Source organism: Cololabis saira, chromosome 16 (assembly GCF_033807715.1).
Source record: "Cololabis saira isolate AMF1-May2022 chromosome 16, fColSai1.1, whole genome shotgun sequence".
In the NCBI taxonomy this organism is placed as follows: domain Eukaryota; kingdom Metazoa; phylum Chordata; class Actinopteri; order Beloniformes; family Belonidae; genus Cololabis; species Cololabis saira.
In genome coordinates this window covers 24,265,766-24,337,854 of record NC_084602.1, presented here as the reverse complement: position 1 = coordinate 24,337,854, position 72,089 = coordinate 24,265,766, and the positions used below count along the sequence as shown (strand labels likewise).

General features: G+C 40.3%; 1 protein-coding gene across 3 annotated transcripts; it reads right to left on the bottom strand.

Moving 5' to 3' along the window:
- Positions 1–17,253: 17,253 nt before the first annotated feature.
- LOC133462274 (G patch domain-containing protein 2-like) lies at positions 17,254–57,054 on the bottom strand. Of its 3 annotated transcripts, none has more exons than XM_061743426.1 (10): positions 57,013–57,054; positions 52,199–52,886; positions 44,716–44,777; positions 43,874–44,032; positions 42,712–42,791; positions 42,044–42,108; positions 41,926–41,959; positions 41,714–41,808; positions 36,998–37,095; positions 17,254–18,434 (listed from the first exon to the last, which is right to left on the bottom strand). In XM_061743426.1, the coding sequence occupies exons 2-10, from the start codon at positions 52,870–52,872 to the stop codon at positions 18,274–18,276; spliced, it is 1,428 nt and encodes a 475-aa protein (XP_061599410.1). In that variant the 5' UTR covers positions 52,873–52,886; positions 57,013–57,054; the 3' UTR covers positions 17,254–18,273. The 3 variants fall into 3 exon arrangements, with proteins under 3 accessions (XP_061599410.1, XP_061599411.1, XP_061599409.1); XM_061743427.1 differs by lacking the exon at positions 57,013–57,054 and adding an exon at positions 56,288–56,375; XM_061743425.1 differs by lacking the exon at positions 57,013–57,054 and adding an exon at positions 55,009–55,054.
- Positions 57,055–72,089: the final 15,035 nt, after the last annotated feature.

Genomic DNA, 72,089 nt, shown 5'->3' with positions numbered 1-72,089 from the left:
AACAAGCTACAAATTCTGCAGAAGTGAAGCGTATTGATTCCTGCAGTTAGCTGGATACGTGCTCAACTTTGCTGACAGCCGTGTCCATCCATTTCGTCAAAGCTGATTTCACACATCCTGACAACAACATCATATACCTGCAGTGTCTGCCGCCAGTACACCTCATTATTTATGTTCTTTTGATTTCCATTAAAAAGGGGAACGGAAATCTGTTTTTTTGCTATGAAAAGCCGATACCCGAAGACATTAAGCAAAGCTGAAAGATTAGATAAATTAATCAAGTGATGAAAGTTTGAGAACAGAGTGGTACAAAAAAGGTGATGTATGGAAGCAGAATGCAAAGTATTGTGGCGTGAGATAGAGAAGAGTCAGGTGAATTAATCAACGGAGGCTGAAGGACAGAGTTGAAGGAGTAAACTAATGTAGGTTCTGCCTGGAGTAAGATGGACATTTAAAAATACATAGACCGAAATCAATACACGCAAGGCTATCACTGCTGATAAGATCTATCCATTATTTTCATCATAGTTGAAACCATTTAATTCTGCTTTCAGATTAAACTAACTGACTATTCAATCAAACATATCTGCATCATTTTAAAAATGCTGTGGAAAATGCTTATGACAACTCTTCTTCCCGATAAGGAATTACAAGCGTTATCAACACAATACATTAACTGCAGCGTGTGTTAATAATATGTGATGATAACTGAAAATGGGGTGCAGCAGTCAGGGCCACCGAGCCCACAGGAAAGAAATAGGAAGGTGCGGCGCCATTTCTGGGCTTGTATTTATCCCATTTCCTTCACCCCCTTTATGTATCTAATATGTCTAATTTACCACCGTCCAGGAAAAGTGACACAAGGAGCCATAAATTCCCTTCTAATTCCAAATAATTCCGATTACATGGACGAGTAGTTTTCAATCAGAAAGATAATCTGGATGATAGATGGTGGGATAATTGGCTGTCTCTGCCACGTAAATATTGTGTCGTTCTATTAATCTTGCCGAATGAAGTGTCAAGCTGTCACTCATTCGTCAAACTGAATTAGGAAATATAACGAATAAATAAATGCACCAGCGTGGCAGCAGAAATGTGTGTCTGCGTGTGGGTTTTTTTTGTGCATATGTAAGTGTGTATTTGCTTGAGAGAGAGAGAAAAAAATGCAGGGGGTAGAATGCAGTCGCAGTGGTCCTGAGTCCATGGAGGAGGAGGAAGAGGAGGAAGAGGAGGATGGAGATCAGGAAGATTGAAGGAAAAGACAGCAAAAGTGGAGGAATGAGAAAATAGTGGAAAAGACACCACTTCCACCACCTCCACGGCACGTTTAAAGTCATCTGGGGGATTACACATATTAAAATATTACTATGTGGCAATATAACCCGATTAATCTCGACAAAAGCATTTTTATCAGGAAGTATGCTCCTTGTCTTTCCATATCTGTCATCTGTCGATATGCTAAACGTTATAATAAACCATCAAACAAATAACTACTTTTAGCCTCATTGGATGACAGTCGTTTTAAAAAATGTACAAGAATATACAGTAATGACACAACACAAGTTTACTTAATTTTTAAAGACAAATATATGAGAGAAAAAAGTAATTTGGGACTTTGGTGAATATAATTAACATGTAGAGGTTACATTTTCATCTTTCAAGAGGGGATAAATATCTTATCTACTCTTTAACCTGTAGGACAGGAAGATAAAAAAATCAAGCAGTGACATTCTCTTACTTTAATTTAATAGATTATAATTAATGACCTGCAGGCTGCAGAAGACCCCATTTCAGACTGCAGACAAAAGGACCTCAGCAGCAAGAATAAAAATTAAGTTTTCATTGAATTCTGAATTACATCTCAAATATCAGTAATTTCACAGAAAAGGTCAGGTCTAATGGAGGTCCACCTGCTTTTTTTAATATCCCTCCTGAAGGAGTCTACCTGGCATGACATGTGCCGCTAATTGAGGCCGGTTAATTAATGAAACCATCAGGTGTTTGCAAAGGCAAACAAAGAGCCAAGCTCTCCTAAATCATCAGTGCCCTTCGACATGGTTATTATCTGGCGGCAGGTGAACCCCGGCCTTGACGCATGACAGATTAGATCTTCTCAGAGGATGGGCCGTCCATTTATCTGCCTGATAAACTCCGAGCCTCTCTCCATTTTCAATCATCAGAGAGGAAATGAGATTAACAATCTAATGATGCCAACAACTCTCGTTCTCTCTCCCACACACACATGCGCACACACGCTCAAACACACACACACACACACACATTCAAACATAAAACAATACTCAAGAGCAAATGTCCATTTATCGTAGCTTTGATCATGAGCACAGGAGAAGACATCTTCCTTGATTTATGATGAACTCGTTGTTTACGATATATATCGGAAAACAGAGAGCTTTTTTATTTGACTCGGGAATCCCATTCTCTCCGTTTTCATTCCTCCATCGCCGGTGTGCCCCTGTTAAATCACGCACAGCTACGTGGGCCCACACCGTTCCAGCGAGTTCTGCCCGTCATTTCACAGCCTCCTGTTCCCTGTTCGTCACACCTAAATTTACAGTTCAGGGCTTGGGCGTCCCCGCTGCACTCCCCCTTGTGGGTCAGCCCCTCCCCCCACCGCTGTCCCTGACACGCATAGCAAGCATCCAGGCCCTCGTAAAGCTGACATCTTCACTAAACTATGCTAACAAGGCCGTAGTGATTTGTATATGCACAGCCCGCCGGCATGCAGGGATGCTGGGCTGGGAGCCGGTTAGACGACGTCGGCTGGAATCACAAAGCACCAGGAAAAGCACCCAGCCGACGAGACGTACATGCACCGAGAGAAACACATACCTGAGGGCTCTCGCCGTGTAAGGGGAGAGAAGAGACAACCCTGAGGTCAAGCCCCCTGTGCTGCGATTTATAGACATCAGCCCGGCTGGGCTGGTGCAGGTGCAGAACAGAGACAACTGCTCTGCTCTGCTGGTGCAGTATATTACCCAGCAACAAACATCAGCCAGGGTGTCATCATAAACAACTGTTATTATTTAAGGCTGTGTCTTTTAAAGGTGATGAGCTTGAATGGGTAGAACGGTGGAATCAAGTTGTGGGCGAACATGAACGTTCACATTATTTATGAGACGTCAGGAGCTGATGAACTGAAAATCTTTGTTTTATTCTCCTCATATGGGGAAAGATAAAGATGAGAAAAAAAACGATAAGTTATGAAACTGTGAAATTTGCATGCTGTGTGAAGCAACTTTATTTTTCTTCAGTTTTCAGAAGACCAGGGTGTGAGTATTTACTTCTTCACTTCTGCAGAATGCCATTTCTTCTGCTTCCAATCTTCTTCTTTTGTTGCAGTGAAAGCCAACACAATAGGGCTGTTCGATTTTGCCCAAAAATAAAATCTCGATTTTTTTCTCTCAAAATCCGATTTTCCATTACGATTACGATTATTTTGTGAATTGACAAAAGGCAAAGAAATGATTTCAAATATGCAGTTTTTTTATTGAACATTTGCCCCAAAATGAATGAATAAAGTGCAAAACTCTGTAAAATAAGTTGAAAAAAAGTTTTAAAAAATATAATAAAATATAAAGTTTTATCTCTGAAAAAAATCAGCAAATCAGCACTTGCAAACATACAGTAAGTTATATTTCCAATTAAAAAAAAATAAATAAATAAAAAAAAAAAAAAAAGTGAAAAATCGATTTTACGAGTTTCACGTTTTAACATCGTTCTAATTACATAATCGCGTTTACGATTTAAAATCGATTAATCGAACAGCCCTACAACACAAGTTACAATTACGTGCAATTTTCTTGTGTTGAGTTGCCAGGTGGAGAAGAGCTGGCTATCAAGCGTTAGCATGTAGTTGGCACTTTGGCATGATTTTAACGTGGAAATTTCCACCAGGACAACTGTAATATTGGCTGTGGTTTCCAGATGTGGCACAGACGTTGCTCAAAATAAGCCACCTAATCACGCAGCTTTCATGTGGTGAATCGTGTGCTTATCAAGTGAAAGGGGAAGAAGGACGTACTGCAGCAGTAAACCCTGGATTTTCTATTCAGACATTAGAGAAATTATCCAAAGAAAACCAAACACTCTTATCAACGATGGACAAAACTGCAAAAATCATTGCTGACCAGCTGCTGATGATCATTGAAAATGTTGGATTTCCCTGGATAATTGCACATCTGGAGCCATTGTCCAGTTTCCCAGGTTGGAAATGCCCTCTCAAAGGCTTGAAGTAAGGCAACTGGATTTATTTTTCTTTTTTCTTGAAAAAAAACTGGTATTGGGGCCGCAATCTCTATTGTTTTATGAAAACTGATAGAAAGGGAATATGCACAGGTCATTGTAATAGTTGTAAATAACTGTAAGCAGTCATGCCTTGTGTCTATTATTACCTGTGGTTGCAAGATGGGAGACAACAACCTGTCCACTGCTCATTTGCCTGTGATTGAAGGGCCTCTGTGCTATTTTACCGCCTGACAGGTGAAGCTTATTTGAGAGCATCGCTGAGAGGATCAGTCCAGTCATGACCCATCCACTGCTAATTTGAGTGACTCACAGTTAAAATTATATTACACTTCATTAAAACACACGTCCATTTTATCTGTGTAGGACATTCAGAAGGTGCTTGGTTAATAAGATCATTCTGCAAAAAGATCCTCAACTTTGAAGTGAACGCGTGAGGTGTTGCAAACCTCGGTGGATCAAAGACTTCTGAAAGTCTTGAAGTAACGGCAGCAGTTCTGTCTGAATTCACACTGAGGAACAGGGTCAGGGAAAAGCAGTTTGTGGTGTTTTGCTTTTTCTAAATTAAATTTAAGGTCATGGAAAACTGTAACTTATGTGCACCAAGTATCGTATTTCTTTTTCTCTGCAGCAGAAGTAGGGGGAGTGATAAACGCTCATGTTTTCTTGGGAGGAAAACATGTCACCTCTCCAGATGGACAGAGCACATTTAAATAATATGCGAAACTGGGAATGATTCCTTTGACATTTAGTCAATGACTGCTATGGAAATCACATGGCGTAATGCAATAGTCTTTTAGTAATGTAATGCAAACCAGTAATAATGTTATCATTGAACTACAAAACAGTCAATGAATGATTGGAAGTTTCTGAAGTATTTTTTTTAGGGATTGATTCATTATTTCAAACCTTTGAGAAGTGACGCAAAACTAAAACGTCCAAGATGTTTTAATAAAAAAAAGTTTACAAATTAACTTCATAACAGTAGCTGATTATATTGTGTGATTCTTTTCTGTTATTCAGTGTTTTAGCGTGTTTATTTTTGTTTTAACTTATCATGAAAAATACGTTAATCTTAAAATTTAAAGTACAGTGATTTTAAGATGTGAACAATCTATAATCAATTAACTATAATTGCACATCACCAATGGTTTTATATGATCTGGGATGATATGTTGGGAAAAAGAATGTAGGGGAGTGCATGTAGTTGCCTTTGTTCATTTATGGTGAGAGGAACAAATGCAGAAAGGGTGACAACATGCCATGTATGCAATCTCTATATGTATTATATACACATATATATGTGCATATACACACACACATATATATATATATATATATATATATATATATATATGTGCATATACACACACACATATATATATATATATATATATATATATATATATATATATATATATATATATATATATATATATATATATATAATGTTGGTTATCTTTACAGTTTAGATCACAGTTTACATCATAAGTAACACAGACCACATCGTTAGATAAAAGAGGCGTATTCTGCCCTTTTTCCTCAAGTCATAATGAAATGTCAGTGACAGTTATTGGTCAAAATACCCCAGAGATACAGAACAAAACCCCCTTTTAACCATCTCTGGAGCATGTCTTCTCTGTGTCCTCCTCTGAAGACAAAGACGAGCTGGATTAGTTGAAGCAGCATTTCTGAAGAGCGAGTGCAGAAATGCACACCTTTCTGAAAGATGTGCTTTTGAAATTAGTGTAACAACAAGATGAAAAGAAGAAACCGGGATAATTAAATTCTGATCTGAGTCTGCGATGCCGCACTAACTTGTATATCAGAACAGATCAGAGAAGGAGATCTTAATTATCAGACTTAGTTTGTGTTATCTCAAAGAGATTTCGCGTTGGTTGTCCTCATCAGACACCAAGTAAATGTATGTACTTTTCTCACAACACGTCACTCAACACATTAACTATGTTTGTTCATCCTTTTGGTCTTGTTTTCAGAATGTTTAACCCCCTCACAAAATGGTACAACAACATCGGAGTACACAGACTAATCTGTATAACACGTTCTTCACAGCTTGCTCTCCTTCCCAGGGTCAGCAGGCAACGGACTGGTTGACGTGAGCGCAAGCCCGATCTCCTGTGAGCAAGGCTGTCAGCGTGCTCCTGAGTGGGCTATGTGGAACTTCTGTCAGACAGTGTCAGATTTCCACGCTCCACACTGCGGCCCTTGTCCTGCTAATGGTTGCAGCTCAATGGCGCTTTTGTTGGGCCGCCCGTGGCCTTTCATCGTCCACCTTGTCACGGAGCACAGGGGACGGGGAGGGTTGCATTGCACAACACCTGGCAGGTATGCAAACCCACGGGCCCACGTCAAAACAAAAGCCACTCTGTCAAGCGTTTATTGGAAATTAATTTCCTATCCTCCATCTTTTCACGTTCATAATAATCAGGGCGGAAAAGAGCAGGATGAGCAGGGGCAGTACTCATCGCAGTGACTTATAAGTTGCAGGACAATGGAAGTACTTTACTGAGGTAATCACAAGAAAGAGGGTCTATGTGAAGGTCTGATACAATCTGCTGCAGATTCTGATCATTATTTTAAAACAATAGAATGAAAATGATGTTTTCTTTGAAATCATAAACTGTATTCTGGTACAAGTGTTGTGCAAATTGGACCTTTGCATCTGTCTCAGCTCTGATCTTACTTGGCCCTCTCCAGTTCCCATACACCTACCCCACCTCCTCCCCGCCTGCTCCCATCCACTCCCTTTGCCCCTGCCTCACATACACCAGGCCCATCCCTTGGATCATCCTCTTCCTCTCTTATCTGCAGTTCAAAGCCCGTTGACTGAATTATCTCCGGACAGTAAGAGAGAAAGGAAACAACTGTCGGCAGCTCTCAGTCAGCAGGAGCGAAACTTTTCCCTGACAGCTGGTTGGTTAACTGGTCTTTGCCGGCTAATCCCGAGGTAGAGGGATCGGAGCGGTGGGGGAACGCAGCAGAGTGCACCGACAACACATGAGCATCTGCACGCGGAGCTTCCCTCAGACAAACGGCTTCAGTGTTTCCCCTGGGAGAGAGCGGTGTCACGAGATAGTGGACGCTCGTAGCCGGAGCGGAAGCTGAGGTTTCAGGTTTGAGTGGCCACAGAGAGCGCTTGACTGAGGTGTTGAGAGGAAAGATGTGGTGGCCAGGCCCGCAGGAGGACAGAGGGTATATTTAACTCCTGCGCAGAGGGAAAGACGGTACATGTGCAGCACAACAGGATGAGCAGGGCCTATTGAATTCAGAACACCTGTGTCCACTGATCAAAGGGAGTGTCTGTGTGTGTCGGGGCTTCGCTATACATATTGTCTCTGTTATCTCAGTTGCCCAAGAGAATCTAAGTTCAAATATCAACGTGCTCACAAGCGTTATACATAGGGTGCCACCTTTCAGAAATAGAAATAAGGGACGCCCTGATTTCAGCAGCGCAGGAGCCAAAAAAAAAGCCCCAAAACTTCTAAACTGAATAAAAATGTGTTTATTTTATATGAAAAAACTAAATGCTTTGATTTAAAGTTTAAAGTGCTTTAATAGCATTGAACTTGCATGACTGTACAGACAGCCAACCATACTAGTAACTGAAATAGCCTCCTATGCTATGTATGTCCATATCAGCCCAGATGTAATATAGCCTACAGGTGAAGAATATGGTGTAAAAGTTAATTTATTTCAATAATTCAACTAGAATATGGTGTAAAAGTTAATTTATTTCAATAATCCAACTAGAATATGGTGTAAAAGTTAATTTATTTCAATAATTCAACTAGAATATGGTGTAAAAGTTAACTTATTTCAATAATTCAACTAGAATATGGTGTAAAAGTTAACTTATTTCAATTATTCAACTAGAATATGGTGTAAAGGTTCATTTATTTCAATAATTCAACTAGAATATGGTGTAAAAGTTAACTTATTTCAATAATTCAACTAGAATATGGTGTAAAAGTTAACTTATTTCAATAATTCAACTAGAATATGGTGTAAAGGTTCACTTATTTCAATAATTCAACTAGAATATGGTGTAAAAGTTAATGAACATACGGTACAAATCGTGTCCCGTATTAGTTCAATACGGGACGCAACATTTTTTTCTCAAATAAAGGACAATTCCGTATTTTACGGGACGGGTGGCAACCCTAGTTATACAGTACCTCCATATGACCTGCCCAGTAACTACAGTATGCCCTGTTGGATTCAGCTGATTTAAAGAAGTCCTCCACATCCACTAAGATGCCCCCCCCCCCCTGCCTGGCCCCCTCGTCTGTCTTGGCTCTCTGGCACACAAGGTCATCCCCTAGCCAGTCACGACACTCCAATTAAGGCGACTGATGGACGCAGCTAATTGGTAGGATTTATAACCTCCTTTTATTATGCTTTATGAGGAAGGCAAGTGGAGGGCATTACCATTTATAGGCCCCAGGCTCCATGCTGGATCACTGTCATCCACTACTGTCCAGCCTACAACACTGCAGCAGAGTAGCCCAGACTTTCAGGTGTCCCTTCAGCCTTTGCAGTTCTGTGTTTCGTTATACTGTCATTTTAAATGAAGAAAATACACTTACAAATACAAAAGAAATGCTTGGAAACAACAAAAAATCGGATGAAAAAGCTGCAGATTGGGGGGAACACTGGTGGCTTTGTGGGCCAGGTACGCTAGGAGAAGGCAGGCAAGGCTCCAGACCAGGCAAAGCTAATGAGTGTGTGGTTATTGATTGTATTGTCAGGGTGGCTGACCAGGGTCCCGTGTGCTGTGGGCCCCAGTCCATCTGTGGACAATGCAGTCAGTTACACCTCAGTGCTCCGTCTAATAAAGAACAGGCAGATTGATGTCACCAGTATGGTTGAACTCTACCTAACACTCACCAGCACCACACACACATGCACACACACACACATGGTCATATTTGTATTGTTGGACAGTCTTGAAAGAGGAAAATCATTTTTATCTCCTTTCCTGGCAGGGAAATGATAATGATTATTATGTTTTTAAATGAAACATATTATTTGGTTTATAATATGTTTCCATTTATTACAAAAGGTCTGTGTATCATTATTCTCACTATATCTACTGATGTGTTAGTTATCTTACTTTATCTTACGATCAGTATATGAATTGTTTAGTTTATAAATGTCATAAAGAAATAATAGACCACCTGGATACCAGAATATAAAACACAGTCAGGCATATAGTCTCAATATTTGAAATTGTGAAATATGTCCCTTGAATAATCAAAAAAAAAAACGTTTAAACCAATGAATATTACAGTCAATATGTCATTTGCAAGAAAAACTGGTAAAGTGAGGTCTGTCAAGAGATCTGAAGGCACATCTCACGTGGGAAAACGATGGCACTTGATCAGTGTAATACTGTGAGAATACACTGCTTTTAACACCTGCCAACATATCAGCAACGCGTCTCTGCCAAGAATAATTTCACAACAAGCGACAGCAGCTGGCATTCTCAGCTCCTGACTGACAGTGCATCAAGTCGGCGCCCTTTTACAAATGATGGAAAAACAGCAGTCAGAATGAAAGCGCTGTGTTCTGCGGGTTAAAGTGGCCTCTTTAAGGAGGAAGTCAGTGCCTCCACTCGAGCATTTGGCTGTGCTCGAGTCTCTTCGAAGCCTCCGCTACAGCAGCACGAGCGATTACTCCTGCGCAGCCAGCCAAAACACAAAAATCAATAAACAATCTCAACGTTTCTGAGGGCCTTTCGTCTGACTTAATAAATGTCTCAATCCACTGTTATGACTTCATTTTGCTTTAACGTCTTCTTCATGGGCATCTTTTGCCGATCAATTAGAGGATGGAGTGCCCCCTCTGTCACGACACCTGCCCTCCATCCACTGCTACACGACACACTCGCCACATGCAAACACACACACATCCCAAGCCCAAGTAAAAGGTGGACAGCTATTTAAATCCTTAAAATTTCATACATTTTGAAAGCACTTTCGCATTAAAGCCATCTATCATGTTAACTTGTTCAATAATATTATTTTGAGCAAAGCGGATAGATATATCATGATTTTGTACAGGCCAACATATTAATTGTATTATTATATAAGTTATTAATAAACTAATGGCAGGAAAAGGCAATAAATAAATTATTCTGTCTAGAATCATGCCTTTTTGCGAAAGAGCTTTGGTTTTGGAATTTTGAAGGTTTATTTATTTATATTTTGGATGGGAGTCTCCACTCTCAAAGCATTTTTTATTGTTCTGTGTTCAAAGTGTCCTTACCCCTGTGGTTGTATGTTTTCCATAATTTTTAAGATTTTAAAGCTCTAGTGTGTCAACCAGAGGGAAGATGAACTATAATGAACTATACATACAATCTGGCATGGGTATGAGTAGTTTTGTATTGTGTCTTTATTTACAGGCTGTTAGTTGTGTGACAATCGGGGCATATTTTTCTCCGACTGTTCCTGCGGTCGCAGGCCCTAATCCCGGCGCTGCATCGATGAAAGGTGAGTCGTGCCAGAGCTCCCGGTCTGCGACTAGAAGCTCCTGGAGAATTTCACACACACCCCTTTCTTGTCTCCCATTGATTCTGCCACTTCCGATTATTGTCAATCAAGGCGGCATCGTCTCCACGGGAGTAGCTGTGCAGCAGGCGATTGTCAGGGCAGTGGAGTGGGGAGAGAAGCGCGCAGCGTGCCCGCCAGCCTCTACACCGGCACGGCAGCGCGGGGCCACAAGGGCCCCTTCTCATGAGGCTGCCTGGGCAGGAAGCCACGAGTAAAACTAAGACCTTTTGCTTTACAACAACACAGTGCAGGCGGTTGAGAAGCAGAGAGGGATGAAACCTCTTGACAAAAGGAGCAGCTGAGGCTGAAAACATAGTTTCAGCGGGGCTGTCAGCAGCAAAGCAATGCTGCTCTCTCAGATGTGACTGCCTTGTTAGAAAAATGACATAATAACAATGACAGGACTAATGGAACAGCAGTGAAGCATTGCTCTGGAGGTTAAGAAGGGTTTGGGAGCTTACGGTGTAGTCACGTCCCCTTGTGGCTCCCGACCCTTTGTGGGCCACTGTTGTGGTGCTATGCAGGCATTCTGGTGGGGTGAAGCAACCATGCAGCAGCTATAAGCCCCGGAGATTGATGGGAACGGTGGTCTCCCTCCCTGCACTGTAAAAGATTATCCGCTCACCCGCTGGAAACAAAGCTGTGATGGAAATTCGTCTCGCATCATCAGCAACAAAATATCTACACAGCAAAGAGGGAGTCTCTCATTTTTCATGGGTTATATATTAAATAAAAAAAAGGTGTTAAAGAAAAAGGGAGGGGAGGTGGTGAGTAATAGCACTAGTTAGTATTTTTTTTTTTTAAATGGGCCACTTGAATCAAGGAGATTATAAGGTTTTTATTGGCTGTCAAGAAACACAACTTTCTGCGTACTTCACCCGCTGGAGCTCATAACGCTCTGATTAGAATGCCAGCGAAAATGAAAAGGGATGGTGCCGTTGTAAAATCTGCTCTGAAATCTGCTCTCCCTCAAACACACAGGGGAATACAAGAGGACCAACACATGCCCCAATAAAGCAGGGAGTGAGCGAACAAGCTGCACACGAGCTTCCGCCAGAATTTATACAGCGCGTCCCGCAGCCAGATCTGGTGTCAGAGACTGAGCTTCGCCTATTCTGGACTGGATACATGAGACACATCAGGCAGAGTGTTATCTCTCGCTAAGTGAATATTGCATTTTGCTGATATGTGATATTTGAATTTCCCCACCAGAAGGGGGAAATATGTCAGACTGAAAAAAAGCTTGGTGATGCTTGTTCGTTTCATAGAAGGCAGTGAACGGACAGCTCGCCTCACAGTCAGTGTGTCATGGTGATGATAAGGATGAAATGATGGAGGGGGCGGCAGGCGCTCCTGTGGGGGATAGTAGCAAAACCAGTGTTATTCACAGGGTCACCTACACAAAAGCCTCCGTGGGACTTTGAAGACTAACCATTATTTACTAGAAACTCAACCAAGTCAGCCTGATCGCGGTAATCTTCTCCAGCGGGTGCAGAAGTGTTTTTAAAAGGTAGCGACAATACCGCCCGATTAAGGCGGCAGATTGAAATCAGTCACTATATCGACTTAAGATACTCCTTGTGTGTCAGCTTGTTTGAAGTGAGCTTTCAATATCCCGTAGTGGAGAGAAAGTATGAGAGGCTAACGTCAAACTCCCAAACATGACAGACCCGGCTCTTTCTGATGAGAGGAAGCCATTGATTTTTCCTCCATTTCACCATCAATCTGGTGGAGAAGAGGTGGCTGTGGGCCCCTCAGACAGATGATGATGTGATTTGTAACCGTGGACCACCAGTGAGCAGAGAGAATTGCTCCGACTCTCCACACGTGGCAAAGTGACTACCGCAGTCCTCAGCATTCAGCTGGAAGATTAACAGCGGGGGATCGACTGATAATCTCCAGCAGCTGAGGGAGTATTTTCTATGTCAGCCACAATGCAGCCAAACTAACATTTGTATTCGGCAGGGCCACTGTCACATCCTGGCGGGATCGCGTAACTCCGTTGTGAAAACTATTCTAGAGCTGCATCTAAACATCATCTGTTCATTGTTTAATCATCTATTCGTTTTGTAAACGAACTGTCTTGACTGTAAAGGTGGGAAATCAGCTTTCACAAGTTCTTCAGGTGATGTCTTCGTGTGATAGCAGAGTGTCGTAGACCAACCTACGCTATACATAAAAGATGGATGTAGACACCGTGATGTCTTTTCTATCAACAAGAGTCTTGAAGTGGGGCCGCTGATTTAGGCTGGATACAAACAGTCTCGGAGGAGTGGAAGTAATCGGCGAAATTCGGCTCCAGAGGACTCCAAAGACTTGCTATCGTGAAAAGACTGATTCTTGCTTCCAGCCCTTTATCATCCTCACTAAACATCTGAGAAAATGGTTAAGCCGTCGCTTGGAGGACAACAGCATTACCGGTAGCTTATGGTGTAGTTGCGTGAAGGCATGGGGCGATATACGATATTATCGTATATCGCGATAAAAAACAGCCGCGATAACGTTATCGTGGGGTACTGTAATTATCGCCGAATTTTATTTTTTTTTGGTCACACAAGGCTACCAGCCAGGTAGAAGCCAGTGTTATTTTTTTCATGTATTTTATTAATATTATTTATTATTATTATTTATTTAATATTTTTTCAGAGAGTAGTACAATCCGTGTGCATTTGACTACTGTGGCACTTTATTTTCACTCAATCTTTGTGTTGGCCATGCAGCTTTTGTTTTGTATACTACAGAGCAGTGCCTTTATTTTATTATTTTTCCAGAGAGCCGTACTAAGTAGCAGGCAGCCAGCCACTGTTAAAGTTTCAGAGAGTAATACAATCAGTGTGCATTTGGCTCTACTTTGTCACTTTATTTCTATTTGTCACTTATTTCTTTCGACTCTCAGGGAAGTATTTTCTTACAAAAAAAGAAAGTTCAAATAAGTACCGGTACCGGTACTATAGTTTACACTTTGTAATGCATAACATTTACAGTACACTATTTGTTCTCTACCTCAAGTGTCACTGTGTTGAGAATGATTTGAGAATAAATGTTCTGAAGGAACCAGTGGATCCACGGTTAGTGTTTTTCCTTGCATTTTAAGAATTTTATAAGCGACACGCTAATATCGCGATAATATCGTAATCGTGATATTTTTGTCCACTAATATTGTGATATGAAATTTTCATATCGTCCCATGCCTAGTTGCGTGTGTTGCCAGACTCCTCAGCAGGCTTGCAGAACGTTGTCGGTTAACATTCATATTACGGATATGGAGCCAATCGAGAACCAGATACTGAAGTGACATGATTTGAATCTGAAAATCCGAGGTGACAATCAAATTTTTGCATTCACACATCCATGAAACCCCACACAGCCATGAGTGAGTAGGACAAGTTGTTGTCGTCTCCAGCTTTTGCAGCTCAAAGTGACAAATAACAAATGGATCTGCCAATAACAGCTAAGTTAGATGCGGAAACCCAAACTGTTCGTTGGGCCATAAACATGCTTCTGTCTGCTATAAACCTGGGATTTCAACATGGGTGTCCAAGGAGATTAACTTGCTTCAAGTGGAATTACTATTTCTGACCAAACTTAACGGTTATAGTTGACGCTTGTACAAAATTTGGCTTATATTCCTACCTCTTTTTGAAAACGGAGGAGTCGCGTTCTGCGGACATTTAGAAAACTTTCAGACCTGAAGTCTCTCAGCTTTGATACATATTCATATTTCAATCTCCTGAAACACTCTCATCCCGTCTCGTGTGAGCGTGGATGTCATATGGAACCACCCCTACAAGGCAGATCAAACACCTCTGGGCCAATAACAAGGAACTAAAATAAAATAAAGTAAAAATGAAATAAAAAAAAAAGTGAGACTACAGCGGCACTAAGACTTTTTGATTTATTCAGCCAAGTTGTTATGTTTGGGTTAATTGTGTTTTTTTCCCCCTGTCTTTAATTGATATTACATAACTTTTTACTTTATTTTCGATTTATGTTTTCAGTTATGACAGTCAAATCAGCATGTGGGTCTGTGTTTATTTTTTATTTTTTGTCATTGTGACATGAATTACTCCAAGGCCTCGTTCACACATAAACATCCGACACAGTTATTAACACCAAACTAATTTATTGCACACAAATCAGCCATATAGATACTTTCTTTTAAATACACTTGACATGGAAGATAAAACATAATTATGACATCAAATTCCAAAGATATTGTTAAAAAAAAACATCTAACTCTTTAAAAATACACATATGACTTGAACAGGAATTAAAGTTTCTTCAAACTGCAGATAATACTTAAGTGGCTGGAATTTATTCTAACGTTACGCGACGTGATGATCCCAGAAAACGGAGCTACTGCATAAAAGCTGCCCTGCAGGTCTGAGAAAATCTTACTATTGTAATTTCTCTCAAATCTTCAGTGACATGATGCAGGCTTTCTACGGGAGGAGTAATCCTCTTTAGATCATTTGCAAAGCAATTAGGCATGCTTCTACTGCTATTAAGCACAAAGATAACAGCTTTATGAGATAAGATGCTATTTCTACAACATATCAAATGTGGTTAGCTGCCTTCGAGCCCTGATATCACCAAGATTTGTTTAAATCCCTGTAAATGAAATTAGAAAATATGATAGTAAAAATGAGAGAGCTATATCTACTGTACTATCTATCATGTAATTTCATTTATGAATTAAATGTCCCCAGACCTAAATCCTCAATTAATGGATGTATAATTACCACATCATAAATACAACACATTTTATAATTGCAATCACTTTAAATGCATGATGTCATGGATAATATATACTCTGATATCCCAGTGAATTAAGCAAATACATAAATACTTGTAGCTGCCATGTGTGTGTATATATATATACACAGAAAGAGAAAGAGAGAGAGGGCAAAAGAGAGAGACATAATATTTTGAAAGATACTGATCATTGACAGTGTGGCAGGGAAGCAAAGTTACCACAAGAGGTTTTATTCCTGTGTTAAAAGAGCCCCGACTTTAACTGGATCATGTGTGAAATCCAAAGTGAGCTGAACAACGGTGACTCTCAGCAGGCATTTGTCAGCAGGAACTACGGTGGCTCTTTTGCATGCATTTCTATCTTTGGTACATGCTGCACAGCACCGGACAAATGCCACCTACGACAAAGGAGCCAAATCATTTTTTTTGTTTTTTTTTAATAAAAAAAAGCAAATTCCCCACTGACCTTAGACCCAGGACTCGGAGGGGGTTGCCCTCCATGCATACATAGGAGGTTCAAACACAGTTTATGACCACATTATCTCCCCTCTTCCTCATCCCCTTTCCACCCATCAGTGGACACTAGAAGCCACCAGGCAGACCAGGCATCACTCATTCACTCACCTCCTAGGTGCCTTTGTCAGGTGATTGCTGGCAGAAAAAGGAAAACAGATCAATACATCTCCCATGGGGCTGACAGGTAATCTTTACCTGGGATGAAATATGAGTGGTACCAGCCCGCTGGATTCCTTAACTGTAACAGGACAATTGACTGGCTCTACAAACACCATTCCCCTATTTCCTAGCTGTTGGAAATTCATTTTGGGCCGCAGGGTCTGGTTGAGATGTCGTTATGGCGACTGCTAATTACCAAAGTGGCAGGTGAGCCATTCCTCCACTGCTACCTGAAGAAACTGCACGTGAACAGATGCATCTTCCTCCCATGTCACCGCCCTGGCACCGAAACAAACTATCGGATAAAGGAGCGGCAAAAAGCTCTCCTTAAAATACTACGGTCAATATTTGTCAACATGTTCAGGAATAAAAAGTAAAACCCGACCTGTGTGCTTCTTAATAATAAGCTGTCGATTATTGGCACGGACCAAGATTAAAGTCAAACTGAAGGAGGAAAAAGCGGAAGCAGCCGAGAGGCTTGGGGTGGCGGTGCTCTCTGCCTCAACACTTTGACTGATTCCTGTGGTGGCGTGGCGTGTCTGAGGCATCCATTTGGACTAGTGTGCACACACAGCATTTATAAATGTCATCCCTCTCCAACATGATCACATAAAGCCTTCTCAGATAGATTATAGCAGACATATAACTCACATTAATTGGCAAATCTCATTCGATTAAATGCGATTCTTCTCTTAAATAAGGCCTTAAAGTGTCTGAAAAGACACGCGTTATATAGCCGGTGATTACGTTCTTAATTTCTCTGAAAAGATATCTTGTTATAATTACAGAAAGTGCATACCAATTACTTTTGATCTTTGTGGAATTTTCTGCATATTTGATTTTTTTTTATTTATCCAAGCTCTACATGTAAGGTAAAACACTTTTTTATAACTCTCAACTAAAAATACATCCGTAAACAGACTGCAAAAGGGTTTCACCAATATGGTTCATAAGTATACTGTATAACAATGCTTTTTTTTTAAAACGAGGCTTGTTTACCGGTTTGACTCAAACTGCGGTGTTTGGTCGCTTTTTATGCTACCATTGATCCTTTAATGCATCTGATGGTGAGCGAGTCAGGGAACAGTAAACCCCAAGGGCCAGAGGAAAGTACAGCGTATGACCCTGCTCTCCTGTTTCCCACAGCTCCTCCGACTCCTCTCCACTTTCTGCGCCGCTCCAACAGAAACTGGTCCAAAACAGCCCGTTCAAATGGATTTGCAGCTGGCCTTGAACTTTAAATACTTAAAAAAATTTGAATATGGAAGGTAAGCTGGAGAGAAGAGAGGCGGTCCTCCGGGGGCTGCAACTACACTCCCTCTCTGTTGTGCTAATGCGCACCTTTGTACCAACTGTAGCTTTTCAAATCCATGCTAATAGGACGCCTGTGTTTTGTGTGGCTCGTCATCGACGTTTGCCTCTCTAAACCCTGCGGCAGCATGTGGTAGCTAAACATTTTGATGCATTTCTGCCTCAGAGCTGGCGGCTGTAGAGGCATTGTGGCCCATAAAGTGGAGCACACTCCCCCAGGACGCCGGGCTCCAACTGACCATCCTCCCAAGGTTCCTGCTGACAAGCGCTGCGCTACTGGAGTGGGCATAATTGTTGGATTGTGCGGTGGCAGGAGGCCTGGAGAGTGTGTGTGTGCGTGTGTGTGTGTGTGTGTGTGTGTGTGTGTGGAAACAGGAGGAGCGCCGAAGTCTAGAGTCAATCGAGGAGCCTCTTGAAGCTGCCTTCTAACTTGAGGAGACGGCGGAGGGCTTAACAAGGCTTGATTGCATTAACATTTGTCATGCTTAATATAATACGTGGAAGGGCTGGATCTAGCAGAAACATGCTGATTTGAAGACTAATTGTGTGCTTTGTATTTTTCATTTGTCATATAGTTTGTGCAGCAATAGGAGTTCAAGCTTCTTTTTTTTTCCTTTCTTTTTAAATTCTCTGACACAGTAGCTCCCCTTCCCGTCACTTTCTGCTGTAATTAAATGTGCCCATCAAGCCCCATTCAGGTGTGCTCGTGGTCCCCCTTAGGTGGAGACACACGCTCCCGCTGAGCAGAAGTAAAGGACTTGGGTGCATCTGGTCCCACGGCCACTATGGTTGCTGTGTTGCTGGATCCTCCTTTTGCCTCCTCTCTCTCGTGAGCTACATGAAATGGGTTGCTTGCTGCAGAAGAAAAGAAAAGAAAAAAGCAAGTGCACATCAAATTCTGGACACAGAACAAACCAATAGACGCTTGCATAAAGCTTCACTGTTTTAAGCCACTTAAATAAAACTGTAATTTAGTTCAGAACTCGCGTTCCACTCTCTGCTTTAGGTATGGTAAAAATAAAACTTTGAAGCAATCCTCTTCTAATAGGTTAAATATTAATGAGGTTTTGGTCATGTGAGCCAAATCCAATTTTTTCCCCATATGACTTGTGGGCATGGTTATTAAAAGGCCAATCTGTATTGCTCTTTTGGCTTAACACCCCGTTACCCACACCCTCTTCTGTGCTTTGTGCTGTGTGTATGTTTTTAAACTAATTCAACACACTTCACATCTCACTGATTACATTCCTTAAGAAAAAAAAAAGAAAAGAAAATCTTTCCTCTTGATCTTGCTCACCTTTAAAGCTCTTTGTCTCGGCACGTGGAGAGAAATATTTGAAAGAGAACCAGGGCCAATTTTCACAGAGGACAGAGGGACTCTAAAACAATTGTGCTCCCTAGCATGCTTTCCTGCTTTTACTACTTCACTTTGATAAATAAATCTCTCCGGATCTCCTCCAAAAAGTTAGCGGCGGTCACACAAGACATTTGCCAGGCAGTCCAATAGCAAAGGACAGGGGAACTAGAAGTGACATTGTGGCTCTGGGCTGTCTCAAAGGATTAGGCATTACAGCATTCACTGGCATGTGCTTTTGCTCGTTCCCCATATATCTGCTTGTGCCTCTTTCCAGATGACTTCTTCCCCAAACTGATCCGGCGGGCAAGATAATTGATTAATATTTCTTGAGGAAGTGATGACTAACCGTTGCTGAGGTCCAATCCAAACACTTTAGTTAAACATAGTCAAAGGACTTGATCAAAATTCAGCCGTTTTTTGTATTTGACAGACACAAAGAAACAAAGCAGGGAACATTTAGTTTGAGTGCATTATCATGCAGAAGGTGTACCACATATACCGACTCAAATCCTACATCAAGGTCATAATCAGGACACAATATTTGATTCATGTTTGTTTTTTAAGCGAACGATGAAGGTTTTTAATATTGAACCTTATGTGAAGGAATCCACAAATATTTTCCTGGCATAAAAACTCTTATAGATTAAATCCTTGAAAAGAAAATCATACTTTGATATAAACCTTTGTAAGGGTTTTGAACTCAATTTAACCAAGTAACAACAGTAACGGTCCCTTAGGATGGATCTATAACAGTTGCTGATGCATCTGTATGATGAGAAGTCAGATTAAGCTTCTTCATATACAGTGAGGTTAAACTTGGATATAAACGGCTCAACGTGTGGGAACCACATATATGTATGTAAGTTTTGCATTTAGCATGGGGTCTTATAGTCATAAATCTCTTGATTGTCGCCGTTCTTGTCTGGTTTGACTTCAGGATCCACCACCATCCCGAAATGACCAGCAACAATCTTAATCGATGAAAATGTTCATGTTCTCAAATTGACTTGATAAAAAGATATTCCAGTTTAAACCTCAGATTGTACAGAATTGACATCATTCTTGTGCACATACGTGAAAGAAAAAAAAATGCAACAATTAAGAAGAAGTTCTAAAAATAGCTTTAGCTGAGCACCCGGGAACTGAATATAGTCACGTTGCTATTACACTTACATGTAAAAGAAAAGCAAAACGGATACAAAACGCTATCACCGGAACTCTCCGTATCTCTTCCCGCTAGACTTCTCTTCAAATCAATGAAAAAGAAGACCTCGACTTTGAGGAAACTGGATCAAAACATCTTGAGTCTTTGACAAATGATTGCGGTCGCTGCTACTGCTGTTGCAAAAGTAACCAATGGAGGATGTAGGCAGCGGATGATCATTCAAACGATTATTCAAAGGCAACACCCTTATGTAATGGAGTAATGCATGATGATTAAGTAGTATTATAGAGCAACTACACCGCATTAATGAGGCCAAAAACTGCGGGAAAGTAGATTTTGATGACTTTGGATTGACTGGCTACGTCACATGCAGCTCTGCCAGAGACAAAACGCCACAAAAAGTGTTTCCATTATACTTTCCTGATAAACTGGATGATGGACACCCCTTAAAAACCACCTTGTGAAAGCGTAAAATGTTTTTTTGCAATATTTGGTCTCTTTTGGAATAAGAGACATTTCCACAGGTTTTTCTTTGGAATATTTAGGTTTTGCACAAATCCAGGGATAATGGAAACGCTACTAAGGTAACAAGCACTGTACTAGTAAAATTATTCATTTACTTCATCAAGACATAACAATTAAAACATTTCAGCAACACCCATTTTTAACAGACAAAGGTCTGTTTTTTTTTCTGCTAAATACATGAAATAAGAAAGGCAAAGGTCTGCGGGCCACTGCAAATAGGTCTGCGTCCCCTTGGCTGGGATGCTTCGCTCTTATTTTTGGTTCTCACTCCCCCTTTTAGGGAGTTTTAGGCAGCAGAACCATGATGTTGTGGTTTTAAGCACAGCCTTTCAAATCCCTGCTTTTTTTGTTGTTTTTTTTAATACTGTATTACAGTTTGCTCTGACTGAGAAAAACACTGATACGACATTAATCCGTGATTTTCCAGAAACGGAATATGACATGGTGGCTTTTCTCTGGCGACTGGGCTTTTCTCTGAAGTGTCCTAACCAGTGACATAACAATAAATCATATTTTATAAGATTATTGTAGCTTCAACGACAGTCTTAATTTGAAAAGAAGTTTAGAAAAACAATATTTTTTCTCTACCATGTCGTCAAGTAAAATTCCTTATGAGTTAATTTGTGGTTCTACGTGGTGGCTGTTTATATACAAGAACAGTTACAAAGAAAAGTACATGAAGAGAGCAGTGCAAACATGCAGGATCTGCTCACAATTAGGCATTTTTAAAGGCGACAATTCATTCAATGCATTAATAAAGTAATACCAACACATTCGCTGTAGTGGTTTTTACATCAAGGTCAGCAGAGAAATTAGAATGCAAAAGGTTTTCTGTCAGTGGGAGAATAACTGCACATACATTTATTGTGGGGAATAATGCAAAGTTGAATGGAAACACTTTACTGTCTTAATAAGTTCTCACGTGATGCTCTCTAAAAACAATCATTACAGGCCTTCCTGGAGCCCCCCACCCCCACACCCTTCTTGTTTATTAATCAGCTAATTACACATTGACAGTAATGGGCCTGCTGATTCCCGCACTTAAATGAACAGGGCTGAATAGCTCTTTAATGATTAGCCATTGTATTTCTCTCTCTTCTGGTCTCTCGCCTTCCCTCACATGCATTCTCACGCACGCTCGCACGGACACACTGCTCTTTTCGCCACTGCAAAATAGGAGATTCAAAGCAGACCTCCCAGCGAGACGGTTTACACCCGAGCGAGTAAAGAAGCACCTGACGATCTAAAAATAAAGACAGAAACCAAAGTGACAGCCGTTTGGAGTCTAAACAAAGGCAGCGTGTTGGTGGTTACAGTACGTCAACTTGTGAGGGCTCCAGCCTCCAGCAGCAGCCAAAAAAAAGCCCCACCATGAAAGTTTGGTGGAGCAGCGCAGGCAGGTGCAGGTGCAGACGGAGGAGATATGGGAGGGGGCTGAAGGACAAGAGCAGGTTGCGGAGTGGAGAAGGAGAGGGCGAAATAGTGCGGTGGGCTGCATTTCTGTCAGGAAAAGTGATGGCTGAGTGGTAGCGTTATTTGTCTTGTGCTGCCATACGGACCTCGCGCCAGCCTGGGCATTAATGAGAGGGGGCCGGACCGCCGGGCAGGAACATGGCGGGCCTCCGGCGCAGGTGATCTGTCACACGGCCGTCTCGCTCAGGCAAAGGGGACACATGAAGACGTGGGGGAGAGGAGGCCGGGCAGGGCTGACCGTGGCGTTGGCCTCTACCCGGGCACTCACACAGTACCCAACCACAATGCAAATATCACGCCTTTTAAAACCCGCCGATAGGGGGGGACAAACGGGTCTGTTGTCCCGGGCCCAGGGTGGGGGGGGGGGGGGCCCAGAACTGAAAAAAAAAAAATAATAATAATAATAAAAAAAAATATGCTGATTAAATTATGGAATCATTTTTCAAAATGTTTCAAAATATGCCTATTTGTGTGTGTGTTTTGGGGTGTTTGTTATGTTAAGTTTTGTGTCCTTATTTACTTTATTTATTTATTTTTTTTAATTTTAGTTATTTATTTATTTATTTATTTTATCTATTTTTTTTTTTTTTTTTGAGTGTGTATGGTAAAATATAAAACGGGGTATTCTGTCGAACCCTTTAAAAGAAATGTTTATATAATATAATTTACATGGATTACCCAATAAAGAAACATGTTAAAAAAAAAAATTTGTGGAAAAAATATGTAGTATTTGAGTTACATAAAAGCTTGTTATTTGTTTTCTTCCTAATTGTCCTTGTGGTCAAGAACCCCCAACACAAAAATGGTTTGGCTGCTGATCAAAATTTGATGTTATCATTTAATTCAACCATTAGAATGATCAAAATGTCCGGTCAGCACAAGTCCGGTGCTCAGAAAAGAGAAGAAGAGAAGAAGAAAATAGAGGCTTCAGAGATTCTCTACACAAATATTTTAAAAAGGGTGGTGACGGTGAAGCTGGAATTAATAAAGTCAGCGTAGACTAGAGCAAGGTAAGAAACAGAGCAGCCAACGTTTACCAACCTTGTAACTTAACCTAACTGGCTAGCTCTAATGTTAACGTCCATTAGCTTGTATAAAAACCTGAAGAGCAGAAGGAGAGGAGAGGAAGAGGGAGAAGGAGAGATCCGGGTGCAGGGGGGCCCATCTTAGATTATTTTGCCCAGGCAAGACTTAAGGCTGAATTAGGGTTCTGCGTCACACCAACGCAGAGCACACGCCGCAGCCGTGACGCCGTGCTAAACCCTTCGGACTTCTCCGTCACTCCATTTCGTCGTGGTGCAGTACCCCCCGCGACCGCTAGTTAGCGATCTTTTTCTGAATGGTTTATCCGACTTTTTCCGGTCACAGTAAATCAAAGAGATAAGGACAACTATTGTGCAAAAAACCAAAACAAAAAAAATCACATATAAACGAAAAAAAGAGCCCTGGAAGTTCACTACTGATTCAAACTGGAAACCGGAAATGCTTCGCTTCCAAGCGAACCAATCACAGCCCTCTCTGTCTGCGTGTGGTCTGCGTCTCCTCGACGCGTAGTTACAATTTTCGGGAGGTGCACGTCAGTGACGGCGCAGGTGACGGCGTGTCGTCTGCGTCGACCCAAACCACACGCCGTAGGCACAGCGCCATTTTGACGCAGAAGCATAATTCAGCCTTTACAGCTGGCCTGCATTCAGTAACTCATATTCAACATTTTAACAGTAACTGATAGCATAAAGCAGGAAGAAGGCTTGTTTGTTGGACTGAGTTGGACCTCTGGGTTGTTGGAGGGAGGAAAAGTAGAAAATGGTCAATTTAAGGCTGAGAAATGGAGTGGTCATCTAATCTAACCAGATACCTGGCCTGATAAGCTGCTGTGTTCTTTTTTTCTTTTCACAACAAGCTTCAGCACTGCTTTGGAGGTGCTAAAAGGGTAAAGAAAGAAGACAAAGCAACAGCTGGGTACCATCTCAGTAATTCCCCATAGCGCCCTGGAGGATACCTTTGGTCGCAGACCATTTTCACTCCTGATTACAGAGTTTCAAATCAACCACTAACACATAGAACAATCCACTTCCTCGGGCCGACTCAAAGATTCAGCTGTCGTGTTCACTGAGAGCAAGACGCTGCTCCTTCTAGTGGATGTAAAGAACGATCTTTCCATGCAAAAAAAAAAAAAAGGTCCCTACCGGGAAGCCTCTGCACTCAGTAAATCACAGAATCTGATTTTGCCTCCGTGCACATTTATGTCAGAATGGCAGCAAACCAAAATCCTTACATGCGGAGTGTGAAAGCTTGTCAGGGGGAATGTACATCTCCTGACGGTGGTGAGATTACTGAGGAGAGACATGGTGCAGTGGGCTGCCAAAGTAAAGATTTATACAGAACAGTTGCAGCTGCAGAAACTGACATTGGACAACATGGGATGCATGATAAATCACGGTGGACAGGGGGCACTAGACTCAAGAAGCAGGGAACTGAACTGGGTTGAGGGGGATGTGCCAAAAGGGGACTGTCCTCCTATATCATCCACAGCTTACATGTAATTTTGGATCGGATTCAGCAGCACATTCAAATACATTTATATAACAATTACACTGTGATGATCATTTTACCGTTTCTGCGGAGAACAGAAAAATATTTGAGGACATTTTTTATTTTTTTTTATTTTTTTAATAACACTGTGGGTGTATTAGCTGTCAACAAACAGCAGGATATGCTCCTGGTTCTGAATGCTGAAAATGAGGGGTACTCAGGAGCCAGAGGTGAATCCTTTTTTTACTTTTATGGGAAGAGGTTCAGCGATGGGAAGGTGAAGGACAGAGTTGCCGGCCATTCCATCACTCAATGCAATAAATGGATGCAATCTGTATCCAAGTAAAGCATTGGCTGTTTTTAAATTCCACCTCTTTTATCCAAATGAATGATGCGCCCCAGTGCAGGGCACTGTGCGGCAATATTAATATACATCACAGGTCTGCGCCCCTCACTAAATCAGGGAACCACCAGCATTTGTTATTTAAATGACAAACAGCAGCTGCAGGAATGGTACACAGAGAGGAGACAGAGAAGAAGAGGTGGACAAACCAATTCAGATTTCAATCCAGCCAAGACGCAAAGCCCAGAGCCATCACTCTAATGAAAAAAGGCAGATCCGCTGGTCTAAATACACACAAGGCCGACTTGGTGCCTTCTGCGATTGGGCAAACTCCATGTGACACTGTTTCTATACACTTCCCAATGCAAACCCTCATGTTGTTAATCACCAAATGCTTTTCATTCTGCACGTGTCTTAGAGTTACATAAACTCTTAACCAAACTCAATCGTACAGTCATTAAAGGTCTCCTAACTGGACGACCATTCAACAGGTAAATTAAATAGCTAAATTATAACATAAGCAAGATAACGTGCTCTGTAATTATGATGCTAAGCAATTCCTAGCAGTACACACACACATATATACATATATATATATATATATACATATATATATATATATATATATATATATATATATATATATACACACCGTATTTCTGGACTATAATCCGCTACTTTTTTCATAGGTTTTGAACCATGCAGTTTATACAAAGGTGCGGCTATTCTGTGGATTTTTCTTCCACCGCTCGGGCGCTCTAACCGGAATTAGAATAAAAACTAAGACAGAATAAATGCAAAGAAGAATACGCTGCTTCTTCTTTAGCAGATAGAAGTAGGTAGAAGCAGATTTCAAACAGATAAATAGATAAATAAATACCGGTTACTTTCTCTTGGTTCTGTCCAGTTTTAATCAGCAAAGTTGCTGCCGTGTTAAGACACTGTTAGGAAATGATCTATTTAGGTACAAACATGTACATCATTTACAGTTCAAAATGGTTCTGTACATGTAGTAAATGTCTAATCTAACAACATAAATATTTGCGGCTTGCAGATCTTTTTTTTTTAAATAGAGCGGATGCGGCTTATATGCAGGTGCGGCTATATCTTTTTTTTTTTTTTTTTTTTTTTTTAAATAGAGTGGATGCGGCTTATAGTCCAGAAAATACAGTATATATATATATATATATATATATATATATATATATATATATATATATATATATATATATATATATATATATATATATATATATATATATATATATATATATATATATATATATATATAGTTGGTTATCTTTACAGTTTAGATCACAGTTTACATCATAAGTAACACAGACCACACCGTTAGATAATATATATATATATCATTCTAGAGTTTTGAAATACAATACATTCAAATAAAAACTTTCAATTTTAGTCCTGGGAAAGACTTAAGATTAGGTAAATACAACCTCAGATGAACAACACCACATGACAGTACAGCCTCATAATTAATTTTGAATGTTAAGCCAGACGCAGAAGCAATTTGTAAAAGTCTAAGGTGTGTATTAACACAATGACAAGGGGGAAAGACAGCAGTTATATTCTTCTGAAAGCAGTGGTTGCTGCCTGTCAAAGTAGGAAAGGTCATAGGGCCATTTCCAAAGTAGTTGGAGTCCATCATGCTACGATGAGAAAGGTTTTTCCACTAAAGGGAAGTTTCAAGACAGTCAATCTTCCTAGAAGTGGGTGTCCCAGCAAGTTCAACACAAGGTCAGACTGTGCAATGATCAGATAAAAGCAAAAGCTAGATCTCAGGCAGTGTTTCTTGTGTCCTTGATTCGTATGTCAAATGTTTAAGTTCTTGAAAGTGCAAAGAAAAAAAGCCTTAACAAGTACGGCATACATGGAAGGGTTGCTAAGAGAGACCCCTCCTCTGCTTTGCTCTGCAGGGGCAGTGTATTGGGTGAAAAATAAATTAATAATAAAAAAAGATGTTGTATCCATGATTTAATAGTTTTAGCAGCAATAACTTGAAGTAATTGTTTTCTATATGATGTTATGTTGTCTTACATCATGGTAAGACATTTTTCTGGTGTGCTTGGGGTCAGCTCTGTTGTGTGTGATCTGATGTCAACATTTAGCTGTCAGACAGATGGCCTCACATTTGACTCCAGAATTCTTTTGAATACAGACCAGGTCATGGCTGACTCAGTGACTGCAAGGTCCACAGGATCTGAGACCGCAAAATAAGGCCAGGTCATCACCTCTCCGCCATTGTGCTTGACAGCCGATATGAGGCGTTTAAGCTGACAGGCTGTGTTTAGGTTTCACCAAATACTGTGCTAAGTATTATGGCTAAACAACTCCGCTTTGGTCTCATCTGTAAGACTTGTAGAAACTGGTTTAGATGAAAATTCGCAAACCTAAGTTATGTTATCATGTTATGTTTAGAGTGCAGTCTTTCTTTTACCCTGGGTCCTTAAACTGTAAACTCTGCGCAAACACAGGGGCATCCACTAATAACGATCAAATCAGTATACTAGAAGTAACAAAAAATTAGAGTTTAGTTACAAACAAGCAGAATTTTTGACAATCATTGACCTGTAATTGCCCAAACATACAGAGACAACCTGCTTCGTGTTACCTTGAATCCTTAACCCTCTCTATTTTCTATATCAACGTTGTCCTGTTTAGAGGTGTGAGGCGCTGGAGCCAATCTCTCTTGACAGATCATGAGCTCCATCACTGGGCCGTGCATTGCCAAACACCCATGTGTGATGACACAACTATGGTCAGTTGACCAATCAACTCGGCATGTTTTATGGACTTGGGGGGGAAGCTGGAGCACATGAAATAAACCAACACATGCAGAACATGCAACCTCCACACAGAAAGACTCCATCTGCTGTTCAATGTAAAGACAATCCCTGTCGTTCCCTTTGCAGTGCACAGCAACAACACCATTATTCACTATTCAACTCATCGCTCTCATCTGGTCTTGTTCCTGATTATTTCAAAATGGCAGTCATACATCCTCTCCTTAAAAAACCCTCACTAGACCCAGATATCCTCAATAACTTCCGGCCAATCTCAAAACTACCATTTATCGCTAAAGTTTTAGAAAAAGTAGTGGCAGATCAAATTATTTCTTTTATGAACGGTAATGACCTCTTCGAGAGATTTCAGTCGGGTTTTAGAGCAGGTTTTAGCACAGAAACGGCACTTCTTAAGGTTTTAAATGATCTTCTTTTAGCAGCTGATCGTGGTCAACACTCTGTTCTACTCCTGTTGGATCTATCTGCGGCTTTTGACACTGTTGATCATAATATTTTAATTGAGCGTCTTAAAAATTGGGTGGGCATTTCAGGGTTGGTTTTAGATTGGTTCCGTTCTTATCTGTCCGAAAGGTCTTTCTGTGTAGAAATTGGTCATTTTCAGTCATCTTCATCACCATTAGATTATGGAGTTCCTCAAGGTTCTGTTCTCGGTCCATTACTGTTCTCCATTTACATGCTTCCTCTAGGTCATATTATTACAAAACACAATATTAAATACCATTTCTATGCCGATGATACACAATTATACCTTTCCTTTGATAATAGCAACTCCAATCAACTAAATAACCTCCACATGTGCATTGCAGATATCTATAACTGGATGGCATCAAACTTTTTACAATTTAACTCAGAGAAGACAGAAATCCTCATCATAGGCCCAGACTCATCACAAAATCATATTTCTTCCCATCTTGGTCCCCTTTCATCCAACATCACCACTTCTTGTAGAAACCTCGGTATTATATTTGACAAACACCTCAATTTCGACCAGCATATAAATTCCGTTGTCCAATCATGCTTCTTCCATCTTAGAAAAATATCCAAAATCAGGTCATTTCTTTCATCTAAAAACTTAGAGACAGTTATACATGCATTTATTTCATCCCGGTTAGATTACTGCAATTCACTTTTTTCATGCCTCACTCAGCAAAATCTAAATAAACTACAGTTAATTCAAAATGCAGCAGCCAGACTCATTACCCGGTCCAACAGGAGAGAACATATCACACCAATTTTAAAGTCCCTTCACTGGCTCCCAGTCCGTTTTAGAGTGGATTTTAAAATTTTAATTATTACTTTTAAGGCTCGTATGGGGCTAGCTCCTGATTACATAGCTGACCTCCTGACCCCATACGAGCCTGAACGCACCCTGAGATCCTCTGGTGGGTCATTCCTGGCCATTCCTTGGTCCAACTTAAAGACCAAGGGTGACCGGGCCTTTTCTGTTTTAGCCCCTCGCTTATGGAATGACCTGCCGGAGGAGATCAGGGTAGCTAACACACTGTCTTCTTTTAAGTCACTTTTAAAAACTCACTATTTTAGACTTGCGTTTAACTGATTGTATTATTTGTCTGTTTTTATCTCTCAATTGTGTCTTAATTGTACTAATTGTTTGTTTCCTGTTTTTAATTGCATGTAAAGCACTTTGTGACTTGTTTTGGAAAAGTGCTCTATAAATAAAGGTATTATTAGGGCCCGAGCACTGAAAGTGCGAGGACCCTATTGTATCTGTGATGTTTATTATTATTATTATTATTATTATTATTATTATTATTCTCGCCATAAATAAATTGCCTTTTTGGAGGCCTTAAAATGCCCAAAAACTCACCAAATTTTGCACACGCTTCCAGAGTCGCGTAAAATTACGTATTTTATGGGCGACAGGCATGGGTCAAAAAGGATTAGGCTCTATAGCGCCACCTATTTTATGTTTTTGACGAGCCCCACAATATGGTTTGACTTACAGCAATGACCTTTATGTGTCTATTATATCAGACAAAGAGCTACAAAAAAGTCTCTTGGACCCATGCTCTAAGTTACACAGGAAGTCCGGCATTTTGAACAGAAAATGTCATTTTTTATGAATTCTGATCATTTCTAGGCCTCGTACTTTAACGAACTCCTCCTAGAGATTTTATCAGATTGGCTCACAACTTGGTTTGTACAATCTAGACACATGGCCGACGCTAAATTGCGAAGCTTTTACGTTTTTAGTAGAGGGCTTGACCGTAGTGATCCGGCGAAGTTTGGGGTCATTTTTAAGGCTCGCCATGAAACACCAATTGGCTGTAATTCAGCAATACATGATTTGATGTGGTTGAAAACGTATGTGCATGATTGTAGGCTGAGCCTGAACCCATCTGTGGTGGAATATTCAGGATCGGTTGTAGCGCCACCTGTTGGCACCAGGAATTGTCATGTCTTCTAGTATGCATCTGTGCTCAAAGGGAGATGAGCGGATGGATCTCAAAGTTGGTCAGATAAATAGGTAAGACATTGACGATGGCTGACAGAGAAAACTGTAAGTTTTTCTCAAAGGGCGTCGCTGTTAGAGGTTGTCAAATTTCGGTGTCTCGCCATGAACATAAAAGTTGTTTTAACTTTCAAATACTTGGTCCAAATTGACCCAAAATCAATACATTTAATCAGGCTTCCATTCTGATATCCATTCTATATTTGGGACAGTTTGTCACCGACTTTATTCAAAATATGAACTCATTTTGAAATAAATCTTTACTTTGTCATGCAATGTCGAATTAACTTCTAACTTCGTAAAAATATTGTTGAAAATTATATGATTTGAGCATTGTATGTGCAAGAGGCGATTTATAATGAATGTTTTGAGTTGGATTAGAAGCATGAAGCTGTCTGCGGGCCGCGTGCGCGCAGACCGCGGGAACGCGCAGCCGCAGCTCCTGGAAGCTGTCGGGGGCGGGGCGGGGGAGGGGGGTTGTTGCAACTTGCAGCAACATGTGGAGTCACGCCGTCACGTCACGTAAGTTGTATTGTGGTTTTTTAATGCGTGTTGCAATTATTTTATTTTATTATATTATTATATTATTATTGAGCTTCCATCCGCGATCCCGATCAGGAGCGCGCGGCCGCGCGCGGCCACGCGCGGCCACGCGCAGAGCCGAGAGCCAATTTCTGCCCATTTCTGCAGCTTTGCCAAAAAATGCTACCTAAAGGTTTTCCACCTTTGTAGAGCCACAACTTTACTGTGTTTTACTCCCTAAACCACTTCCTTTTCACCCTCCTTGTCTCTTGCCAGGCCGTCATTGTAAATAAGAATTTTCTTAATGACCTGCCTGGTTAAATAAAGGCGAATGACTGAATGAATATCAAATAAAGCCATAGAATTGTTGTTTTTTTTCTCTTTATCGTATAATGTTCACAAAGTGTAATGCATTCATGTCATGGGTCGTGTATTTTGAAGGATCAAATAATCAACATCCCATTATCCATTTTACATCGTGCAAGAAATGATGCAAACTTTGAAAATCGACTGTGCGCATGCGCAGAACCCAAACGTAGCATTTTTTCGGCAGGGAGCAGAAATTGGCAGAACACCGGCTGGGACGGACCTGATGCTCTGATGCGACAGGTCTCTGCTCACACTGACTGTACGTTCATACACGGACGTAATATGGGGGGGGGGGGGGGACATGTATCCTGCACTTTTTCAAAAGGCAGTTTTGGTCCCCTGCAGTTTTTACCGTCCAAAAACAATGTTACGCTATATTAAATGGAGACAGGTCAGCACTAGGACCAAGCGGAAAACGGCCGCTCAAGCTGAAGCCTGTTGTTAACATGTTGGGCGTTTGGTCTGCCTGGGTCACGTCAGCTAGACGGATTTTAAGAATAAGAATAAGAATTACTTTATTAATCCCCAAAGGGAAATTCCTTTGTATGGCAGCTCATCTACTGTACCATTTGCAGAAGAGAAGCTCTTCTGAATATCTCTTGGATGAGTTGATTATGTTGAAATGTTAATAGATAACCCTTCTGTGGTCTTTTGGTCAAATTGACCCATATTCACTTTTCTTTTATATCAAAAATATGATTTTCTTCCATATAACTGCCTCTGTTACACTCATTTCAAATAAAATTGATGATCACTACCAGAGCTGGTAGAGTAGCCAAAAATTGTACTCAAGTAAAAGTACTGTTACTTCAGAATAATATGACTCAAGTAGAAGTAAAAAGTAGTCATCCAAATAATTACTTGAGTAAAAGTAAAAAAAGTACTTGGTGAAAAAACTACTCAAGTACTGAGTAACTGTTGAGTAACGTCTGATTTATTTTTTTAACACAACCATTCAAAAAGACAAAAGTACAAAATAATCACCTTCAGGCAAATTAAAATCAATAAAATAAATTAAAATTAATAAAAAAATGAAAAATAGCTTAAATTAAAATAAGCGTAAAGTAAATTCAAGAACTTTAATAAATAATAAAATAACAGAATAAAAAAATAAATTAAGCACCAGTAGCACAAAATTTCAAGCCTTTGTACTTTTCTTTTTCAACCAGGCAGAACTAGAACAAACATGAACTCATAGAAACTCTGTGTGTGTTTGAGTCTGTGTAAATGTGACAAAACATGCAAAAACAAACCTTTTTCCCAAAGAATCACTCAGTGATGTCATGAGATTGTACACGGATAAAAAGGATAAAAGAAAAGTAACAGCTCAACGTAGCCTAATGTAGCGGAGTAAGAGAAACAGTTTCTTCTTCACAAATCTACTCAAGGAAAAGTAAAAAGTACAGTTATCCAAAACTACTCCTAAAAGTACAAAATTTCCCAAAACTTACTCAAGTAAATGTAACGGAGTAAATGTAACTCGTTACTACCCTCCTCTGATCACTACTTGCATTGAATTATGGATATTTTATTCAATTTCTCCCCTCCTGTGATATTCAATTTGACCCACCAACCACTGGCTGGTGCTGGGTGGTGGTCCAAACATTTTAAATGATTTCATTTCATTTTCACATATACCCGTCTGTGATAATCCATCAATTTATATGCCTCTGAGTTTAACTATAGTCAAAAAAATTCAGAATTTCGGCTTATCTTTATCTATCTCAAAAATGAGCTATGATTTTATGTAAATGAGGTCTATTGACCATTCATTCCAAAAATAAGTGTAAAATTGGTGGTAATGAGTTGGAGTGAAGTTGACTAACAAGGTGAAACACAGAATTGGGTGATAATTAAAGCTACATGCTTTACAACCAGTAAAACCACAAAGGGAACAGTAAACTTAAAAGTAACAATAGAAAACTAGAAGAACTACTAGAAAACACAGTGAACTGAAAGAGTTTGAGTTTTCTTTTTTTTTTTTTTTTACCTTGTCTGCACACATATTAATGATTGAAACAAGAGGAAAATTGGTTCAAAACGAGCCGGCAATGGCACAGTGTCTGCCCGGCTTTAAACAGAACCGCAGCCAGTACTCGAGTTGTAAAAAAAAATCAGGGGGGATGGTGGATTTGATCATATGGGGACAGATAATTTGTGCTGATTACAAATAATATAATATATTACAAATAATAGCAGTGACCAAAACACCTGCAGAAATACTGCAGGAATGACATAGCAGCAGTTAAATGCAGCCTTCTGTAAGCTTTAAATATCCACTGGGCTTACATCAAATACATCAAAACACAACAATAAAAAACACTTTTCTGAACTTATCAATATGACTCTGTCCTTCACAGGATAAGTAACATGGATCACTGCAAAAACTCAAAATCTTAACAAAAATATTTGTCTTATTTCTAGTGAAAATGTCTCATTTTAGTAAAAAAAACTTCATTACACTTAAAACAAGACTCATAACTGAAAAAAACACACCATTTTCATCTGTTTCACCTGTTCACCTGTTTTCACTTAAAATAAGTAGAAAAATCTGCCAGTGGAACAAGATTTATTGCTTGTAATGAGAAGATAAATCTTGTTTAATTTTATTTATTTTTTTACATTTATCGTATTTTTAATATTCTCTTTTTGGGGGGGGCTGGAAGGAGGGGCGTTGGCCATGAGTGCGAGGGCCCGTTCATCGCTGCTTGCAGCTTTAATTATTATTATTATTATGTCTCCGGTCACTGTCTGCATTATTCAGTCAGCGCTGGATAAAACACAGCGTTGAAAACAATACCAATAAAAAGAGTACACGTTCTCCCCAGTTGGGAAGACACACATCTGCGCTGGCCTCAGTTCCCTTAGGTGTCAAAAGTATTCACATTCATTACTCAGGTAGAAGTATAGATACTAGAGTTTAAAAATACTCCTGTAGAAGTTGAAGTAACTACTTAAAGTATAAAAGTAAAAGTAATGTAAGGGGGGAAAAAGCCATTAAGGACAAAAGTCATTGAAAATGAATGCATCTTAGTATAATGCAAATATATTAAAGAAGCATATATGTGTACTATTGAGCATTAACATGTGTTTCAGAGAGCAGGAGATATGCTGACTAGTTGCCTATAAGTATTGTAATGGTGCAAAAAAGTCAAACTTCAGAGGCATGTTATCATTTATCCTAACCTTTATTGGAATGTACATTCAAGTTTAGTTGCAGGAATCTGAGGGAACGGATGTAAGAACAAAACTGGACAAGAACATCTGAAACAACCACCACCAAATTCACTCTATCCGGATGGAGCAATTTAACTGGATAGTTTTTTTTTAAAGGCCGAAATGAAATAGAGTAACAAGGCTGTTTTTAAAATGTAAGGCGTAAAAAGTACAGATAATTGCGTGAAAATGTAAGGAGTAAAAGTAAAAAGTCATCTGAAAAATAATTACTCCAGTGAAGTATAGATAACCAAAATTTCTACTTAAGTAAGGTAACGAAGTATTTGTACTTCGTTACTTGACACCCCTGCTTGCCGCTGCTGGAGGTTGAAGTGTTAGCGTTGCTAGAGGAGAGAGCTTCAGCAAGAGAGAGAGACGCCGGCCTGACGAGTAGCCCAGAAGTTGAGTGTTAAATTCCAAATACAGCCAGTCTCTGCCTCTCTACCACTGTGGTTCAAAACCTTTTTTATGCTATACCAGTAGGTTGAACCTGCACGGCCCTGTCAGACAGCTGTCTACCACCGTCCCTGTGATGGACTGATTTCATCGTCTGCGTGGAGTTTGCGTTGATCCTCATCCCCCAGTTACACCTTGTATTCTCCATCATGTATATTCACACACTACTAATTTCACCCCTGTTTCACCTTTCAGCTCCGGAGCTGTAATAGCAGAGGAATTAAATTTGACATTAGTGACAGAAAACTTCACTAACTTTAATGACCTTTTTGTTTGTTCGTTTGTTTTTTCTTTTAAGATTCATACATGTCTGAACATACTTTACAGCTATCTTTCACTGCAACTTGCCTACTTGGTAACACAATACAATTTTTTTTATGTTGAGTTTTCAAGGTTACTGTAAATCGAGGTAAAACAAATTTGCACATCACAGTAACCTTTTGTTTATGCTCACTACTGGCTGAAGAAGTTTTAGATTAAATGGGGGCCACTGCATGTGTGATATAATCTGGCATTTGCAGTTTTGCATGTCAGAAATATCAATCATTTATGGAATATGCACCAAACACAGTCAACATAACAGAGGCAATAGTTGTGTTTCCATTACTAGAACCGCACAAAGCCTAAATATTGCAAAGAAAAACCTGTGATGGAAATCTCTAGAATCTTAAAAACTGTCAACTACTGCAAAAACCTTTTTATACTTCACTAAGTGGTTTCTCAGATGTCGATAGTCCAGTTTAGTGCAAAATTGCCAGGGAACCACTTTTGTCGCATTTCCACATCTCTGGCAGGGCTGAGTGTGACGTAGTTGGTCAGTCTAAAGTCATCAAACTCTAGTTAGCAGCTGTTTCTGGCTTCATTAATATGATGAAGTTGTGCTATAACGCTATTTATCATTATGCATTACATAAGGGCTTTGCCTCTGAATAATCATTTGAATGATCATCGGATGCCTTCATCCTCAGTTGGCTATCAGACAGTCGCAATAATATGTCCAAAACTAAGATGTTTTCGTCCATCTTCTTCAAAATTGTCCTCTTTGCTTTGAAAAGAAGTCGCACAGGATGAGATGCTGTTACGCTCACGCAAAGAAAAAAACTGTTCACTAGACACATTCAACATTTTAGTATTATATTATAGTATAGTATTGTTCTTTTTAGTATTTTTGTGGATTTTTCGTGTAGGAATTGTTATTTCTGTGGCCTTTTTGTGTAATTTAAAATGTAAGCATGTCGTGATTATCAAGGAGAACCTTGGCTAATGATTGTGGAGCCTCGAAACTGTAGTCATTTTCCATTTTTCTGGTATTTATTGTGCAAGTTAAACATTTTGCGCTGTGGACGACTGTAGTGATAAAACGTTCCGGATTGAAACGGCTCTGGAAACTCAGACCGGGGTTGAAAGTGTCTGTTGTCAGAAAACAGCCGCTTCAGTAACATTTCACCGTGCCATTGTGATTTACTGAGTCATATCTCCTCTACCTTACAACGTTTATTTGTATGTACATTACATACTTATAACTATCCTCAAGTAGATTTTTGTTTAAAAAGAACATTTGTATTTTCTTTAAAAGACTAGTGATTGACTTTATATGTATGCTGTGTCTAAAAAAATGACTACATGAAAAAATGTGTTACAACCCATCATGAAAACAGAAAAAACGTTGATACAGTATGTGAGTGTTTTGAGCTGCTTCTGGCCTGAAGTTTTGTCTCACAAAGTTCAATTATCTGTGTGTTACAGCATGATTTGAAACTTGTTTTAACTATTTGTTGTAAAGTGGCCTTGTGTTTATGAAAGGCGCTTAGAGATAAAATGTATTATTATAATTATTACATCCAACACTGTGGCATTATAAACAAGACCATAATGAAATCCATAATGTCCCCTCTAAACTTTAAATAGTGATATATTGAAATTGAACTGTGATCACAGATTTTCACAGGCAAAAATGTTGGGTCAGGAGAAAATGTGAGAGCTGAATAATTCTGTAGGAATCCATCCAACATTGTCACACCTGAATCCCAAGAATCAGGCACTTGAATGGCTGAAAACATAGAGGTACAAAGTATCTACACTTCAAAGATGATATTTCATCTCTACCCCGGTATTCTACACTGGTGGGGATATTTCAGTGATGCCGGTGTGTGAGGTGTTACCTGATGGTGTGATGCGAACAGCCTCTGTTTCCCTCCTCCTCGTGTTTGCTGAGCACAACAGTCCTGGAGTGAAATTAGTCTGCCAGCAGGGGTGAAGACTGATAGAAGGAGAAAAAAAAAAGTACTCACAGCATGATGATCCAGCTCCTATCGATAATACATATACCGTATAAAAATGTAGAAGTTTAATAACGCCACAGAGGCTGGTAAGAGCAAGCTCGGCACATCTGCAAACCACTTTTAGCTTACATCCCACATCTAGTCTATATTTTACAACAAATAATTTTTCTCTACATTAATATTTTCACCAGAGAACCTTCAATAAGGAGAGATGCTGAGCACGAGTCGTCGCAGAGTTCACATAAACAAATTACACCTGCTCCAAGCCTCCTGCGTGTCACGTGACCCAAGCCCTGAAATAGTAAAAGCACCCCTGTGAGCTTAATAGCACTGACTTATGAGATGCTATGTTAGGGTCAAGGTCTTCTCCATGATGTGGGGAAGGAAGCAACTGGCATGTGTGTTTGCGTAAGAGAGGAAGTGGCAGGAACAAAAAGACAGAAAGGAATCTTGTCAATTACAGATGTGAGGATTTAACTTGAGTTGTGGCATTATGCTGGCTCTGACTTGGCAAAACTGCATCCTAGTGAAAAAAAAAGGATTATATGTTCTCTGAAAATCCAAATGAGCCAGTAAAAAGAAACAATTGACACAGGGAAGAACGGCTCTTGTTAAGCAGAGCGAGCTGCAAGACGCTCACGACCCTGACAGGCACGCGCTACCATGAGGCCCTGTCAGGCCAGCTCTTTAACTGGAAGTGTGGTCCATGACCTCAGTGCCCATAAATCACATGACGGGTACGCAGGCCCTGCGTGTTGAGAGCTGTTCGGGGCACACTTTGAGCGAAGTCCCTATGTTGTATAATCAATAGATATAAAAATAAATGGCCTGACCGTTATTCTCTCCCTGCTACCCCTCTCTAATAAAATCCCAGTAATGCATATTTCATTTACTTTTATACTTATTGATTACCTGTACTCCAGTTAGTAAATCATGCGCCTATCGATCCCTCAATCGTACCTCTGTCGAACAGCACATAACCAGCCATTTGCTCCCCTGATAAAGAGCTCAGACATTGAACTCCCCACAGTAAATCTTTGCAAACTAACTTTTTAATTCCAAATCGATCCACATTTAAACGTCGCATTATTTCACGAGGCACGCCTGCGGTATTAAAAGTAATACCCAGATGCATTTGGTCCTAATGTATGAAGGCCCGTCCCTCCATTACTTTCCCTGCAGCATTAAGGCTGAGACTGGCCGGGGCCACGGCTGCCCGGAGGGACGCGCGGGGCCTTCCCCGCCACGGAGCGGCGGGCCACGCGGGGCCACCAGAAGCCCACTGAGCCACTCAGCACAATGCTAATCAAACACGAGAACACTATCAGCTGGCTCATTAACCAAGGCATAACACCACCATTCATCTTAGAGCACAAACCAAAAGGCTTTTTATACGCGTGCTAGACGGCTCAGTGCAGAACTGAAGGCTGGGGTTCAGGAAAAGAAACAGCTCAAAACTAAATTGCGCTGTTGTTATTATTTAACATCTGTTACTTCATCAGTTTTACAAGCTTGACAGATGGTTATGCCTGCTTTACTGAAACTCTGATGAGAAAACAAAGATTGACTTTGAGGCATTGAGCAATAAAAACACAAGTGAAACGCGCTGGAAATGCTCGACAACTTCATCCTCTAAATTCTACAAAAGACACAAGGACAATGAGGAAAAAGTGTCCGGAATAGACGTTTCAGGTCATACGAGACGCTTTTAAATGCAGTACAAGTCCCTCACGGTGCAGGCTAAAACAGCACTGACACAGGGTCAATTGTAATTTTGGGGCCCACATCCAAAACCAAATATATCAATTAAGAATAATAAATCAAAAGTGGAGTAAGGAGCAGCAGATACAAAATGGCCATCTATTTTCATTAAGGTACATGGCACTTAAGGTGTGAGGAGGATCTCAAGATTAATAGAGGTATTCAAATGAATCAAAAAGGATTAGGGTCTCCAGGGGACCTAATCAATAGCACCAAATCAATAATCAATAGGCCACTCACACCAATATACTAACTGCTGACACTGTGATCTCACAATTAAAATGAAAACTGGGAAGGGAGTGGCATAAGACTATGATTTATCTCACAGTGCAAGTGTCATTTAGAAATAAATAAGTCAATAGATAAAAGCTGCTGCGTCCCTGCTCAGGTGGGAGACGGTGATGCATTTTAACGCGGCCACCGGCCCCGAGCATTAGCGTCGTCTGTGTTCACACACAGATGCTACGGGGAGGAGCATGCCATTAATACTGTTGACACGTCTACGGCGGAGAAAACACCTGAAAACAACAAGGCGTATGAATTAGACATCAAGAGAAATCAAATTAAATGTGAAGTTCATTGTTGCTCTGAGAAAGCGTTTTTGCGGAGTGTTTGGGATGAACCCGTTTGAACCGGATGGGTACCGCGAGCGCGGAGCTGACTCGTAAGGACAAAGCAGCCATCTCATCGGAGTTGGATTTGAACAGCTTGGGGAGATAGATTCAGCTTGTGCCGTCCAACCACAACACATCAGAAGCCCCTCTCGTCAACCTCCCCCTGCCACCCCCTCTCCCTCGTTCATTTGGGAGTATGATTTATACTTTTTGAAGTGAAGGGTCTTGAATCCCACTATAAAGGAATTAAGAGATATCCCCTGAGTCTGTCATTCAAATGAGAGCATGGCAGGGATATGAGGGCTTCTTAATAGAAGAAATTAGTATTCACAATGCCTTAAACTGGAATCTAAAGGAACCTTTCAGGTGGAGAAGAAAGGGCCAGTTTAGAAAAGAAAGCCCTAAGAAGTCAGGGGCTTTTTCGTAGCAGTCGTGTTTTTCCCCTTCATCAAGGAGTTCTGGAGCGCTCTGAGAAATTACCCAAGAGATAGAGAAGGAAAGAAGTGCGCGTGTGAAGCAAAAATTAAGAATGCACCATAAATAGGCAGCGTGGAAACAACACAATGAGGAGTCCCGCAGTCGTGAGGCCAGGAGGGTTGCTCAGTTTCTCAGTAGACTCCCGCACAGTTCCAACAGTCCCGGGGATGACTGGGAGCAATGTGACGCTTTGACAAACATCTTCTGGATTTTTTTGTTTGTGTGGACTCCCAGAAATCTTGGTATTTCAATCTGTATTAAATCAACGTAGACTAAGACATTTTTTTATTTTTTTGTATTGGGGAACACTGACCTTGAAAACTAGCGAGCAGAGCTGCAATCAAGTTTAACTTGTGTGAATAACTGTGGTCAATTCAGCTCAGACTTAAAGAGTTTAAGAGTGTTTTATTTGGGCTTCAACATTTTCATTATATGCAGACCATAAAACGTAAAATAAGGCATGTATTTGGATATTGCCACCTGATGAAAGTGCTTTATATAACAAAATGCAAATGACATTCTGCATACTAAATATGCATACAATGACAGAAAATTAATCATCAATAAGATCCTTTAGGATGAATGTATGTGCCTCGATGTGCTTTATACCCACTTCAATGAATCAAGTATCAAATAAAATGACTCTAGTGTACTTGTAACCTGAATATTAGAGCTTTTAAAAACGCCCTGAATTACCTAATTTATACAATACAGAGAGGCTAATTACTTCCTGACACACACACACGTGGAGCGCACTCTCATTTTAATAAGGAAGGAAAAGGTTCAACCACCTAACCAGATAGATCTTCCCACAAACACACGCTCACACGCAGGTTGCTCTAGCTGACATGTGATTTGTAACTGAATCATTTACGTAAGTCTTGTCATCAGAAGAATGGTATGACATGTGTATATTCCAACATACTTCCACAAGCTCACACCAATGGAGAGTGTTTAATTGGAAAAATTTAATTCGGTATTTTATAACGCCTAAGATCCAAAGTAAAAAAACATTAACATCTTATCCTTACTGGAGGCAATGTGGTTCTTTAAATGCACATCATGCACATATTTTTTGGAATTGTGAAAATTTTAAATTTTTCTGGAAAGATGTACATTCAGTTTTGACAAAAGTACTTGGATATGAGATTCCATTAACATGTACTGTCTTATACTTGTGTCATATTGCAACGGTAGTGCAGGCAGAGGATCACTGGTTGGTTAAGACACTCCTTACAGCTGCTAGGAAAACCATCACTAGAGCTTGGTATAAACCTGAATCGCCAACTTTTAAACAGTGGCTGGATATTATTAAAGAAATATCGACTATGGAAAGACTGACCCATATTCTGAGTTTGAGGGAACGACTATTTGAGAAGAGATGGCAAAAGTGGACATTTTATTTACAGAAAGCATAAGGAAGCGGGCCTCTTTTTTTTTCTTCCTCTTTTCTTTTTATTGGTTAGATTATTAATGTGCTAACCCACAAGTTTATGTTTGTTTTTCTACTTTTTATTTTTATTTGTTTGTTTGTTGCACGGTGAATATACAGATAATTTTTGTGATCTGGTAAAAATGTGCAGTTGTAAAAAAAAAAAACTGAAAATCTAATAAAAACAAAGTGACAAAAAAAAAGAAAGTGTAGCCGGCTGACAGTTTGAGCTCTGGCTGACGAAACAAAACAGCAAACACCGGCACCCTGGAAAGAAACGCTTTTGCTCTGTAAACACGAGGCATCGTCTACCTGTTTGTGAGGACTGAGGAGGAAGAACATCTGGGAGGTGGGGTCGCTGACGTCATGTCTATGGGACACACAGGTAATGGGCACATAGGGGTCAACTGGAAATTGAAAGTATCGGTGACATTTAGAATTTACAGTTTTACAACCTGAATAAAGTCAGAGTGGGATTCAAAAAAAAAAAAAAAAAAAAAAAAAGATATTTGAATGGTAAATACCTGGCTTTGTTTTCCAGCAGAAGCCCGACGAAGGCTAAAAGGAAACAAGTAAAGTATGAGAGGCAACAATGATTTACAAAGACCTTGATATAATTTAGCTTTTAACTCTGCATCTTACTCTTTCTGGTAGGCCTCATGGGAGAAGCGCCGTACTCTTTTTACAAACACCGGCATGTTGTTACCCTGATCAACAAAGACACACAGCAAGAAGTCAACCGTGCACCTGTTTTAAGAATCAATATAATTATTAAGTAGTTTAGTTTAGTTTATTTATTTAGCAATACAAGACAAATATGAACAAAAAAATGGAAAACAATGAAATAACATGCAAGGAAAGGAAGAAGCCTGGTGGCTTATATAGAATCCTTTCCATATATGAATAAAACACAAAACAAAGCTACACAAGGGAGAGTAAAAAAAAAAAAAAAAAAACACAAGAAAATGTAACTCAGATCAAATAATGAACATTACAAAAATGAAACAATAAGAAAGTTCTTTAAATGTTTTTTGAATATTGGCAAGGATGGTGATGATTTAAGAGATTTATTGAGTGAATTCCACAAGTGGAGGCCTCTGTAAGTGATGAAAGATTGATGGTTACCAGTTCTACAAAACGGTAAATTAAAATCATCTTTGTGCCTTGTGGCATAAGAATGAATATCGGAATTAACACAAAAGAAATTATGAAAAGAAGAAGGAAGATCTTGTATATCATTTTTAAATTTGAACATAAATAAACATGTAAGTAAGATATTTCTTTTTTAAGGGGGGGGGGGGGGGGGTTACCTTCCTAGGAAGCCGCCTCCTGTCCCTCCTGAGGAAGCAGGCAGATGAGTCAGGCAGTCGTGTAACACGTGAACGATACCCTGCAACAGTACATGGACAAACGTCATGAGAGGGCGCTCCTCACAGGGGCGCCCAAACATTTGCAGGAACGACTCAGGGAATCAAGTTCAGCAAATATAAGGTTCCTCTTTAAAATAATTCGTTTTCACAGAATGAGAATGGCTATCACAGGACAGACCATTTATGTATTTAGTTGGGATATGTCAACAAGTAACCTCTGGTTATTCTGGCTCACTTGAAAAATAAAATGTTGGAATAAACTAAACTATCCTGAACATAAAAATATCCAGGAATTTAGCAGACGGGAAAAGCTGGAGTGAGTGTGATGTCGTCTTCAAACGTTATCAGATGAAAGGCTCACCTTCTCAGATTTTGAAAACCCTCTAATAAATTAAGCAATATTTACTCTATCACAGATGAAAAACTCATATATATATAAAATAGTGAAATATGAAACATGTGATCTTTGTGACTATGAAATAATGTGAAATAAGTCTTATCAGAGAGTACACTCTAAATAAAAACATTCCAGTATTAACCTTTCTCTTTGAAAATGAATTGTCTTTAGTCGCTCAATCTGTGGGATGTAGAGACATCTAGTGGCACAAATGACAAACTGCAAGTAACAGAACACTCCCAACCCAAACTACAGTGGCGTTTACAAAAAACTTGTGGAAAAATCCAAGGCCCACTTGAGAGCCCATGTTTGCTTTGGCCCTTCTGGGTTGCCGTAGTAACGAGATGGTGCAAGATTGTTTAGGGGATGAAAGATCACTTAATAACTTGCTAATTTTAAGGTAATTAAGAGGTTTCTTGCATCTTTTTTATGCAACTCAACACTGAGGGAATATGATGCTTCATCCCAACTCAGATCAGTCTTACTAAACACAAACTGATGCTGCAGTTTCATGCTTTTACCTCTCAGGCCGGAAGTGACACACGTGTTGCATCTTTATTTTTTTTTTTAAATCCACAAATCTTCATAACTAAAAGTAATATTAATAACAATAAAGGCAAGCCAGTTTCCAAATAAAGTCGTTACTGGTCTCTCCAAATCTACAGTAGTTTATAACTACATAAAGGCAAAGAGAGTCTCCAAAACCTCTGTCGGAGTTCCGTGCAGGTTGGAAGAAGTTGGGTGAGGTACGTTTATCTTTGAGCGACAGCAGGTTCTCCGAGTCCCAGTTGGGCAGCAGGCTGGCCATGCCTGTCCCGACTCCACAGTCCCCTTCAAAGAACCAGTCACTCTGTTCATCATCGCCTGCATGTGTGGAAAATCAAAAGTAATATTGAGTAATATGCCTTTGCTGCAGCTTATATTAGAAAACAAACAGAATGCATTGAATGCTGGAAACATGAGTTACATCGTGGATCATTCCACTATTTTCACAAAGCAACACGAGCTGCTTAGATTCATGTTTTCAATAATATATTGAGCTTTTTTTTTTTCCTTAACACATTGAGTCTGCTTGTTCCTGTGTGCTCATGTGAGACTGATAAACTCTACATTTAACTACAAAGCACCAGACAAATGGCAGTTTTGTCCCCAGACAGAGAGATCCTCTCGGATCTGTCACTCAGCAATGCACATACAGGAACCATGCCTCTCATAGTCAAGGTGTAGTGACAACTGTTAAATCAGGGGCTGCCTGGCTCCACCATGGCTAATGAGATCAGCAAAGGCTTCAGCGCTCATTAACACGACATGACAACGTCTTATTAGAGTCGCCTGGGTGCCCGGCAACCAACCCACTGTAGCTAAACCTCCCTCTACATTCCCAAAATCAGAGTTTATCAGGATACTGTCCATCTCATAACGTATCTTCTTCCTCTACATGACGGAGAAAGCTTTGTCTGAGATTTTTGAGCATTAAAATTCAGTCTACTTTTTACTAGCAAGTTTAGAGCTCTATTACGTTGATACAATTGTTTTGGTTTTTATACCTTGTCTTCCTTCATCATTGGTGAACAGTCCAGGGTCACTGCTACAGGTGCTACTGGTTTCTCTGCAAAGAAGAAAAAGATCAGATTCCCAATGACCTGCTTCTTTATCATCAATGACATTTGAGGATGAAGAGCTCTGTTTTGATTTGTCATCTTAAAGCTGATGGGTTCCTGAGGTCAAACAATGTTATATACCATCTGAAAAACGAACAATGTAAACACAGAATTTACATGCCCCTGTAATGTCAATACTTAACATGTAGCATTCAATAATAAAAATAATGAAGAAGACGGGAGCTGGAGGTCGACATAAATGGAAATGACACAAAAAGACGGAGCGTGCTGCGTTCTCCCTTGTTGCGATGGCAAACACAAAGGCATCAGGAGAGACTCTGATCGAAGCCACTGAGTGACATGAACAATCTAATTGAATATCCTCCGCTGTCAGCTCCAATCTAATCTGGCCTGCGTTGTGGAGGATGACAGCAGAGAGAAACACATTCCCCTGCCCACACCCCTCCCTCTGGGTGTGCCCCTCCATGCAGAGCGCACCGCGGCTTCCACGCAACTGGCCCACATCTGCTGCGTGGGCTGCCACAGCTTACTGCTTTTACTGCTCAATTGGCGGTCCCCTCCACACCCCGAGGCAAAGCCCTGATACGCTCCCTCCACGCCCTCTGTGCCCCTGCTCCTCATCTGGCGTTGGGTTTCACTGCCTTTCCAACACCTCAGCCGGAGCAGAGCGGGACCTCTTTACAGTTTAAGGTAAAGGGAGACAAATGAACAAGATCACAAAAGAAAGACTGGGATTACCTACATTAAAATAAATGGTGTATTGAATAGCAGCTTGATATCGCTTTATTAATACTTGTTCTATTTCCTAAATCACCTTCCCGTTGATCAATGATAGCCTAAAGGGAAAGCCAAAACCATCCAGGGACTCGTAGATAATTAAAGCTGCCTAACTCTTCAACTAATGCTAATCACTATTCATGCTACTCTGTGAAAGAAAGGAAACTTTATTCTCCTGATTGCCTTGCAGTTTGCTTCCTGTTTATCATCTCTGACCTTGCTTGCAGGAGAACGCTGGAGGGGTCAGATATGCGCTGATACAGTGCTTTGCCATATTGCACAGGCCTCTAAGTGACGGCAGAATCAGGGAAACGTCCATCCAGACTGCTTGTCTAACCCTTGGCCAGATGGTCCTGCATCCTTTCCCTGAACATCTAGGAGAAGCAGATGTGAGAAGGGGAGCAGGCCTCTCCGGGGAACGTGGCCTAGCTGAGCAGCCCTGGACTGCACCCCACCACCCCGTCCTTCCAGCCCCGTCTCTTTAGATCGCTTCCCTGTGCTGCTCCTGAGCTGTAACATACCTCTGGACACATCCGCTGGCATCTGGGGCAAAAAAACAACCAAAAAAACCCTTTTTCATCAGTAGAAGATGCGGTCACAAGCTCTACCATATAATACCTCCCGTATTGGTGTTGTGCTTGTGTTGCTGAGTTAAGAAGCAAAGATCCTCAGTTTTCAAGTAAATACCGTATTTTCTGGACTATAAGCCGCTACTTTTTTCATAGGTTTTGAATCGTGCGGCTTATACAAAGGTGCGGTTATTCTGTGGATTTTTCTTCCCCCGCTTGGGGGAGTGCTAACCGGAATTAGAATAAAAACTAAGACAAAATAAATGCAAAGAAGAATACGCTACTTCTTCTTTAGCAGATAGAAGTAGAAGCAGATTTCAAACAGATAAATAAATACCAGTTATTTTCTCTTGGTTCTGTCCAGTTTTAATCAGCAAAGTTGCTACCGTGTTAAAAGACACTGTTAGGAAAGGATCTATTTAGGTACAAACATGTCCATCATTTACAGTTCAAAATCCTTCTGTACATGTAGTAAATATCTAATCTAACAACATAAATATCTGCGACTTGCATATCTTTTTCTTTAAATAGAGCGGATGCGGCTTATATGCAGGTGCAGCTTATAGTCCCGAAAATACGGTAAGTGTTTGCAGCTTATCAGAGGAAATCTGTGCAGGGTTTGAAAGAGAATCATAGGTTTGAACAAGTAATTAGAGACACCCATTAAGTATTTATCTATAAAGGTGTAATGTGATGTTGCTTGGAGCAGGACAGAGCCGATCTGAGACCGCTTCCATTAAATACTGCTTAATTAATACTATAAATAATTAAGATCCCAATTTTTCACGACCAAACACCTCCTCTTTCTACTGCCGCGACCTTTGCAAATGAGCGTTTATAAAACGTGTTGGGCAAACTTGGCCTTTCGCTCGGTGTATGCAGAAAGCAACTCCCGCACGGCTATGTCAGACTTAAAGGGTCAGAGTCAGTACTCGTGTAAAAAACTGTAAAACTGCCATCCCCCCTTTCCATCCCTTATGTCATTTCATCAATGAATGTGGTTTTACTGCTATTTCAACATTTAGAGTCATCACCAGAAAAATAACACCAGAAAAATGTGACAATTTTCACTTTTTTCAGGTAAATTTTCACTTGAAATAAGTAGGAAAATCTGCCCGTGGGACAATATTTATCTTCTCATTACAAGCAAAAAAATCTTGTTCCACTGGCAGATTTTTCTACTTATTTCAAGTGCAAATCTACTTGAAACAGGTGAAAATTGTTGTTTTTTCCAGTGATGAGTCTTGTTTTAAGTGTAATGAGATTTTTTTTACTAAAATTAGACATTTTAACTAGAAATAAGACAAATATTCTTGAAGATTTTGAGTTTTTGCAGGGATCCATTTTACTTATCCTGTGAAGGACAGAGTCATATTGATAAGTTCAGAAAACTGTTTTTTATTGTTGTGTTTTGATGTATTTGATGTAAGCCCGGTGGATATTTAAAGCTTACAGAAGGCTGCATTTAATAACTGCTATGTCATTCCTGCAGTATTTCTGCAGGTGTTTTGGTCAGTGCTATTATTTGTAATATATATATATTATTTGTAATCAGCACAAATTATCTGTCCCCATATGATACAATTCACCATCCCCCCTGATTTTTTTTTACAACTCGAGTACTGGTCAGAGTATATTTACAATAAATACTATACTGCATCTCCTAGACGGGAAAATATGATGGTGTTTCTGTTGGGTTTCTCTGTAAGTGTGAGCATCCTTGATGGGTTGCCTCTGTGTGGCCTTGTGATGGACTGGTGACTTGTCAAGGGTGCCGCTAGGCTCTCACATGGCACGTGGAGTAGACTCAGGTTCCCCTGTGACCCTGGCCACAATGAAGCGAGTATAGAAAATTAATGGATGGTGGGATCTCCAAGTGAAACAAAGGCAAGGGCAAAAAACTCCGGTGTTTAGGGATGAACTGAACTCCCCACTAGACCCTTATGTCTCTATACAAGCCAAAGAGGTGAAGCAAAACACAGTATCCAGATGAGCACTAATCATTAGGATATAATCCTCAGCTCCTGGGAGAGACAGATCAGTTTGCACAGAGATTACAGGCAAGCCGCCATTTATTGAGCCTGGGCTCATTCTGCAGAGGAATAAAGAAGAGGAGAGTCGGAGGGGGGCAAAGTGCTGATAACAATGGATCTGTGGGCTCTTCAAACAAGCCGCCCCAACCCAAATCCATGCCCTCTTCCATGGGTGTCTGATTATAAGGTTATCCCACCCTCCCTGAGCTGGAGTAATTGGATTAGTCTCAGAGATTTATGAAAATTAACTTCAGCAAATGCTATACTGCCTTCCAAAAAAAAAACTCCACACAGAGTTCTCAAAATCTAAATTACTGCTTCATACAGCCGAGAGCGCCTGAGAGGGGCTTTAGTCTTTCTGAGAAATCAACAGCAACAGAAAACAGCACGCAGCTGGAGACGGAGGCAGAGCCCGGAAGAGAGGCTACCCACAGGTGAGGCCTGCTTGCTGGGCCAGCCTGGGTGCCAGGTGGCCCCGTTGCCAGCAGGCTGGGCCAGGTCTAATCAAGGATGTGGAGCCCAACTGGAGCTCCAACATCTGCTCTCCATGCACTTGGGTGGTTGAAGGCAAAGCTGTGCCCCCTATACACATAAAGGGAGTGACCTTGAGAGGAGGCACATTTATAAAGAAAAAAAAAAAAAACACAAAAAACACTTCAGATGAAAAACCTTTATGAAAGGTATAGAGACTAAAGAAATCCAAGTGACTCCAAAAGACATTTCCACAACTGCATCTGTGTCACTTGGAGTATAAACATTGTTGTTGTACCTCTGTCAAGCCCTCGTCACTGTTGCCATTTATTCATTTCCCTGGCCTCCGCCAGGGCTTAACTCGTAAGATTGTTCTGCCCTCAGTACAGAGTGGCAGACTACTGAGCAGCAATCAAGAGAGCTGGCGTTGGGTAAGTGAGAAATGATTGACAGCGTGCTATGGTGCTCCCATTTATTTCTTCTCCGGAGCTGTTTTCTGTCAGAACGGCTATTGATTTTTCCATAAAGTAAGAAAACAAGTACCGTTTAGGGGCTAGGGAGGTCAACACAAATTAAACCAGAAGATGTAAAGCCTTCTCCGTCCCATTATGGCTTACTTCAAATGTTTTCTTCTCACGTGCCAAATATGATCAACAGATAATGAGAAAATCAAAGGAGACACATTGTCAAAGAGCAGAGGACATTAACAATAAATCTTTAAAAAAACAGTGTGTTAGTCTGACTGAGCAGTGTATTTGTCTCTTTATGAACTTATTTTTTTGGTTTAATTTAATTTAACCACAGCTCGTTAACATAATTTGCACATTATTGTGCTTTTACTTTCTAAGCCTTACAACATTCCTAGAGCAATTTCTTTTTCCTAAAAAGTAATGATCTGCCGTACATAAAGTTTAATCTCTCAAACTGTATTTATTTACTGTTTCTAGCTTCCTTGGAGACTGAGAAATAAAATGTTTTATTGGACATCTTTAAGTATACAGAAAACTGCTTCTCTCTTTTCCTCCTTTTTTTCCCCCTAACAAAGTCTTAGATGTGAATGAATTGAAGATTTTTTTCTCCCCTCACAACAAATGCATTTCTATGCATTTCTATGCAAATTAAACTTTTAAAAAGGCAATAAACCCATGAGCTACACGTTTGAGGCGCAGGATTCACACACTGGTCGAGGTTTCCGCAGCTTCAGCGCTGCTGCTTCTGCCGACGACCCGCCGATCAAACTGAAGAGTGATAATTTATGTTTTTACGTTACAAATGTTTTTAGCGTGACAGGAAGTGGCCGAGGCTCGGTTATTTTTCCTTTAATTTCTCTAACCTGGTCGGCCACACCCATTCACTTCATAAAACCTCTTTTTTGTTGAGTCTGGTACCCCTCCCATTCACGACCATTCACAGTACACCGCCGCTGAACCTACAAAGCCAAATACAATGAATGCAGAATCAACAACAGTCATTCACCCATGTTCTGCACATCCTGATTGATATTTTAGTGCATATTTCTGGTGACATCTGCCTATAACCACATCCTTTATTGCTCTGATTAATTGCATACCTATCGAGTGGTGTCCAGAGGTACCAGACTAATTATTTGTATCAAAGAGGAAAATATTCATGATGGTTGGCCAGACTGCAATACCTGCACCTGATACATGAAACTATAATTATGACTATCAACTAGAGGAAAATTAGACACACTTTGGTAAATAAAAGTGCTCCAGTGGTGTTAGTAAATGCACTTGATTACATTGCAGCTACTGTATTTGCTGCGTACAATCCTGAAACGCACTTCATTTTCCATAAAGATTTCCTGCTGCAGTATTTCACACCTGTCAGTACTGTTGGAGAAATGTGCAGATTTTGTTAAATGTCTAACATTTCCATTAACTGCTCAGTAGTAACTAATTGTATATTAAAACGATTGCTTTACAGCAGGGGTGTCAAACTCATTTTGCTTGGCGGGCCGGATTTGACCAATTTTTTTCTTGCGGGCCGCACACTCAAAATAACAAAAATGGTGCGGAATTTTTTTTTTCTAATTCTTTTTTTTTTACTATTGTTATGTAATCCGATATAAGTTTAGTTAATTTTAAAGGAAATATGCACTTTGTTTTGACTCTAATTATGTAAAATATATTTCTTCAGGATCTTTTCTTGAAATTTCTTGTTTTTTTTCAAATTATGTAAGATACTTTTACTATCATTTTACAAAGATAAACAGAAACGAAAAGTATGTTTTTTTTATATTTCGCTTTTTTATAGGAAATTTAATTAAAAGCTAAATCTTTCTTATTACATCCGAGAGTGTTTCTTTGTGATTTAGAGATTTTTCCAGTACAATTAAGTGTATCTATTTTTAAAAATAGGCGTGGATATTTACGCCAGTGTGCCGAAAAAGTCAGCACTTCTCTTTTAACTGTTTTACTTTGTCACTATCCTCGTATAGTGAACTGAAATTCTCAGAATAAATATCTTCTATCATCTTTTTTAGCAGTGATATTTTTCCTGCGAAAATATATAATAGTAGTCAGTTAATAAAAATAAACGACCGTCTACAAAGAAATAAAATCGGCAAATGCATTCTAGAAAACTAAAAAAATTTCGAAAACTGCTCTCTTTGTGGAATAACGATGGATTTGTAGAAGAAATATATTATTGGATATGTTTTACATTTCGTTTTTTTGCGTTGGAAACTTTCCGCGGGCCGCATGAAAATCTCTCTCGGGCCGCATGCGGCCCACGGGCCGCACATTTGACACCCCTGCTTTACAGTAACAATGTAACTTCCCTTTCTGTTGATACTTAAATCCACATTTAGAATTACTAAACAAAATGCACACGAGTGCGTTGACTCTGGGACTGTGGGACGAGCAGAGCGTTAATTACCCAGCCAAAGACCAGAATTCACTTCCAAACAAATCAATACCACCCCAAGTCACTTATTTATTTGTGACAATAATTCTCATAAGGAAATAATGAGCTGGCAGATGCCCGGGGTGAGAGCCATCAAAGATCCTTCCCTTATGATCATTTCAGCTATAACAGAAGAGGATGATGGGACTATCATTCATTTTTAATGTCAGCTCAATACTTTAAAGTGGAGAGGCGTGATTGTGATACTTTCTTTTGGTTTAGTTGAGGACACGCTGAGTACTGACAACGAGCTGGATGAAGAGGAGTGATATGGATCATCCTAAATGCTCCCTTGTTTAATTGCTTCTATCTGATAGACGTTATGCTGCTGACTTTTATATTATAGATTTAACTGCCTTGGAAACTTTCCTTTTAAAAGATAAAAAGTGTTTTCCTTTTTCAGACTAGTTTTAATGCTGGCGTTTTTAAACAACGGTAAAGTTAACGTTTGGCTTTTTACACAACTCTAAAGTAATGCAGGGTTCTGAGAAGTGAAAAGGTTTTTTTCCACAGATAATGCATTTCAAAGTGCTTTATATAACGCTGAATTATGTGTAAGTGGTCCAGCTCTGTAACTCTGAAACAAGTGAAGGGTTAGGCTTTGCTGTGTCAAAGAAGAGCTCACGTTACCCCTCAGACATGTTCTCATCTGCAGCATCTATGTGTTCCTTCGCCAGCTTTCTTTTCCAGCACTTGTTTGACATCAGTCTTCTTTCTTCAGTTTGACTGCCCTCTCCCATCCAACCACCGGCCCTCCTCTTTGAACCTGAAAGGCGCTGCCCCTCAGACCGCCGGTGCCGCTGTTTCCCATCCACACCAGAAACCTTTAACTTCTGCTGTAGCCTGACCGTCACATCTGAAGTCATGCGTTTAACCTTCCTCCGTCTCTTGAGCGGCCGTGCGGGATTATTCTCAGAGAAGGAGTCTGACTCTTGCCAGGAGGGTTGCCTTGTCCTTGTCCTGGGCCTGAACGGGCCTCTCACAAAGGCTGGCCAGTGGTCAGTTGGAGTCACATCGTCCGAGTCACTGCAGTTGGCCAAACGTGCAGTAAAGGCTGAGGATGAGTTCTCCCTTAATTCTTTTGCTTCATCCAAACTGGACTCTGAGGCGTCAATCCAGCATCGCCGGGGCATCTTGGGATAAAAGGGGGATTCGGGAAAGCGTTTACGGCCTCTGCGACGGCGGATCTGTCGTCGCTGCTGCAGCGGATTCAGGACCATTTCCTCCCACAGCTCCCCCAGCTTACTGGTCTCTGAGGCTTGGTCCAGAGCTGACACCAGGTCCTGCACCAGCTCATCCATCATGGTGCTGCAAATCACTGGTGCAACAGAGGAAAAAGGTTCAATTATATGTATACTGGCACAATATTGTAAACAGCTGCAGTTTTGAGCAGGCTGAATTAGTTGTTAAAACTAAACATAACAGCAAAAACAAAATAACACTCAATATTCAAGTCAGTGCAGAAGATTCTTAAGAAGCAGGAAAATCTGATAATCTCTACTTTTTAGGTGTGCAAAGAAATGATGATTTAAAAGCATGAACTTCAATGGTCTTTTTCAACAGCTGCTTTACAGTCACATAAAAAAGAAAGCACATCCTGATTCAGTTTAAAGGTTTAAAGTATCAGAACATTATATAACTTCAAATGAACAGGAACACATGGCATATTACTTTGGGTTGTTATTTAGTGAGCAAAAACTAAGCTAAAATATAGATGCAGTGTTTGAAAAACTAAGTACACCCTTGCCACTTCGACGTGCTTTAGAGATTAAGAGGTCAAGTAGGTGCTGATGATGAAATGTACTTCACTAAAGCAGCACAAAGGAGTTTTTTTTCTTTCTATTTTTTGTCAAAGCATCAGTTTCAATTTCATTTGAAGGAATATTTGATTACTTTTAGGAAACATTGTCTAGCTATTGTGGTCTTCCATCCCTATTATCGGCAAAAACCACTCAGAGTAACTTTAGACTCCCTTCCTGGTCGTCTCTTGTGACAACTGTGTTGCTTTAAGACACTAAGGCCCAATCCCAATACACCCTCTACTTTCTTCCACTAGCCCTACTTTCTTCCACTAGCCCTCCCTCACTATCACTACCCCTAAAAAAGAAGCCACAGATTTAGGGCACTTGAAATCTTCCCAGGGGCCTGTCCCAAAACACCCCCTACTCCTACTTTCAGCACCACCCCTAAAATCAGGAAGCTGAGAGCCAAAAGCTGTGTTAATTTCCGCTGTAGCGCTGTTAATATGCCACTTTATTAAGTTTTAATATTTTTTCAGGCGTAAAAGTAACCGTTAAGATCCCCAACCTGAGCTCAGTTTATCCAAATAACGCCAGAAATTTGATCTTATGTTTTCGGCGATGATAAGAGCCGCCGGTCCGGGACACAGCACCAGCTCACGGCCGGAGAACAGATGTGATCGCCAGGTCAACCTGCGCCCTCGTCCCGGGGAAGAAACCTGCAGCTCTGTGGAGAATTACTGCTGGCTGAAATAAATCATTTAGGAAGATAAATGTTGGTTTAATAGATTAAATCTAACAGTTGTAGCTACGCCTGTTAAGAAATTTGCTCAGAAAATTTCGGGATTTCTGCCTGCCTGCCGGCTCGGGAACTGATTTATGGTTCCGCGTTAAATCGACGCAGAGCCTACGGCGTAGGGTACGGCGTACGGCGCGCGTCGCCGCGTAACCTACGCTGTAGGCTCTGCGTTGGTGTAACGCGGAACCATAAATCAGCCTTTATTCTGGCGAGGTTTGAAAAAGACTTTGCAACAACAGGCAAACGATTGATTATGTACATTCACTGAGTGAATATTATGAAAGTAAAATATATATTTCTCGCTAGAAATGTAATCAAAACGCATTTTTATGCAGAAACTAACTCAAAATATTGATTTTATTCACTAAAAAATAAGAAATGTCTGCCATGTTTTTTTTTTTTTATTCAGTCCGCAAATGACGACGAAAAGCATTTTGGGAAATTTTCTCTAGCCCTCGGTCAGCGAGTCAGCATCTGCAATCCCTCGCTGTGAAGGGCTAGATTCATACACCCTAGCCCTCGTTATGCCCACTACCCCTACATGCAAAGAGGAATTGGGACACCACTACCCTTACGGGAACGCGCAAAATCTAGGGGTAGGGCTGAAAAGTAGGGCCAGGGGGGGGATTGGGACAGGGCCTAAGTCACACATCAGCAGTGATCAAACTAGCTCTTTCTAAAAGTAATAAATATCGGGCCGCTGGGTGGCACAGTGTTAAAGCAAGCGGGCCATGTACTGAGGCTACAGTCCTCCTGCAGCGGCCGCAGGTTCGAGTCCCGACCTTTGCTGCATGTCTTCCCCATTCTCTCTTTCTTTACCTCCTTCCTGTCTACACCTTGAATAAAAGCCACTAGAGCCACAAAATCTAAACAGTGTCTTAACTTCAACATCTATAGGAGACCTGTTAAGCTTTGTGCAGCTTTCATTGGTCATCAGTTACACACATGCCAACTGGTGCTTGGATGCATCTACAAAGTCTTCATCACCAAGAGGAAGAAGAATAAACAAAGAAGCAAACATAAATCTCAAAGTTATTGAGAGAAACTTTAAGGCTGATCCAATCTCCCATTATTATGAGGTACTAAGAATGCAGCATGATTTCAAGATGAAGTTGGGTCGAAATAAAGATGTGGAGCTTAAATAGTACTCTTTGCTGGGTTTGTGACATACTGATTCTCTGCCAATCTGAACAGCTCATTAAATTGTCAAGCATATTTTTTTCTACACATCTACTTTAAGAGAGGATGATTTCAAAATACTTAATGCCTTTAGGAACATTCCCAAATCCAAACAATTCCCTAACACAGTACTTTGAGATATATTCAGACCGTCTTATTGAACCTTGTGGCCTAAGAGTTTAGAGTTTGACTGAAAAGTGTCCACTGTATGCGTTGACTACATTAACAGGTGACTAACAACCTGACTGAAATGTCATCTGCAAAAAGCAGTGTTTTCTGTCCCTGCTCTGCATCCACCATTCCCTCCATGTTCAGTCATCCTCCCACTGGTGGACAACTTTCCCGAAAATAATAATAATAATAATAATAATAATAATGATAATAATAATAATAATAATAATAATAATAATAATAATAATAATAATAATAATAATAATAATCATCTGTACATATATTATGTACATAATCTTAACATAATATAATTGCACTGGACTTTTTTACCAACTACCTCCTCGCACTACTGTAAATACTTCCACACTGTGAATGCTGCAATCACCCATGTACATACTGTAACTCAAATCTGTTGTAAATCATATAATCACAACAACAGTATTTATTAATCTGCACTGTGTACATACATACATATATATATATATATATATATATATATATATATATATATATATATATATATATATATATATATATATATACACACACACACACACATATATATATATATATATATATATATATATATATATATATATATATATGTATGTGTGTGTGTGTGTGTGTGTATATATATATATATATATGTATATGCTGTACATTGTGTTTATTTCACTGCACTTCCATTTAGATGCTAACTGCATTCCCTTGCCCTGTACCTTAACATGTGCAATGACAGTAAAGTTGAATCTAATCTAACAGTAATAATAATAATAACAATAATTATAATAATATAATAATAATAATCATGAAGCTTTTGGGTCTTTATACCTCATATCATATATTACTACACCGATGAAAAAGACTGACTGACCATTAGCTGGAACAACGTGTTCTTGAGAATTGAGAATATATATTTATATTCAGTCAATCGATATTAATTCAAGAGAAAAAAAACGTTACAGCATGGAAATTGTATAAAAAATAAACCTTAAGAAATAAAATATCAGCATGCTAATGTATCCATGAAGTCCCGACAGCAAATAACTGATTTAGCCTATTTACACAAGAGCTGTCTCTTGTGATTTCATCTGCTACACGGTGTTTGTTTGTCACCAGCGGCGACCAAAGGTTTATTTCATCGCAATAATGAGTGAATCCATCGGCTGGAGACGGCTGAAGCCTCAGTGCTGAAGCATCAGTGTTAGAGGAGGCTGTTGTAGAGGACAACAGCAGGACAACAGCAGAGACAGCTGAAGCATCTGCATGCTGTCTGTTACATAACAACTCAAGCCTCAATTATGGTCCACGTTAAATCGACGCAGAGCCTACGCCGTAGGGTACGCGGCGACGCACACCGTAGCTCTGCGTTGGTGTAACGCGGGACCATAAATCAGCCTTCACACGTGAGCTCGGCCGCACATCTCTTTATCGTTACGTTTATCAGCGAAACGAGGCGTTTAGATACGTTTAACGCAGAAACTGTGTCACGGATACAAAATGTGCCCCTGCTGTTGTTTAATAGGAGCCAGAGTGCTGTGTGTCTCGGGACTCACCAGTCGCTGCTCGCCTTGTTTTGTTTTCGCACAGCTGGGGCACCAAACTTCCGCCCTGCAGTCCAGCCAATCAGGGGACAGGATTCTAGTGACGTCATTCCAAAACAGTCCGCAATGCCAGCACAGGTCCTGCAGATAAAGGGGACAAATCAGCCTGCAATGAAGCAGATAACTACGGAGCACAAAAAAATACAAATATGAGCATGGAAATCTCTTCTTAACTTAAAGAAAAAAACGTTGATTTGCAGGGTTGACATGCTATCAATATTTATGCAGCGATTTGGTTCTCTCTCTCTCGCTCTTTTGGTTTTTAAGAAAATGGTTTGTAAAGCTATTTTTGAAGCTTATAAGTGCTTAATGTTTATTTGCTTTTCTGTTGTTTCTTTGCCTTTTGTTGTTTCTTTGCTTTTCTGTCGTTTCTTTGCTTTTCTATTGTCTCTTTGGTTTTTTGGAGGTAGCCAAAAAAAGAAAGTTGGGTTTTATAAGCAGTTTGCTTCTGCCTAAGCCTTTTCAGTCATTGTTCAACACATGATTATTGGTTTTGTGTGAAATGTCAATGCTGTGCACAATGTTTTTGTGTTGTCATGATTGAATAAACTTCATTCATTCATTTACGTCTCTTGCTCTCAAGGAGAAAAAGAGTATGAGTATTACAGATTGAGCACATTTTTTTTTTTTAATCCTTTTTTTTTTTGCAGATGCCACAGGATGAGCCCCCTCACCACAGCAGTACTACATTATGAAACCAACTCTCTCCCCCCCAAAGCTTAACATTTCTGTGCTCACTAAAATGTTTAAGGTGTGTGCCTGGACCTGGTCAAAAGGTGAGTTAACATTCCTGCTGTTAAAACCTGAAACTTGCCGTGTGAATTGTGTAACACTATGTATGTTAGCAGGAGACTATTTAAAACCTGTAGTTACAGGTTGAGATGTACACCTATCAGATACTGTTTCTCCATCACTTCTTAAAAATGCTTAACTAGATTTAGTCTCAAGGAATCTGGAGGAGGCAGGACAGGAAGAGACACCGACAAGTGCCAAGAGGCTAGTACGAGTGTTTGCTGAGACAAAACATATTAAGTTGTAAATATATACAATGAGAGTGATGAAAGCAGAATAAGGGGGGTGTCCAGTACATCACAAGAGGTCCTCCAGCAATAAAGACCATTTATAGGGTTGGTTCATGGTCATGCAAGCTACCATGAACCATAAGTTTCATCAAAAGTAAGGTTTTTAGCCAGCACTTAAAGCTAGAGAGGCCGTTTGTGTCCTGAACACTAACTGGGAGCTGGTCCCACAAAACGGGAGCACTGAAGGCCCGCTTTCCTTTTTGTACTTTGAAAGCTTACAAGTTACCTGATAGTCTGACGGTGCTGTGCTGCATCAGGATAATAAGTTGTTAGGTCATTAAGTGCCTTATGTGTGTAATAATAATATTAAACCAGTGGAGTAAAGCTAAAGTTGGACAAAGACGATTTATTTTGATTTATTAGCCTTTATTTAAGCAGGGAAAGAAAGTGACATTTTAAATCAATTAAAGGGGACCTATTATGGCATCTAATACCTATTTTAAACAGGCCTTCGATGTCTTAAAAACAAGCTTTTGATTGTTTTTGCTAAATAAATTAGAAATTCAGCCTCTGAGCCATGTCTTTATCTTCCCATTCTCTAACTTCCTTCTCTATGCAGGATTCTGAGGGGTCGGGGAGGCTATGATAATGAGGCACTGTGCTGATTGGCTGCCTGAATGACACGATACACCGCTACGAAAAAATGGCGGAAGCTCCGGCGGAGTTACACCGTGTCCTAACTGCATGCGATGCGAGCGAGCGACAAAATCAATTCCATCCGTCCATTTGCTTTATTTTCGGCGCGCGCGCCGTTTCGAGCGGACGCCCTACTTCTATTTTCTTCCTGTCGCTCTCGCGTTGAAAGCTGGTTGAAAGAGCTGTAGGAAACGGTCATGGATGAGGAACGGCGGATCCAGTTAGTTGAAATGAGAAGTTATCTCTATGATACCTCCTCATTTCACTACAAAAACCTCAATAAAGTGGCAGCTGGCTGGAGGGAGATGGACAGAGAGCGTCCGATGGCGTCAGATGTCACGCAGTGCGACGCGATAGTCGGACGCTCGCATGCAGTAACACGGTTTTATAGTTGTGGGCGTGGTTTGCATTTTGGTTACGTAACGAAAATGCGCAGAATCTGAACGGCTCGTAGAAGCCACATCACACTGGATGGATCATCCGGGCGGCTGTGCAGACACTACAGAATTTGGTTGCTTTCCTCCTTCTCTGAGTTGGCAGGCTGAGGGGAGACCACTTTATATATGTTAAAGCAAGAAAAAATGTGTTTTTCATAAAAGGTCCCCTTTAAGTGTAGGAACAACTAAAAGAAATTAGCCTCCTTAGCAAAGACTATAACTTTTTTCCAAGAATGTAAGCCTGTAGATGTGGAAGAATAGCAAGAATAGCTTTGTAAATAAGTGTATGCCAGTGTCTAAGTCTATGGGAAGACAAAGCAGACCATCCAACCCGAGAATAAAGTACAGTGGTGAGTAAAAGCTTTGAGATTAGTGATGAACCTCAAAGCTCCACTTTAGACTGTGTCCAAGTGAATGCAAACATCAAATCACCATAGTCCAGCACAAACAGAAACGTAGCAGAGGCCTGATTCTCAAGAAAAAGTACAATTTCAAGTTTTTTATCAGTTGTTCATAATGCAGAACAAAAGAGAAAGCATCGTCAATCAAAATCCCGAAATAACTGTATCATGAAAATGGCTCTACCTCAGAACCATGATAAGTGACAATTTCTCTTTGTAACTCTCATCAGAAATCTCGCTGCAGCATGTAGGCTGGTTTTCAGGCAGAACTGTGTCCAAAGCAAATGCTCACATCTGCCAGCTTGTCTTCTCTTCATACTCCAATCTCCTGCTATCTCTTCTCCAGTTTAACAATCCACATGCGCCTGCCCATCCACATAAGTTAAAATAAGACATAATATCCTCACTTCAGACACCTTCTTCCTTTTCAACTCTGAGATTTCTGTGGACAAGGGTCTGTGGAAGAGTTTCTACCAGAGCCGGAATCATGTGTATTTACAGGAGCTCATCTTGGAGCTCAGACCAGTAAGGCCGCCAGTATTCCCAAAAAGCATCAGTAGGCCTTATTTTATTTCAACCTTTCTTCCAATTTATAAACTTTAAGAGCTTTACATGCTCTCACTTTTTTTAAGCTGAAAACAATAGATGCACCTGTTGTGTTGGACTGCATCAGCTGCTAGAGTTTACATTGTTTACATTATATAATTTGCATCACAAAAGATTAATACCATCTCTGACAGTCTCAGTATAAATTTAAAAATGTAGCTTGCAAGTAATTTTTTAGTTGTTCATATAGTTACATCCACTCAGGAAGTGAGTATAATATGGCATGTACAGCCTTTTTATTTCTTTTTTTTTTTTCAAACAAAACCCACAAGCGTATTCACTGGTCGTCATTGCATTGCCTTCATACCTTTTAAAACAAGAGTTGACTTATGCATTTTATGATATATGACAGCTCTCTGTAATGAAGAAGTGTTTCGTAAAGCTAGTGCTGTTGCTGAATAAAAGCAAAAAAAAGTAATTTACTACTTCTTTCATCTATCAGATGAAGGCAGCCAAAAGAACAAAAAAAAAAGAAAAGAAAGAAAAGTCTGTGAAAATGAGTACAAAAGCCATTTAATCGCTCTCATCTTCTCTTAATAACTGCAAATTTCCCCTTTGGCCCAGGGGAGAGGGCCTCTCTGTGCCGCTGCCCCCTTATCTGTCGCCTCCATATTTCGGCAAGCTGAGTGGCTCCCTCAGTACCCAGCCCCCGGCCTGTTCTCGCTGGGCCTGTGGGGAAGCTGGGCTCTGGGGTCCGCCATTGTTCTGGTATGGGAGGAAGGTCCGGTGAGAACTCCGAAAACCGGAGAGTGGGAATATAAAAAAAAAAAAAAAAAAAGAGAGAGCCACTGCTTCATTAAGTGGAAACCTTTCACAAGCAAACATATCAGAAACGGCCCCCTTTCAGAGGCAGTAATTAGCAATTTGGAGCCCTTCCCCCTCAGGATATACTGTTTCAATTTAGTCAGCAGCTTTAGATTCTTTGGCACTTAATATTCATTGTTTCTGCCATCTTCCCAATTTCTCAACGTACATTGTCTGGTCTTTCACTGGCGATAAAGGGCTTTATCTGTCATGTAATTCTTCTTTTCAATGAGCCCTATGTAAGAAGTAAATTTTTATAAATAATTTTATACAGGATTTGCAAGGAATGTGTGGGATAAGATAGGACAGTGCTCTTCGCAAAGTGCCAAGCTGAATACAATATTGAACTTGAGTTCTACAACAAGTAATATAATGGAAAAGTTCCTCATTTTTGCAGCAAGTCATGATTCAGGACCAGAGAAACACTACTACACGTCAAAGAATATTTAAGTTTGAATTATTTGATAACATTGGACTCAAATTCATAAGCACATATGTTCAGCATGTTAAAAAAAAGTCCCAGAATATGCAAGCTAAACACTGGCTCTTTGTGATAATGTTACAATACTTACTTCTATACTGCAATTACTGAATTAAAAGCAGTCTTATCATTAATTATTTGCTTGGGTTTGTATCAGCATCCTCTGCATGGATTTAATGGTAAATGTTTGCAGACTGTTTATTAAGCCAAACCACATATCATACCTCTAGGGGAGCAGACACACACTTATCTTTCTCTCCATGGACCCTTTGTTACAAAACCTCACCACTTCCATTCATTTCCAATCAGCATTGTCTAATAGAAATAATTGATTTTTGCCTCTTCTTCACAAATGAAAAACACTTGTGATTAAACATGTTGTCTCCAAATCTAAATACCAAGATCCCCATCAACACTTCAGAAAAATAGGCGACTCATTAAAGCAAAAGGGGAAAAAAACAGAGAGAAGAAGTAGCTAAGATGTGAAAAGAGGTGCCAGGGAATGAAATAATGAATGGAGTCCGAGCAAGCTATCTTTCCCAGGCAGAGCGCCACTAGGGATGCAAACTCTCAGCCACCAGAAATGAGCTACCTATCTGTGAAAAGAGTGACTGCTCCATCCTATTTGATTTGGCTCTCCTATCATCTCTTAAGAAGATGTCAGCCTTGCTTCTTCTATTGCTCTGAGCCTTTATCAACCCGGAGACGATTTCCCTGAAAAAAAAAGAGAAAAAAATAGAGAAAGAGTAAGAAGGGGGAGAGACACATTTCAGTGCCTTTCAGGGAGCAATACTAAAGAATAAGTGTTATGCGATAAAAAGTGGGTTGTTAAATAGATCTGTCTATTTGTATGGTAATAATGATCGCTTAAAGACTCAGGACTCCGTGACTTGTAGAACAAGGAAACAAATCTGTATTCAAGTATTGTGTTAACATGACTCTCTAAATGACCTTGTGAAACTTTCATACATTAAAAAATGAGTTTCTTTTTCTACGTTTGCATCATTCTTTTCCCCGTCCTCTCAGAGAGGAGGGGTTTCTGCACCGAGCAGCAGAGCTGTCCTGCAGCTTTCTGAATTTTGAATGAGCTTTGTCACAGTTTTAATAGATAGATCTCCTAGAGATTCAAAAGTCTTATCTAAAATTCATTATTACTTTTAATTTTTCAGTACAAAGCTACTTGTGAAGCATTCTTTTTATACTGCCTTAGCGTTTTAACTCACATGTGAAACATACTCTTCACACCTCAAGTGTATCCCAGTTTCATTATGATTAAAGCTGCAATAATTCATGCTAATTGTCAGATTGATTGAGATGTATCAATAAACTGCTGCTTACAAATCTATATGTTAACTGTTCTGATGTGCAAGTTTGCTGAGAAACAAAAATCAGACTCAGTTGACTTTACATCCATGACCGGAGATAAAGCTTCATATACAGTAGATGTTGCTGCAAAGAAGCTACAAATGATAAAAATGTAGATGTTCCACACATCGAACCTGTCAGAGTGGGTGTTGATGAGGAGCCAAATACAATACAGAGAAGCAGGAGTAATAATTACAATCCTTCTTCCCACAGTCAAAAAATATGTATCTTAGGTTGATCAATGATTCTAAGTGTCCTGTAAGTGTGTGTATTGCTGATTCTTTTTATGTGTGGTACTGTGATGGACTTGTGAACTTTCCAGGGTGTACCCCTGTCTAATGTCTGTAATGAGATATGCTCCAGAAGGACCCCATGACCCCGTACAGGATTAAGTACGTATAGAAAAAAGATGGAAACGCCTCCAATTAGGGACAAAAACTGCCGACTATCACAAAAGCCTTTTTTTCCCTTCATGAGGTGGTTCTTCAGAGGTATTGATCATCCAGATTATCACAAAAGTTTAATGAAAACACTTTTTTTTGCATTTGCACATAGCTGGCATCACTGGATGTGGCGTAGTCGGCCAATTTAAAGTAACCAAAATCTAGTTTTCAGCTGTTTTTGGCCTCATTAACACAGTGTAGTTGTGCTATAATACTTGATCATCATGCATTATTGCATTACATAAAGGCTTTGCTTTCAATAATCAGTTGAATGATAATCCACTGCCTTTGTCTTCGGTTTTCAAAACAGCCGTAGCGGCAGTTGCAATGATACGTCCACAACTAAAGACGTTTTCATCCATGCATTTTGAAGTCGAGATCTTCTTTTTCTTTTATTTGCAGAGAAGTCTCGCAGGAGGAGAAACAAAGAGTTACGGAGATACAGAGAGGGAACTATGACAGTTAAGTTCTTACAAAGAAAAACACTGTTCAGTGGAAACACCGGCACCCTGCAGCGGTACCTTAATCACAAATTCAGAGATTTACTTTTGTGTTGTGAAAAAGAATAATGGAAATCCACCTCATGGCTGACGATGGATCTTTGACTTATACGTAGATGCGATACAGAATGTACAATGGATACTAATTACTGTCCTGGAAGTACAACAGCATCTGAGTATTTCTTAGCACACTGTGCAGTTCTGTGCTTACTGGATGCTACATTTTGGCAAAATAGGATGCACTATTGGTACACCATGCAGTTGACGAGGGGCTATCAGGAACTAGATAGGGATCAAGAAGACCACTTTCAAACGCACAAAAAAAGGCAAACCCAGGTGAGTGCTTTCAAACGAAAACAGGAAACCAAGCAAGAGTCAAACTAGGTTTACAACAACAAGAGAGCATGAGTCTTCCGTATAAAACTTGATAAAAATGGGGAACAAAACAGGAATAAAACAAAGCCTCAATCAAATTCCTAAGGCCATGGCAAAACCAGCAGCTCACCATCAGCAGCCGTCAGGACTGGTGAACAACTACAAAGATTGGTGTCCCCAGTTTAGTAAAGGACCATGTAAAGGACCATATTGAGCCAATTTGTTTAGTTGATACATTTTTCTTTATGATAAACATGGGATTTGTTATGAGTATAATTTCAGTTGATTATTCTTTGGATGTGTCTTAAAATTCTAATTTCTTTTGTGTATATATTGTATTTAATATGATTTGTATGTAAATTGACCGGAAATCCGCCCACATTATTTAAAAGGTCCGGCGGGCGGCTCCAGCTGTTGATGATCAGCTGGCTTCTGACAGCCGGGTAAACCTTAAAACTTCCCTGGGCTTTCATACAGGATTGGGTCCCTTTTTGTCATCTGTGGCTCTGTGCCGGTCAGTCCATACATTTTTGGTGTTGATGGTGATGAACAGACAATCACCTTTTCAGGGTCTGCTCTGTTTGTGCGAGAGGAAACCAGTTTGTTTCGCATTCCTTGGAGAGCGCAGCGAGGTACGATGTTTGTATTTGTTTTCTGGTTGTTTCCTTTGACAATTTGATATAGTTGTGTATGTTTTTAACATTGTATCATTAAATTAAGAACAGTTTAATTCATGAGTTTTCTATACGCGCTGTGGAAACTAGTTTTATAAATTGTTTGTATCCTTTTCCTATATAGTTTTCACGGTGTCGTAAGGACTCTGTCGGCATGATTCTGGATGCGACTTCAATAAAACAAACCTTACGCATCAGTCGAGACTCTCTACCTTTCTTCAAATCCAAGGTCTGCTACAGTGAAAACTCGGCGTGGTGAGTGAAACGTCAACGGCGTGAGCAGCGAACCCAGCATGGTGAGAGACGGTGTTTAATAAACGCACCCGACGAACTGAACCTTGAAAAGGATTATTCCCAAACGGACTGAAAAGGGTGGAATGGACTTTCAGAAAACAAATGTAACAATTGCTTAATGATATTTTGAATGTGTTTGCCACGTGAAAATATTCAAATGTTTGTGATTGAAACTTGATTTCATATGGACGGTCTATGTAAATGATGAGCAGTTAACTGATATGTTGACCTTGTGAAATCCGATGTTAATAATTTTTGGATTAAATCGTAGTCTATGGTAAAGATTTAGCCTATTGAATGTTAAATAGTGAGCTTAATTCTCCTCAGACTACATGATTCGGGTTTGTTTTTGGTAATACATTTCTGTAGGGGGTTTTAATGCTTAAATCGTAACCTGAGCTACATTCATATTATAGTTCATTATTTTGCATTTAGTCAAGTCAAGTGATCAATCATATTAAATAATGTCATCAAAGGAGGGAAATCAAAATGAAAAGCCTAATGACGCACAAGAACCGACCCCTAGTGGCCGTGAGCGGCAGCTCACAGAAAAGGGTAAACAAATGCGTGAAGCAGGAGCTAAATGGCACATAACGGCATTCATAAAGGCTTATGAATCCTGGAAGCAGATGGCTAAAGAAGCCAGGACAAAACTAAAGAAATTCTGTGTCAAGGAGGATTTGGAAGATATAAACAAACAAGTTCAAGGTGGATATGATCGAGTAAGCCAAAATTACGGACCACTCCTGCGAAACTCTCTTAATACTCCTGACATTATACAGAAAATGGATTCTTGTAATACGCTGACTACAGAGATCGCTGACCTCGTGAGTAGACGACTGGACAGAGGCCTTGATCAAAACACCTTTAACCCTGAAACTGAGAAACAAAGAGTGAGAATGATTTTAAATCGAGATGATCATGGGTCGATCTTTGGCGGAACTAACACCGAGACTGTTTTTGATGAAAGGGAAGATAACTTGTCAGTCATTTCTAGAGCCTCAAAACGAGCAGATGCAGAAGCAGATCTTGCAGCTAAATGCGAGCAAGCAAAAGCAATGCTGGAGATACAAGTCCAGCAAGCCAAACTTAGTAAACTGGAGAGTGATTGGAAACTCCATGAGTCACAACTGTTGGTACAATTAAAACAAAAGCAGGCGGAAGTTGACTTGAAATTGCAAGAGGAGAAAACAAGGTTGAAACTGATGGAAGTCGAAATGGATGTTAAAGTGGCTGCAGCTCGTGTTCAAACATACAATCAAATTGAAGGGGATGCTGCTGATGAGCCTTACAATCCAGACCCTGTTAGAGTGACTCCGCCTATGAATTTGAATAGTCATCTAGACACAGTAGCCATCTTTGCTGAAACAATCGCAAATTCACTCTCCTTAAATCGCCTCCCTGTTCCTGAGCCTACCACATTCGCTGGCGATCCTTTGAAATTTGTGGACTTTAAGGTGTCATTTACAACTTTGATTGACTCTAAACCTATTCCTGCAAGCGAAAAAATGCTGTACCTGAAAAGCTACCTTGCTGGTGAGGCACGTAAGGCTGTAGAGGGATTCTTCTATCGGAGCTCTGAAGATGCTTATAAAGGTGCCTGGTCTGTTTTAAAGGACAGGTACGGCAATCCATTCGTTGTTCAGAAAGCTTTTCGAGATAAGCTGATGAAATGGCCTAAAATAGGTCCAAACGACCCCCTTGCTCTCAGAGATTTTTCTGACTTTCTAAAAGGCTGTGTAGAGGCCATGCCTCATGTTAAAGGGCTGTCTATCTTAAATGACAGCGAAGAAAATCATAAGCTTTTGAAGAAGTTACCAGACTGGGTTGTGCGCAAATGGAGCAGAATTGCTGTGGAAGAGCTTGATAAATCTGAAGAGTATCCAAGCTTTGAACACTTTGCTGAGTTTGTGCAGAAGGAGGCTCGCATAGCCTGTAATCCTATTGCCTCACCCTTCTTGTTTAGCGCTAGATCATCAGATGATACATTTCCCAAAGGAGTAAAGTCCCTTAGCACTAATGCCCAAGCTAAAAATCAGACATTCAAGATGTCAGAACATTTTTCTGACTCTGTTTCTAAGTCAAGGCTACCATGCATTGTCTGTAAGGAAGAGCTGCATGGCATCGCTAAGTGCCCTCTCTTTGCATCTCAGTCAATGGGAGAAAAAAGATCATTTATACATCAAAATCGTCTTTGCTTTGGATGTTTACGCAAAGGACACTTTGCAAAGGAGTGTAGAACTAGACATATCTGTGGAGTGTGTGGTCGACGACATCCCACTTGTCTGCACATGGTGGGAGAAAGGCAGAGTGGAGACACAGCAGAAGATGCTCCCACAGAAGAAGAACCAAGTATGGAAGTTCATGAAGCTCTGTCACATAGACTCATCCGTAAGGCGTCTGCCACTTCTAGTATCGTCCCAGTCTTCTTGTCATTCAATGGAGACCCTCAGAAGGAAATTCTCACATACGCTCTTCTTGATACGCAGAGTGATTCATCCTTTGTCTTGGAAAGTCTTATCAAAGAGCTAAATGTTATGACTCGACCACTCCAGTTAAAACTCAGTACAATGACTGCCATAGATACAGTAATACCAAGTCAAAGCGTCTGTGGTTTGCAAGTTCGAAGCTTTAATCGTGGAAACCATTTGCAACTACGACAAGCATACACACGTGACTTTATCCCTGTTGATACGTCCTCTATTCCAACAAAGACCACAGCATTGCAATGGCCACATCTCAAACATCTTGCCAACGAGTTGCCAGCGCTTCAAGATTGTGAGGTAGGGCTGTTGATCGGATACGACTGTCCTTCAGCCTTAGCACCCCTTGAAGTTGTTAGAGGCAGTGAGAATGAACCATTTGCACAGAAAACTGAGCTGGGTTGGAGTATAATAGGAGCCGCAAATCCTCACCTCGACAGGCAAAAGAAGATCAAAGTCCTAGAAACCACCATTGAGGAATCCCAATGCAGACACCAGGAGCTGGCTCAGAAGAGTCTGCAGCACGAGGAGGAAATGAGAGCCCCGGAGGACTGTGAGATCGAGAGGGAATGTCTCCTGATGCTCCAAGAGGAGCTGACTGAGCAGCCTGCCCTCAAAGAAAGCTTCCTGCAGGATGTTCAAGAGGAAGATGAGGAACCTGCCCGTGGTTCTGAGATTGCCAAAATGCTGGAGCTGTCTAGAGCCAGTCAAGATGACTCCAGTAATGGCGAAGGAGAAGAAGGAGAGATCAGCGAGGTAACAGCAACACTTGATGATCTTCAAACCCAGAACACCATGTCGCAGGATGAGCTCACTCTGATCAGTAATGTGAAGGGTGAGCTTGAGGCAGAGCTGGAGAGAGCCAAAGAAGACTTTCAAATGGGAAAAGAGGAGCTGGAGTTCAAAACCTATGAGATGCAAATGGCCATGGCTGGTGCTTCTACTGAAGGTGTAATGGTCATTAATCATGACCGGCAAGATCAAGATGTAGAGCCACTTACCAGTTCAACCCAAGACCAAAACTCCCAGCACAGCGAGGAGCATCAAAACCTGAACCAGGAGTTGAGAAACCAGTGTGAGGAACTGATCAGAGAGCAAAACACTGTCATAGCTGAGTGTCACCACATGGGGGACATGCTTTGCACCGTAGAGACGGAACTGGGTGAGAAAACAAAGGACTTTGTTGTACAATATCAAGCCCTGAAGAAACATGGAGCTAATAAGGTACGACATCTTGAGGATGAGATTGAACAGCTCACTCAAGAGAGGGATGAGCTGCTGGCGAGGATGAGTGAGGTTGTTGAGGAGAAAAGCTCACCATCATGGAGAGAGCAGTTCAAAAATTGGTGCTGCTCCTGGAAAGTGAACAATGACATGGGAAACATGCGTACGCAGACATGTACATTTGGCCCTTAGCATAGTAAACCATGTTAATTTGCACGTTTTAAGGATTAAATGGTCCTGAAGACTTAAATCATTCGTAAATATGGAAAGGTTTCGGATTGAATGATTGGTGGGAGTGTAAAGGACCATATTGAGCCAATTTGTTTAGTTGATACATTTTTCTTTATGATAAACATGGGATTTGTTATGAGTATAATTTCAGTTGATTATTCTTTGGATGTGTCTTAAAATTCTAATTTCTTTTGTGTATATATTGTATTTAATATGATTTGTATGTAAATTGACCGGAAATCCGCCCACATTATTTAAAAGGTCCGGCGGGCGGCTCCAGCTGTTGATGATCAGCTGGCTTCTGACAGCCGGGTAAACCTTAAAACTTCCCTGGGCTTTCATACAGGATTGGGTCCCTTTTTGTCATCTGTGGCTCTGTGCCGGTCAGTCCATACATTTTTGGTGTTGATGGTGATGAACAGACAATCACCTTTTCAGGGTCTGCTCTGTTTGTGCGAGAGGAAACCAGTTTGTTTCGCATTCCTTGGAGAGCGCAGCGAGGTACGATGTTTGTATTTGTTTTCTGGTTGTTTCCTTTGACAATTTGATATAGTTGTGTATGTTTTTAACATTGTATCATTAAATTAAGAACAGTTTAATTCATGAGTTTTCTATACGCGCTGTGGAAACTAGTTTTATAAATTGTTTGTATCCTTTTCCTATATAGTTTTCACGGTGTCGTAAGGACTCTGTCGGCATGATTCTGGATGCGACTTCAATAAAACAAACCTTACGCATCAGTCGAGACTCTCTACCTTTCTTCAAATCCAAGGTCTGCTACAGACCAAATGATCATAATCTTTTCCTCTGTTCTTGAGTTATGGCTTTTAATGATTAGCAGAGCAGCGATTATGATGAACAGGTTGTTGTTTTCATAAGACTCGAGATGGAAAACGGACGAATGGATGGATGGACATTCAGTCCACCTCTCTATTCTGTATTCTCTATATCTGCGAGCTCCGGGCATGGTCGTAGGAGGCTGGAATCGATCCCAGTAGACATTGAGGGAACTGCGGTGCACAGAAGTGACCAACGCAAACAAACAGATGACTGAGACATAAACAGGTGTTTAATCTCAATTAACCCTTTAAGGCTTGATGCAAAATGTGGGTATGCTAGTTGGGCTGACCTAACATGCAAGTCTTCTGTCTGTGAGAATAAAAGTTAGAATCCAGGTCCAGCTGTTATGTAATGGAGGCAATAAAAAGAACCAGATCTTAAGTCCAGAGATTTGAGGGGGAACTGTTGAATGAAGGGGTCTGACCAATTCTTCAAGAAGAGCTGTTAAGGACAAAACTTTTGTGGTTGAATAGACGTCGTGTACACCCTCTGGACGTTGTTAACTTAATTAACTGACAGGTTACAGTGTTTAAAGGATTTGATGTCTTGTGCTGTTAACATGGCATGTATAGTATTTGTTTAGAAAACCTCAGACTCAAAGGTTTTATGTATGTGTTTTTGTGTGTTAGAACGTGCACCTGTATATACACACAAAGTTATCCCAATTACAATAAAAAAAATTGAGACAGAAATCTGAATAAAAACAGGATGCAAGGAATTGAAAATTGCATAAACCTATATTTTATTTACAATAGAGCAGAGAAAAATTACCGTATCAAACATTAAAATTGTGGCATGTCTAACATTCCATGAAACATATTGGCTCATTTTGACTTTTATGGAAGAATTACGTTAAGGAAAAAAGGAAAAAAAAAAGCTGAGGCAGCTGTCAACGGGTCAGTGACATGACAGTATAATGTAAGGGGAAACATGCAAAGATGGGCATCATCTATGGTACATATCATCAAAAGAGGCAGGAAATGTGGAGAAATCTCTGTTTGCACCAGACAAGGCTGAAAATCAACAGACACCATTCTGTCCTGAAGGGGCTCAGGTACACTTAAATCACTAAATCACTAAGAACAAACTTCACTGTGCAATCCATAAATACAGTTTCTAGTTTTACCAATGATAAAAAGAGGCAGTTTATGAACATGATCCAAAAATATCATCATCTTCTCTCTGGGTGACACGCATGTACAGTATATTGCTTGAGACAAAGTGAAAATCAGTAGAATAGAAACAATCGAAACTTGAAATCCTGCTTGGAGACCATGCACACCTCTTGCTCCGGACCAAAGAAACGATCCAGCTTTCCATCAGTTCAACAGCAGCATCCCTGACGTGAAGGTGTCAGTGCCTGTGGACCGGCCCGCTTCCTCATCTCAAAATGAAACGTCAATGATTAAAGTTTCATAACAGCATGTGCTCCCATCCAGACATTGTTTACAAGGAAGGGCTTGCATCTTTCAGCAAGACAATGCTAAACAATATGATTTACTCATTAAACACGGCTTGAAGAGTCCAGGTTCCAGGTTCTCTTTTACTCTGTTATATCAGATACTTGGCCTCCGTGATTCTGCCTCCAAGCAAGAAAAGCGGTGGAAAGTTAAACCATTAGCGATCTTTTCCCCACGTCTGTTGTGTGGAGCTGCTGCAGCCACAACACAGCAACGGGTTACCAGCTTCTCATGAGCTCTGCGCTCCAAGCCCCGCCCATTTTCGTCTCGACTGCGAATCGGGAAGGAGGGGGAAGTGATGTATGCCGTAAAGCAGTCAAAGCCGTAAAAATGTGTAGTTTTTTAGTGTGGCAGGGTTCCTACCATGCTCCTCAAAGTTACATAGTGCCAGTGAAGGCGATACAGACCCCTCAGACCATGACAGAGGTGTCTTAAACCTGTTGGAAGTTGATGTACCATCACAATGACTCTGGAAATATGATATTAAGGTGGAAAAGTTACATAGTGCTGCTTTAATGTATGTCTGTACTTTTCCAGCAACTTCAGGTCAGAAAAGTCCAGAAGCGTGGTCTGTACGTGTATTTCACAGCACATTCAGTTATCTACTCAAATGTTCCACTAAGTCCCGACAGTGAAACAGATGCACAACATCAGGACCATGAAAATGAAGCTAGATTCCTCTGTCTCACCTGT

Coding starts and splice junctions, on each gene's coding strand:
- LOC133462274 (XM_061743425.1), bottom strand. CDS start 55,033: ATGAAAGCTGCACAAAGCTTAACAG. Junction 52,887..55,008: donor AGCTGCACAAAGCTTAACAG/GTCTCCTATAGA, acceptor CTGTTGCACCAG/TGATTTGCAGCACCATGATG. Junction 41,960..42,043: donor CATGAGGCCTACCAGAAAGA/GTAAGATGCAGA, acceptor GTTTCCTTTTAG/CCTTCGTCGGGCTTCTGCTG.